The sequence below is a fragment of the Sphaeramia orbicularis genome, chromosome 11, assembly GCF_902148855.1.
Source record: "Sphaeramia orbicularis chromosome 11, fSphaOr1.1, whole genome shotgun sequence".
NCBI lineage: Eukaryota > Metazoa > Chordata > Actinopteri > Kurtiformes > Apogonidae > Sphaeramia > Sphaeramia orbicularis.
In genome coordinates this window covers 2,851,713-2,923,107 of record NC_043967.1, presented here as the reverse complement: position 1 = coordinate 2,923,107, position 71,395 = coordinate 2,851,713, and the positions used below count along the sequence as shown (strand labels likewise).

At 37.9% G+C, this 71,395-nt stretch overlaps 2 protein-coding genes and 1 long non-coding RNA gene across 3 annotated transcripts in view; 1 reads left to right on the top strand and 2 right to left on the bottom strand.

The window, feature by feature from the left end:
• The window catches only part of LOC115427998 (low affinity immunoglobulin gamma Fc region receptor III-like), a 10,794-nt gene extending 2,643 nt beyond the window's left edge, over window positions 1-8,151 (bottom strand). The window contains exons 1-8 of the mRNA XM_030146765.1: window positions 8,100-8,151; window positions 7,941-8,000; window positions 6,102-6,347; window positions 5,772-6,017; window positions 2,249-2,374; window positions 1,711-1,776; window positions 1,395-1,460; window positions 1,028-1,094 (exon numbers count right to left, since the gene is read on the bottom strand). Coding sequence (XP_030002625.1) covers window positions 1,063-1,094; window positions 1,395-1,460; window positions 1,711-1,776; window positions 2,249-2,374; window positions 5,772-6,017; window positions 6,102-6,347; window positions 7,941-8,000; window positions 8,100-8,130 — 873 coding nt within the window. The 5' untranslated portion in view covers window positions 8,131-8,151 and the 3' untranslated portion in view covers window positions 1,028-1,062. The remainder of the gene's footprint in view (window positions 1-1,027; window positions 1,095-1,394; window positions 1,461-1,710; window positions 1,777-2,248; window positions 2,375-5,771; window positions 6,018-6,101; window positions 6,348-7,940; window positions 8,001-8,099) is intronic.
• Window positions 8,152-23,685: 15,534 nt separating this feature from the next.
• On the bottom strand, window positions 23,686-24,651 carry LOC115428003 (uncharacterized). Its single transcript, XR_003936569.1, has 4 exons — window positions 24,551-24,651; window positions 24,241-24,312; window positions 24,081-24,158; window positions 23,686-23,786 (listed from the first exon to the last, which is right to left on the bottom strand). It is a non-coding gene; the product is annotated as an uncharacterized LOC115428003 (long non-coding RNA).
• Window positions 24,652-32,721: 8,070 nt separating this feature from the next.
• On the top strand, window positions 32,722-34,722 carry LOC115428781 (butyrophilin-like protein 2). The gene is made up of 4 exons (XM_030147997.1): window positions 32,722-32,794; window positions 33,618-33,959; window positions 34,155-34,448; window positions 34,580-34,722. Exons 1-4 carry the CDS (start codon window positions 32,725-32,727, stop codon window positions 34,720-34,722), a joined length of 849 nt encoding a protein of 282 aa, XP_030003857.1. The 5' UTR covers window positions 32,722-32,724.
• The last annotated feature ends 36,673 nt before the right edge of the window (window positions 34,723-71,395 follow it).

Genomic DNA, 71,395 nt, shown 5'->3' with positions numbered 1-71,395 from the left:
TTTGTAGATCTGATCTGTTATGCATATGTATAAAATGATAAGTCAAGACATAATATTGATAACATTGTACTTATATTTCTTTACAAATTTAATTTTTTTCAGGTTATTCACATCCTTTTTATTTGGATAGTTTGTAAATGTAAATATTGGCAGAATTGAATGTCATTTTTTGCACTAAAGGCATTTGGAGTTGTCATTATTTATTGGCTATCATGTTATTATTTCACTGGTCCAGCTCACTGCAGATTAAATTGGACTGAATGTGGCCCCTGGAAGAAAAGGAGTTTGACAGCCTTAGTATAGAGGAATATATACTATATGGAAGTATATATACTATCTAAAGAGACATATACTATACAGAGGTATTTGTACAATTTAGAGATACATATACTATATAGAGGTATATATACTATATATAGGAATATGTACTACATATAAATATATATATGCTGTACTGTATAAAAGTATATGTACTATATAGAGGCATTTGTACTATATAGAAGTATATATATATATATACATATATATATATATATATATATATATATACTGTATTGTATAAAGGTATATGTACTACATATATACTACATAGAAGTATATATACTGTATAGAGGTTAATGTGCTGAAGAGAGGTATAGTTACCTCCGCCAAGGAGGTTATGTTTTTGCCAGGGTTTGTTTGTTTGTTTGTTTGTTTGTTTGTTTGTTTGTCTGTCCGTTAGTGTGCAACATAACTCAAAAAATTATGGACAGATTTGGATGAAATTTTCAGGGTTTGTTGGAAATGGGATAAGGAAGAAATGATTAAATTTTGGTGGTGATCGGGGGTGGGGGGGCCCACGGGGGTGGGGTGGGGGGGCACTGATCAGCCTTGGCGGAGGTCTGCGCTCTCCGAGTGCTTCTAGTTACTATATATAACAGAGGGCTCTAATCTGTGCTTTTTCAGATGTCTGGTATAAATATGTCTCTGTATGGTCAAAAACCATTATGTCTCCATTTTGCAGAGTCTGACTTCCTGTCAGTCTCACCTGTTACAGATTCAGCGTCCTGTTCTGTTCCAGGTTCATGTCAGTGTGAAGGTAGACACAGCTGGTTCTTCATCAGAAGTAGGACATGGATCCAGAACATACATGAACAATATGACATATATTACTCTGTCCTGGTTACTGTTAATAAACCAGTAAACTCTAATGAATGTGTCCCTGTATGGTCAAAAAGAACTGCAGTTACTGTTTTCCTGAGTTCATCACAGGTGAAGGTGGAGTGAATACTAATCCAAATGTTCATCTTTATCATGTTTATGATCAGAGCTCATGTTACCATTGTATTATTTCTTAGTAAACTATGCTGGTTATGATCTGCTCTCACAGTGATGTTTCTGTAGATGTTTTGTACCTTTGTCTGTGGTCTGAGGTTTTCTGCTCTGGTTTATGTCACTAACGCTCCAATTATCAGCAGCATCTAAACAACATGTGTGAAAACATGACAAAATGTGAATTTACAACAAACTGCACCTCAGACATTTACAGCTGCAACAAAACATACAAACCACTATTAGATGAACATTTATTCTATTTGAATGTGTTATGTCTGTATCTAATGTGGGAGTGGATGGTCCGTCTGTACAAGTCAGACCTGGATGGATGGATGGATGGATGGATGGATGTTTTCATCTGATCAACAGTACTTGGTGTTTCCAGAGTTGTGATACCTTCCTCTTTCTTGTCTTTTTTCACCACAGCGTGCGTGTCCTCATTCATCTTGATCTCCAGTAGAACTGAAAGTAACAGACAATGGAAAATATTCAGTAAATCATTTTATTTTTTCTTTTACATTCATCAGATGTTCTATATGTCCTCTATGTTCCACTGACCTGTCCCTGATAAAAGAGACTACATATCACTCAGCTGGTTCTGAACTCCGTGGTTGGGCTGTTCAATAAACAAACCCATTTATGTGTGTAGGTACATGTAGGTGTGTTCTGCAAAATGACTTCTACAGATCTGAGCAAAGGGAAGATGACTGAACCTATAATAGAAGTGGATCTGAAAACCATGAACAGAGCAGCTGTATGAGGAGTTCCACTCATAAACCTGTCACAGCTCCACCTGCACTTTAATGTTGATCTAATCTAGTTGTTGTAGTTCTAGGTTGTGCAGGTGTTAGGCATTCAGTCATTACCTGTTTTAACACCAGTTTTGATCCATTCTATTGTTAGTACCAGTTTTTATTTCTTCTATCGTTTGTACCTAGCTGTTTCTTCCAGTAGAATAGTCCAATCACCAGCAGTTGCAGCACTAACACCACACTAACAGCCACCCACAGTAGCAGCAACAGCAGCCGGGAATGCTGGGTAAAATCCACCACTCCTGTTTCTAGGAGGAACAAATAGGTGCAAAAATAAATATACAATAAAATTAAACTGAAAAATAGAAATCTAATGAAGTTGCTGCATTGTATGGATTTCAAAAGGATCACAACATTATATTTTATTTACAATATCCTGAATATTGGGGGAGGGGCATTTGGGAGGGGGCTTTTTTTTTATCCTTTATTAGCAGACAGGACAAGAAAAGTGTGGAGAGAGGGGATGACATGTGGAAAAGGACCAGGACTGGGGATGTGACCCGATAAACACTGGACCAATGAGAACTATGAGATGAACCACTGGGGAAACCCAACACCGAGTTAACCACACAGACACACAGACGGAAGGTTTAACACTAACAGAGGAAATAAAGCAGCAGAAAAGCAGCAGCTGTGCATGTTTTAGTCAGAGGTGTTTGGTGTCTTAAAGACGACTGACAGAACAGTACTGTGGAGAAAATACTGGAAATGGAACCGACACACAGTGATGAAGTGGAGTATGTTGGTGAGGCTAGTGCTAGGACCCCTAACCCTAACACTGTTCCTAACCCTAACCCAAACATTATTCCTAACCCCTAACCCTAACACTGTTCCTAACCCTAACCCCTAACCCAAACACTGTTCCTAACCCCTAACCCTAACACTGTTCCTAACCCTAACCCCTGACCCTAACACTGTTCCTAACCCCTAACCCTAACACTGTTCCTAACCCTAACCCCTGACCCTAACACTGTTCCTAACCCTAACCCCTAACCCTAACACTGTTCCTAACCCTAACCCCTAACCCAAACACTGTTCCTAACCCCTGACCCTAACACTGTTCCTAACCCTAACCCCTAACCCTAACACTGTTCCTAACCCTAACCCCTAACCCAAACACTGTTCCTAACCCCTGACCCTAACACTGTTCCTAACCCTAAAACTGTTCCTAACCCTAACCCCTAACCCTAACACTGTTCCTAACCCTAACACTGTTCCTAACCCTAACCCCTGACCCTAACACTGTTCCTAACCCTAAAACTGTTCCTAACCCTAACCCCTAACCCAAACACTGTTCCTAACCCTAACACTGTTCCTAACCCTAACCCCTAACCCTAACACTGTTCCTAACCCTAACACTGTTCCTAACCCTAACCCCTAACCCAAACACTGTTCCTAACCCCTAACCCTAACACTGTTCCTAACCCCTAACCCTAACACTGTTCCTAACCCTAACCCTAACACTGTTCCTAACCCTAACCCCTAACCCTAACACTGTTCCTAACCCTAAAACTGTTCCTAACCCTAACCCCTAACCCTAACACTGTTCCTAACCCTAACACTGTTCCTAACCCTAACCCCTGACCCTAACACTGTTCCTAACCCTAACCCCTAACCCTAACACTGTTCCTAACCCTAAAACTGTTCATAACCCCTAACCCCTAACCCTAACACTGTTCCTAACCCTAAAACTGTTCCTAACCCCTGACCCTAACACTGTTCCTAACCCTAACCCCTAACCCTAACACTGTTCCTAACCCTAAAACTGTTCATAACCCCTAACCCTAACACTGTACCTAACCCTAAAACTGTTCCTAACCCTACCCCCTGACCCTAACACTGTTCCTAACCCTAACACTGTTCCTAACCCTAACCCCTGACCCTAACACTGTTCCTAACCCTACCACTGTTCATAACCCCTAACCCTAACCTGTGTGTGAACTCCCTCCTCTGGCCTCTGGGCTTTGGTTTGTAACAGAGTGAACTTTGCTGTTGTTTTATTTCTTTTGTTTGCAGAATGTGCTCCTTCCCTTTGTGCCATCGAGCCAGTTTAGTTTGGAGTCTAGAATGTATAGAATGTATAAGTATAGTTCTGTTAATTTACTGTGTTTACTGTGTTGTATAGGTTAAAATAGCCCCACCCACCCACACACACACACACACACACACACACACACACACACACACACACACACACACACACACATGTTTCCCCAGTGCCTGACAGTTGAAAAATAACCCAGTGTGAAGTGCTGCAGAGTATTTATGTGTAAGGTTCGAACACCACTGTGGTTTTAGTTAACTCCACTGCTGACGCAAAGTGAAGTTAAATAAAGACTGAAAAACTCTGAGATATGTTTGTTTCTAGTTCTGTTGAATTGTACACACATGCACGGAATGAACATTTATGAACCCTTTAGTTCAATGTCAGCCTGTTTAGATACTGTATGTGTACATCAACACCTACAGTTTGCATTCAGATTCATGGAAGTTTGAGCTTTAGACAATAAAACTGGAGGTCATTTTTGATCACACCTTCAAATTTTTATCTATACAACAGTGTCTTTTTCTAAAACTAACCAACTGTTTCTAATGTCTAAACGTACCCATAAAAGTCAACACCTTTTAAATGTGACTGAAAATATGGAAATGTAAATAGGAAATGTTTTCTTGATAGAGAAATCTTCATGTTGGAAACAGACGATGACAACATTTTTCCATTAAACTAAATGGTTTATGACCCCATGAGACAATGCTGCTCTGTTATTAACCTTCCCATACTTGGGGGGGGGGGGGCGGGCACAGTGAAACTGAAACTGAAACTTAAGATGCTTTACTAATTCCTCTATGTCTCCCGTTGTTGTACACCTCATTTTCCTTTCCCCTACCTTCAGAATCTTTTCTCAGAGGGGTCAGGACGTTTGTTGCCCCCACCAGAACTGGGCCCAGATGACGGCCTTGTGTTCGCTCTGCCGCTACATTCACAAGCTTCGCTAAGTAGAGAATCAAACACATGACATTCCTGTAAATGAATCACATGCTGTGGACGAATGTTTGAACAGATTGGAGGGATTCCACCCTTTAGGAGAAATGGAAGCTTTGACAGTGTTCCAGTGGACCTGGTGTGGTCTGTTTGGACCTGGTGTGGTCTGTTTGGACCTGGTGTGGTCTGTTTAGACCTGGTGCGGTCTGTTTGGACCTGGTGCGGTCTGTTTAGACCTGGTGTGGTCTGTTTGGACCTGGTGCGGTCTGTTTGGACCTGGTGTGGTCTGTTTGGACCTGGTGCGGTCTGTTTGGACCTGGTGTGGTCTGTTTGGACTGGTTCTGCCTCAACACCATGTTGGCTATGTTCTGGCCAAAACAATGCAGCGTACGTGTGACGTCATCGTGCATGCGCAACGAAGGTGGAATTGATAAGCAGAATCGTTAAGCAGGCAAACGATTCCAAGGAATCGACCTACTGGGATCTGGTTCCCAAAAAGAACTGGTTCTCAATTCCCATCCCTAAATACAAACTCACTCTGCCAAAACTTCATTTATCTCTGAAAACCTGAATAAAAACTACAGAATGTGTAAGTACAGTTCTATTGATCTACTGTGTTGTATAGGTTAATATGGACCCCCCCCCCAATAAAACTCATGTACCTGTGACTCTCAGCCAGGTCTCTGGTGACTGTCCGAGTCCAGAGATGCTGCATTTGTACCGTCCTTCATCAGACTTGGACACTCTGTGGATGGTCAGGTTTTCTGTGGAGTTCCTTTTGACAATGACATTGTCTTTATAGAAGACGATGTTTCTGAGTTTGGGCGACGTCTTGTTTCTGCAGCGCAGAGTTACAGCTTCGCCCTCCGTCACAGGATGGGTCGGACTCTCCAGGATCACAGAACCAGCTGTGTGAGATCAGAGAAAAGCTGACATTGTCATGCCTTAGTGATGTTTGAGCTGCTTATGTCAGGTCATTTGAAGACTTGTACCAGTGACGGTGACGTGGACGGAGCTGCTTCTTCGTCCTGTTCGGTCCTCACACCAGTACTGTCCACTGTCTGATGCGAAGGCGAAGTCGATGGTGCAGGTCGCTGAGGTTACCGTGCTGGTGGAACACTTCAGTTTGGTTCCATTGTTCTTCACCGTCCATTCAGTTGAACCTTTACTGTCCTCACAGGTAAAAGCGAGGGGCTCATACTCAAAGAGCTGCAGGCGGGTGGGAACGATACGAACGGCTGCATTTGAGAAAGAAGAAGGAATACCTCAGCAAAAAGGAAACTACTGACGAACACACTGATAAAAGAACATGTTATCTTCACAGTGAAGCATCGCAGCAGCTGCAGACTTTCAGAGATTCAAATCAACAGATGTTTCTAAAAATGACATGAAGACAAAACTAATGTCCATGAGGTTCATACATACACTGGATTAATCTGTACGTCAGAGTCAGAACTCAGAAGCTGAAACATGATAAAAAGACATTTGAAAAAAGACTCAAATGCTTAATTGAGACCAAATGAAAAAAAAGATGATTAAAATCAGATAAGGGTCTTAAAAATGTTTGCCTTTGTTAGAAATTGAACTTGACAATAAACTCAACTACATCAGTAAAAATACAAACAGAGCGATGACAACGCTTCAGTAAAACATCTGCATTCAAACCATAGATACAGGATGAAACTATTATCAGGAGAATCTACCCAAAGTATTAAAACGTTCAGATCTGCCTCAAAAAAGAGATTTTATTTAAAGGGACTTCTGGTTAAATAAAGGTTAAATAAACAAATAAATAAAAGTTAAAGTCAGAGTCGTCTTAGGGTTAGCATGTATTGTAGCTTATTCTACACCCTCGAGTTGGGATAATATTCATGAAGTTAAAAAAATAAATGCACAGTATGTTTTTAGGACTTTTTTCCGTTTTGATATTATTTACTTGATATTATTTCAAGGTCACAGACTCTAACCTTCACCCCCTGAGCAAACGATTTTAACCCACAGCAATTTTAATCAGTTCCTCAATGGCATTCACTTATTAAAAGAAGTTATTATTATTTTTTTTTTTTTCCAGAATGAGTTCATTATTAGAAATTATGATTTTTTTATGGATGCTTTTTTTTTGACTGATTCCCCTACCCTTTATAATGGATATAATTGTGATGGGGAAAAAAAATAAAAATAAATACATATTACCCAAAATGTGAAAAAAAAATACATATGCCTTAGCTTTATGTCAGAGTGATGTATAACAATTGCCTCTATATATGTACCAAGTTTGAAGTTAATTGAAACAAAATTGATGCTTTTATATTTATATTTGAAATTTCACCCACTATAAGAAAATGGACATTTTTAATTTTAATTTTTTAAATTTATTTATTCATTTATTCATTTATTTATTTATTTATTTTTTCTTTGACCCACTTTTCCCAAAATGTAATGTCATCTATTCTGGGCCACTGGCAATCTATAAACTCAATTTGGTATGAATTCAACTGATAGTTTTGCTGCTAAAGTGTGAACAAACAAACAAACCAAAAACAATTCCTCTTGCTTCCCTTTCAGGGGGTGGGATAACAATAATAAGTATTGTAGAGATTCACCAGTCAGAAAAGAAAATAATGCAAAAGGTGCAACAAGTCTAAAATTATGCAGTAACACAACACAAAATACTGTATAAAATGAGATGAAAACTATAAAAGACTAAATAAAAAGATGCAGGAAGACACAAAGGACATTACAGAGCAGTTGTTTAGTGTATTATTGACCGTGAACGAGGCTTAAACACATACAATCGTATCTTTGGATGTTGAATTTTGTGTCGTACTCACCAGACGTCTGAGCGTCACACATGTGCACATGTGCAAACAGCAGCATCAACACACGTACGACTGTAGAAACAGATATAGAGGATGATGTAAAACCCTTTAAAAGTGCCCAAACACACCTGCCTTCACATGGATTCTGTGTAAAAGCTGCTCTGTACTCACACAGTCTGATGGACAGCCCTTCAGCCTCCATTCTGTCGACTGACTGAAGCCCTTCAACTACAGCTGAATATAATGGGCTCTTCACCACTTCCTGTTCCTCTGCACGGTTATTTCTAAACTAATACTCAGTTTCAGCCTCTGTAAGAAGAAACAAATACGTGAATAAATAAATAATGATAATATTCTGAAAATGATGGTTTCTTTTAGAATGTGGTTTGTTACAATATATGAGTGTTTCGGTTTTAAGTTTACATTGAAAGTAATTAAAGTGATAAAAATGGATACATAGAAAAAGGATAAACAGCGTCTAAAACAAACCAGTGACAAACCTCCAGCAGCTTCAAAAAGAAAACAGAGTAAACATCATCAAAATAGATGGAAACTAAAATTATCCATCTGTCCGTCTGTCCATCCGTCCATCCATCTATCTATCTATCTATCTATCTATCTATCTATCTATCTATCTATCTATCTATCTATCTATCTATCTATCTATCTATCTATCTATCTATCTATCTATCTATCTATCGTTCGTAATGAAAATGGTGGTCATGTGACTATAACTACAATTAAATGTATAATGCAATATTATTGACTAATAAAAATGAGAGTAAATGTAGTTTACAAAACAAAAACTGTGAAAAAATGTCTCTTCATTTTCGTTAACGAGACAAATTGGCGTTATAATTTTTAGTTGCATTACTTAGATACAGGTGCACCTGCAGTGAAACTGTGAGGTCTGCAGGTTACCAGACTTTTCACACCCAGGTGGTCCGCCTCCTCTGGTTCACACCTGAAGTCTGGACAGTTCACTCTCTGTCTCATGCTCCAAACGTTCAGGGTCCAAAAAGACCTACTCCAGGTCTGGGTCCACATGGTAGAGTGCTGCAACCTGAACCGAGCCCGAAGGGACCTGATGGGCTCAGTTCGGATGCAATGGACTCTATGCACAGCCCCACTACTTCCTGAACTTCAGGTGGTTCCTTTATTTCCTGTCTTTCATTATTGGACACACTGATTAATCCAGGTGTGTCTAATTAATCAGTCACAGCAAGAAGTAGCAGACACACCTGGATTTACCAGTGTGTCCAATAACGAAAGACAGGAAATAAAGGACCCACCTGAAGTTCAGGAAGTAGTGGAGCTGTGCATAGAGCCCATTAAGGCCATCTTCCCATCTTCCCATCCGTCCATCCATCCATTGTCCGTCCGTCCATGAAATGACTGTGAAAATGTGGTTTATTCACATTGGATAAACTGTAACCGAGACAGTGTTTTTGATTATTACACCTGGTCAAAGGTGATTAAATAGGATTAAGAAGAGGAGTGTGTCTAAAACAGAACTGTACCTTTATGAACAACAGACATTTTTATGATTTACTTTGTGTCATCTTTTCTATCTTTCTTAAAACACCATCACTGACCATGTTTAATTCAGAATGTAAATGTGTAGACTGAGCTATAATAAAAGTTAAAAAACATATGAATGTGACTGGACCTACCATTAACCTTCGGTTGAACTGACCGCTGCATCTTATCAGAGTCATAAATGTGGTTTTATATTAAATATTACACATGTTGGCGTCACTGAAAAGTCCCGCTGGGCTGTAAACCTGCAGGTCTTTCACTTTCTGTTCTGTCTTGTGATTGGCTGCAGGAGCTGTTGTAGTATTTTATAGCAGTGTTGACCTGGAAACTGGATCAAAGGTCCACGGCCTTGTTTATCTGTCACTCATTAACTGAGGCTCACATATGGTCGTATGTGTGGGTCAGTGGGCCGAGTCCACAGGACGTCTGTTCGTTCAATTCCATGTGATTCCACCTGTTTGAGTTTTTCTGATTCAGAAACAGCAGCAGTTGTGTCTGTGGTTTTGGAGCAGCTTCATTTTTACTTGATTAAGGTGTTGGGCCGTGTAGTTTTGACCTGACACTAGAAAAGTCCAAAAGGTAAGAAATTCTATTTGTGTTTTTTTCATTTTATTTTGTCTTGGACACAGTGACACTGCCCACGTCAGGAGAGGCATATGTAGATAATCAGATCAGCTGTCCTGACACAAACATATGACAAACAATAGAAGAATAAGGAGGAAAAATATCCCTTTAGTTTATGTTTTCCATCATATTATTGCTTTGCAGAATGCAGATGTGTGAGATCTAATGCCATGAAATATGTCTCATGTATAAACGTATTATTTATCAGATTATAAAAGTCATATTTCAGATGTCATATGTTAAGTTGCTTCCTTTGTTTATTCATGTTGATTCAGACCCTGAAGTTGAGTTTTTTATTTTTATTTACAGGTGTTCATCATGTTTCAGATGGACGACCTGGGTGTACGCAGTGCTCCGATTTCCCATCATGCTTTTGTCTTCCTTCTCCTAACACAAGGATATGGAGGTAACAAATGCCAACAATAATCCATTTATCCTCAGAATATAATATAGTGTTAAATATGAGACTTAGACACAGATGAAATGCACTGCTGTCCATAAAAAGTGTTGTTTTCAGACACATTTTATCACCTTTGACCCGGTTAATAATTACACACTGAGTCCGAGTTACACTTTATTTATAACACTTAATCAAATTGTCATCATTTCATGAGAAAATGAACAAATATTTTACTCCAGCTTTATGAGTGACAGTGCATTAGCCATTACTGTATTTGAATTAAACTATTTTTTATTGGACTATTTACTTTATTTGCACTATATTTTATGTGTATTCTGTCGATGCTGCTAAATTGTTTCTATGGTAACAGTGACAATAGGTGTGTTTTATTCTACTTAATTGTGTTTATTACATACTTTTATTACTTTTATCTATTCCAGTTTATGGAGCTGATGTGGAAACACTAAAAATCTGAGAGAAAAATCTAAAGTCCATCATAAAACTTTGTCTATTTTTTTCCCATTCCTTCTCATCTGTCTGTTTTTCATCCATACTCTTAAGTGTCTCTGAGGATAAAAATCCTACTGACAGAAGTGTTTTCGTTGTATCATTGTTCAGCTCTGGCTCAGTCTCAGCCAATAACAGCAGTGATGGGCGATGACATCACTCTGCCCTGTCACGTGACCCCTGTCCAGGACGTCAGCGAACAGATGGTAGAGTGGTCCAAACTGCGCACGGAGCCCCGGTTTGTGCACGTGAGGCGATCCGGTGAAGACCGCCTGGTGGACCAGAACCCAGAGTTCAGCAGGAGGACGTCCATGTCCCTGGGTGGACTGACCCGGGGGGACGTCTCCCTTACACTGTCCAGAGTCCGACTGTCAGATGAGGGGACGTACAGATGCTTCATCCCAAGTCTGAAAATGGACACCACGGTCCAGCTGCATGTCGGTAAGGAATTATTATTATGATTGTTATTATGATTATGATGATGATTATTATTATTAGTAGTAGTACTATTATTACTAATATTGTTATTATTATTATTATCATTATTATTGTTATTATTACTGCCCTGCAATGAACTGGCGACTTGTCCAGGGTGTACGTTATTCATTACAGTACATTATAGTTATTATTCCTTCTTTCTTTTTCTTTTTTTTTTTGTCTGGTTCAGGGAGTTTCTTCAGTAGAAATAGTCCTTGTACTGTTGGATATGCTTAGTGTTAGCTTAGCGCTGTTAGCTTAGCACTGTTAGCTTAGTGCTGCAGAGTTTCATTGGTCTGTTATATTATTTTTATTATTATTTATTTATTTCTGACATACACTGGGCTCAGGCTGTTGGACTGGTTTATATATTTGACCAGTTTGGGTTTGGATTTTAAACAGTCTGACTGAATAACTAATAAAAACAACCATGAACAACTACGTCGACTGACTACTGCTGGAGTTTTCAGCTGAAACTTCCTTGAGCAGGTTTTAACATTGTTACTACTGATGACGGTGTCCTCAGACGCCACCATCGTCATTACAGCCGTGGGCAGTGGAGTGTTGGAGTGCACGTCATCAGGCTGGTATCCAGAACCTGAGGTGTCCTGGATGGACTCTGAGGGACACCTGGTCTCTGCTGGACCTCCAGACACAGTCAGAGGTCCTGATGACCTCTATACTGTCAGCAGCAGAGTGACTGTGGACAAGAGACACGGCAGCACAGTCACCTGTAGAGTCCACCAGGACAGGACCAACCAGACCAGGGAGGCCCAGTTCCAGGTCCCAGGTAGGAACCACAACAGCACTAAACAGACCAGAAGGACCCAGATCAGGGTCCAGGTCCACTGCATCCCTGTTTAAAGGTGCAGGAGACTTTTGTGACCAATTTTTCCTCAGATCTGTCCATCCTCAGTCATATCCTCAGTATCATGAATCTGTTCGTCTGTCTGTCATTCCTCAGCTGAATCTCTTGCATTACTGTGAACAGTTTCTTAGTTCCATCCACCAGAAACTAACCATGTGTTTTACGAACAGACTCAGGAGGGAACTGGGCATCTGAGGAATTTTTTACGACTTGCATTCTGGGAAAGGGAGGTTGGTGCATCTGCCTGCAGCGGAGGAATATGCATAGAGCACAGGTGTCAAACATGCGGCCCGGGGGCCAAATCCAGCCCACCAAAGGGTCCAGTCTAGCCCCTGGGATTAATTTGTGAAATGCAAAAATTACACTGAAGATGTTAATTGTTTAGTTCAGGTTCCACATACAGACCACTTAAATCTCCAGTGGGTCAGATCAGTAAAATACTATCATAATAACGTATAAATACTCACAACTCCAAATGTTTCCCTTTGTAAATGTAAACATTATCATGTCATTTTACTGTATTTACATTAAAACAAACTAAATTTTCACAAAAACACAAACAACCTCAACAAATATGAACATTTTGAAATGTCTGAAGTGTAATTTTAACAATATTCTGTCTGTTATTAAATGTTTTGTGTATTTGTTGATCCACTGTGATCTGTAAATTGTAATTTAGATGTTTAAATGATAAACTGAGGCATAATATTGTTAAAATTGCTCTTAGTTTTCTTAAGAAATTTTCATTTCTTCATGTTATTCACAGTGTTTTAAAGGATAGTTGGCAAATGTAAACATTTTCATCGCATAATTTTACTTTTTTTGCTCCAAAACGTAGAGGAAAGTTTGGAGTTGACATTACTGATATATTATTATGTTATTATTTTACTGGTTCAGCCCACTGCAGATAAAATTCAGCTGAATGTGGCCCCAGAACTAAAATGACTTTGACAGCCCTGGCACAGAGGGAAGGGAGCTCCTGCCATTTCTGCGTCGTGTCTGTTCCAGCTGCTGCTGTCAGGCAGCTGCATGAACCTCCATTTCCCACAATGCACGGCGCAAAAAATTCCTCAGATGCCTGAGTTCCCTCCAGCTCTGTTTGTAAACACATGGTCTGTTTCTGGTGGATGGCACTAAGAAACTGTTCACCATGAGGAAGAGATTCAGCTGAGTAATGACAGACAGACAAACAGATTCATGATACTGAGGATATGACTGAGGATGGACAGATCTGAGGAAAAATTTGTCATGAAAGTCTTCCGCACCTTTAAGACCAGATCCAGGTCCCACATCCTCCTGATCCCTGTTTAAGACCAGACCCAGATCCAGGTCCCACATCCTCCTGATCCCTGTTTCAGACCAGACCCAGATCTGGTCCCAGGTCCACCTGAAGTTCCATTAATACTAATAATTATGTGTTAATTAGATCCTTTGTTGGTTGTTTCAGAGGATTTCTTCAAAGATGACTCCTGGGGTTCCTCTAAGGAAGTGGTCATTGGTGCCACCTTTGGCCTGTTGAGCGTTCTTACAGTCGTCCTGATCGCTTTGTGGAAATGGAAACACAACAAAACCAGTGAGTCTGAGATTCTCCAGATATCATCAGCATTTCCAGCCCTTAACTCAACACACAATAAAAAGTCCTTCCATTTAAGATTTTACTTTAATGTTTGAATGTTTATTTAGTTTAGACCACGGCTGTCAAACTCATGTTCTTTCAGGTTCCACATTCAGCCTGATTTGATCTCCAGTGGGCCGAACCAGTAAAATAATAGCATAATAACTTATAAATAATGACAAATGCAAATTTTTCAGTGCAAAAAATAACATTAAATGATGAAACTATTTCTATCCAAAAAAAAAAAAAGATGTGAATAACTGGGAAAAAATTAAATTTCTGAAGAAAAATAAGTAAAATTTTATCAATATTGTGCCTCAGCTTATGATTTCTACATGTGCATTACAGATCAGACCAAGATACAAAACAGGCAGAATATTGTTAAAATTGCACTTATTTTTCTTTAGACGTTCCAGGTTGTTCATTGTTGTTCAGGTTATTGACATTTTTTTTTGTTAAAGGGTATCAGAATTTAATGTTGTTTAAAGTAAGAGAAAAAATTGGTGTTGCCATTATTTATCGACATAATATCATATTATTTTTCTCACACTAAACCAAGAAGAACATTTGGAGTCATTATTTCCAGGTTATTATGCTGTTATTTTTGAGTTTGATGCCCTTGACTGTTAACATCTTCAGGGTAATTTTTGCATTTTGTAAATTCATCTCATGGGCCGGATTGGAACCTTTGGGGTGCTGGTTTTGGCCCCCGGGCCGCATGTTTGACACCTGTGCTTTAGACCATCTACGTAGGTTTAAATGTATTTATACTAATATTCGTTAGGTGTTTTTAAGTGTCGCCGGTTCAATTCCCCAGACCAGCAGAGCACATGTTGAATGATGTTCCCTTGAGCAGGGCACTTCTGAAGGTAAAGTTACATAATACAGGGTATCAAATACGGATAAAAAACAACTGCAGTTCTGTAAAGAAGACCCAGTCACCAAGAAGATTCAGAGCTCAGAGATCCACTCAGATCCACCCCCCATGAAGTTGGGTCTGAGGGTCAGGGTTCAGGACAACACAGATCACTGTTAACTCATATGAGAATCTCACAATATTTAATATAAAATACAACATGTGTAAGATGTACAGTTTGGTTTTAATCTTGCATTTCTGATTTTTTTTTTTTTTTTTTTTTTTTTTTTTCATATTGTTTGTTTCTTTGCACAGAGTCTGAAAACCATGGTACAGATGTAGAAAATCAGAGAAGAACAGGCTCTTCAGAGACAGACAAGCTGATTGGAAAAAGAACTGAAGACAAAGAGTCAATGAAGAATGTGGACAATAAGAAGAGACAGAACAGAAGTAAAGATGAAAAAGCAGAGGACGAAGAGGACAGAAACAATCAAACGTCCACTGAAAATAAAAGAGAAGACCAGCTTTTATCTGAAGAAACAAAAAATAAAGAAACAGCAAATCCCAGAGTGGATGATGAAGATGGAGGACAGCAGGAGGAAGAGGAAGAAACAGCAAAGAATGACGAAAAACAAACTGTACCTGAGACAAACACACAGTCCAACAGCTCTGAAAAACTGATTGAAAAAAGAACTGAAGACAAAGAGACAATGAAGAATGTGGACAATAAGAAGAGACAGAACAGCCAGGAGTCGGATGAAGACACAGGATTAATTCAACAAACAGAAGAAAAAACAGGAAAGAACTCAGAGGTAGAAATAGTTTCAGAGCAGAAAAGAGAGAATGAACATCCACAGATAAAAGAAGAACATCAGAGTCTGATGAACGTAGAAGGACAAGAGGAGCAGAAGGAGGAGGTTTTAGAAGATACTGAACAGAAACTGAAAAAAGAAGAAGAAAGTTCAAAACATGAAGAAAAACACAAAAAAGAAGAAGGCAGAACTATGTTAATGACAGAAAATGGAAGTAAAGATGAAAAAACAGAGGACAGAAACAATCAAACATCCACTGAAAATAAAAGAGAAGACCAGCTTTTATCTGAAGAACCAAAAAGTAAAGAAACGGCAAATCCCAGAGTGGACGATGGAGATGGAGGACAGCAGGAGGAAGAGGAAGAAACAGCAAAGAATGACGAAAAACAAACTGTACCTGAGACAAACACACAGTCCAACAGCTCTGAAAAACCAAGAAATGAAAAGGAAAATGTACCTGAAAACGACCATCAACGTGTAAAAGATGGACAAGAACAAACGGAGACTGAAACAGCAGAAATTATAGAAAGAAAAGGAAACGATCAGACTCAACAATCACCAGAGAACAAAGATATTCAAGATCAAAACGACAATCACAGACCAAAGGTAGAAGAAGAACATCAGCAAAATGGACAAACTGGTGAAAACAGACCAGAAACATCAAACAACGAAACATCAAACAAAGATTTAACTGGAGAAAACAGACCAGAAACATCAAACAATGAAAAATCAAACAAAGATTTAACTGGTGAAAACAGACCAGAAACATCAAACAACGAAACATCAAACAAAGATTTAACTGGAGAAAACAGACAAGAAACATCAAACAACGAAACACCAAACAAAGATTTAACTGGTGAAAACAGACCAGAAACATCAAACAACGAAACACCAAACAAAGATTTAACTGGTGAAAACAGACCAGAAACATCAAACAACGAAACACCAAACAAAGATTTAACTGGTGAAAACAGACCAGAAACATCAAACAACGAAACATCAAACATAGATTTAACTGGTGAAAAAACACAAGACAAGGATGAAAACGAGCAAAGACATGCAGAAAACACTGGATCATAATTTTACCAACAAACAGTCGGTTTATGAAACAAAGGAAGAATTGAAGTCCAAAAAGGATGAAGAAGATCACAATCTGAAGAAATCTGAGGATGAAGGAAAGGCACAACTTACAGATGATGGAGATACAGATGAACAAAAGTATCAGAAAACAGAGATAGAAGACGAGAACCTCAGAGATAAAGAAGAAAACAGAACAGAAACAACTCCTGATGAAGTCGAGGCTGAAAATGAGGAAAAGAATGAAGATAATGAACCCACAGAACAAAATCTGAATGATGGACGAGAAAAAAAACAGTCAAAGAGGAAGAAATCAAGAAGGAATTGAAATGAAAAAGAAGGAAAACACCAAGAAAATCAGGACAAAGTGGCAAGAAACAACACAAAACTGTACATATTCAAGAAAAGGAGAGTAAAAGAACGGAAAAAGACAAAGAAAGAACAGGAAAAAAACACAAAAGGAGAAACAGAGTCAAAGTCATTTAGTAGAAATCAGCCGAACTGGGAGAAGAAAACCTCAAACAGAAGAACAAAGGTTGTGTGATGAAAGGAGCAGTGGATGACATGAAGACGAATGATGTGGTTTTCCTCAGATCAGAGGTTATTAAATCAGAACTGATCGGATCTGATCAATAATATTCATCCAATAACCTCTGTCTGTCATTGTTTTCATGTAATGAAGGAGTTTTGAGGTTTTTAGGAGTTTTGGAGGCTGTGGACACAGAAAACCGTTCTGTCTCCATATGAACAAGGCCAACGTTCACTGTAACAACAAACATATGAAGAAAAAAAAACAAAAAGACTTTTATTAAAAGAGTTTTATTCTAAACCAAACACATGTTTAACCCATAAAGACCCAGTTCTACTTTTGCTGCAGTTCCCATGTGAGTTCTTCCTCTAAATGTGTCCTTTCCTTCACTGTGGTTCTTCCACAGGTTCCTCTTTTCCCACTGGGTTTTTTGGAGTTTTTCTTTGCTGAGAAGGAGGGTCTAAGGACAGGGGATGTACGGGACATTAACCCATTTACTTCATGACTGTTTACGAACTGATTACTTGACTGTTTGCTTATTTTCATTGTGTTTTTTTTTTTTTTTTAATCGATTCAACCATTTCTGTAAAGGCCTGTGAGGTGACTATGTTGTGATATTGGGTTCTATAAATAAAACTGAATTGAAGTGATTTATCACCATTTATTGTAATATTATCTGCGGTGTTTTGCATTGTTTCAGTTAAAATCCTGTATTTTGTTATATTTAATTTATTGATCATGTAGATGTTCATAAAAACTCAGATTACACTGGGTTACAAAAAAATGTTTTTTGCAAGTTGTCTAGGTTTTTTCAACTGAATTAGGACCATTTTGCACCGCTAAATCCAAAAATGACATCTGTTTTTCTCAATCACGTCAGGTTTTTTTGCTAATTTGATTTTGAAAAATTTGATCTTCTCACAAAATATCATAATTAATACCAAAATAAGATTGGTAAGCGCACTTTATGAAACTTGTGACTTGATTCCTGTTAGGTACAATGGTGTGTTCACCGCAGATGTAGCAGAATATGTCAGGCTTATTTTTGCAAGATCTTCTAGTCGAAGCCATTTCATTCACCTGTAATATTAAAAAAAACATTAAACATAAATTGGCAAAAGTAAAATCTTCAGAACTCGTTTATTGCAAGAAATATGGAAGAGTTTTGTATCATATGATGTGAAAATGCCCATAAATGTAAGCAAAAAGGTTAAAAAGCCAATGTGTAGCATAGTTCAGAAAGTTGACCTGATTAAATCAAAATTAATGTGATTTTTGGATTCAGCACACCAAAATTATTCTATACCAGCTCAAAAAACTTAAACAATAAATTTGTTGTTGACCAGTGTTATAGTTGAGGGTTTTTATGACTGAAACACAGAAAACTGAAGACAAAAGTGACTTTTTTCAATAAAATCTCTCATTAACTGAACATAAACCCAGTGTGTCCATCCACTGTCATTGATCCAACTCCATGGGTTTTACTGGTGAATCAATGTTGTAGAAGATGACGGTGTTTCCATGGTAACTATGGAGCCACTGAAAGTCCAAATGGATCATATCTGATGACCATGAAAAGATGAAGAACTGTATTTCACACCAATTATTCAGATTTATTGATAGGATTAGTGGATCAACAGGTTTTTGGACACGGGTAGATGTTTGGGTCTTTATGGGTTAATGTTTTTGAAAATGATGTTTGACAATTTACAGATATCAAGTCTCATAAACAGCAGAGTGATGGGATTTCAGATGTTTGTTGTTTCTGTTGGTGATGATGCTGTGATTTTATCGACGCTCGTCTTCAGTTTCTTCATCTTGGCTGGTTTCCTGTGACCTCAGTCCGTCCTGGACGCCTTTTTTCACCAGAATTTAACCTGGTGACACACGAATAAACAGCCTCCAACTGTGATGACGGACACTGGCTCAGCGTGGCATTTGGCGCTGCTGTCGATGTGGTAAAAAAGTAAGAAAAACAGAAAGATTTTAAAAAAGAAATAAAAACCTGTTCATCTAAGAGACAAATAAAGGAAGGAACAGAAACACATAATACAATCTGAGTCAGATTATTTTAGGTTTTAAAGGACTTTCTGTGGTTGATTTATTCAAGTAATGGTAGGAAAATGTTTTATTTGTCATTTGAATTACATTCATATGGAAAGAAAACTAATTAAACTAGAGGACGTCTTTGGGACAGTGGAAAAAATATATTTCAATTTAACTTGTTATACTTTAGATTTGCTGAGCTGTTTCTTAAATCTCATTGTACATGTGTATAGTGACAATAAAGGCATTCTATTCTATTCTATTTGATTCAATTTGATTTTGTTATGAAGAGATAAATACATAAATGAATGAACAGAATAGTTATAAGCACTCTCTCTCTCTCTCTCTCTCAACTTGATAAGTGCAATTTTCTTACTACATTGGCAGATAATTATACTAAAAATAAGACATTTTAACACAACAGTGAGTTCAATTTTCTCCTTTTTGTACAGACTTTTTGCAGTGTAGGTCCATTCATGTTGGTCTGTTTGTTCGTCTAGTGTGTGAAGTGTATGAAGAGTTTAGAAAAGTTTAAAAATAAAGAGGATGAGGAGGATTGTTTGCTTCTTCTTTTTTTTGTGGAAAAGGAGACATCCATCATAGGAAAGTTTGTATATTATAAAATCTGATGTGTCTGCACCATTATGGAATATATCATATATTATAATAGAACAGAACAGACACAAACATACTACAGATTGTATTCATATTGTCACAGTCCAGCCTCTCATTGTCATTGTCTATAGTTGTTGTAGCTCTAGCTTGTGCAGGTGTTGGTTTGTTCAGTCATTACCTGGTCGTGTCTATAAACCCTGGGAGGTTTTCAGGCTCTGTTTATTTAGTTTGAGTTTCTCTGTTTATTTAGTTTGAGTTTCTCTGTTCTTTTAGGCTAAGTTTGTATGTACCCGGGCATTTTTGCCATTCTCCATTTTGAAAAAAAAAACAAAACCTTGTGCAGATGTGATCATTTTCAGAAAACTCTGCATTTATATGGCCCCATTTATCTATACCATCAAGAGCATGCACAGGCTGTAGGTGGCAGTGGAGTGGGACGATCGAGTAGCATTAACTTAACCAATCAGAATCCTGAAAAGAATCCCAACAAAACCTGACTTCTGCTGTGACCCTATGGTAGTTTTCCTGGTTCAGCGTCCGAGACGTGTAACTAATACAGTGCAGATGGATGAGCTGGTGACTTTATTTACAATCACAAACTGCTTTTGTGATGTGACAGAAGGAATGAAAAAGGGTTTGAACTCTGAGTGGAACTGTGTTAGTTCTGTAGTCGTTACAGCTGTGTCTGTTTTTTGTCTTTAGTTCACGTAGACCGCTGTGCACAGATGTAAATGATGACTTCATTTACCTACTACTGAACTGGACAGAACAGAGAAAGAATAAACACATTAAATAAACCAAATATGAAGTATGACAATGTGGAAACACCTCAGAAAAGCCTTATTTTATATCAAGTAAACACATGCAGATCCTGTTAAGCAGATGTAGTGGGCACTAATTAGTTAAAATGCTAACATTGGCTCCCAGACTTCCTAATTTTCTCATTTAATCCTTGTAACTTCACTTCTCAGCTCCATCCTCTTCCTCTAAACTGGATCATCACATGTGAACTTGAATAGAATATTTCCTTCGAAAACTGTGACATCAGTCCAAGAATCTCTGTTTTTGCGTTTCCCTCTGTTTACACACAAACACAAAAACAGAGAGTTGCTGAAATCTCCACTTTGGTCAGAGTTTGTAGAAACCTTTGTTTTTGGTGGGCATGCCTTTTGTTGTCATGTAAACAACAGAAACAAACACAGAAAAAAAGTCTGTTTTCAAAAATCCCTGGCTACGTGTAAACAGCCTCTTAGTTTGTGTTTCTCTGTTCTTTTAGTTTGTGTTTCCAATGTTAGAATTAATCAATATAATTAACATTTAATTAACATTTAATCAAAATGTAATCATTTTAAAAGATACTTCATATTATTTTACTTTAGGTAGTTAAAGTTTAATCATATATTAGTTAGTTGTAGTTAATGTTCTAAGATGACTTCTTTGTTTCACTAGTGAGTGGTACAGTTCTTGTGATAGCACATGTAGGTCAACAGTGTAAACTGGCAGATTTATGACCACAGCACTTAGGTTGGACCTTAGACACACAGGATCGTAAACTATAGCACACAGGTGTCAAACATGCGGCCCGGGGGCCAAATCCGGCCCACCAAAGGGTCCAGTCTGGCCCCTGGGATGAATTTGTGAAATGTGAAAATTACACTAAGATATAAACAATCCTTTTAGTCCAGGTTCCACATTCAGAACAATTCAATCTCCAGTGGGCAAGACCAGTCAAATACTATCATAATAACACATAAATAATGACAAATCCAAATTTTTCCCTTTGTAAATGTATATATTTTCATGTATTTACACTGAAACAAAAAATGTGAATAGCCTGAACAAACATGAACAACCTGAAATGTAAGTATAATTTTAACACTATTCTGCCTGTCATTAAATGTTTTGTGTGTTTGTAGATCCATTGTGATCTGTAAGTTATACTGTACATGTGTAAATGATAAACTGAGGCATAATATTGTTAAAATTACACTTATTTTTTTCAGTTTGTTCATGTTATTCACATCTTTTGAAAGGATAGTTTGTAGATGTAAACTTTTTTGGAATGTAAATTGACTTTTTCGCTCTAAAATATAGAGAAAAGTTTGGAGTTGACATTATTTCTATATTATTATGTTATGTTTTACTGGTTCGGCCCACTGCAGATCAAATTTAGCTGAATGTGAAACTGAACTAAAAAGAGTTTGACACCCCTGCTATAGGAGATAAGATGTAAACATGGTCAGAATAGAGTCAAACATCTGCTTGACCTTAGAGTCAGGTAATACCAGTCCATTTTTTGTGACTCAACCCACCTAGTATGAGAGCAGTTTTGCAGAGACATGAAATATGTTGATCAGATTAGGGGGAACTAGGATGTGTATATTTTCACTGTCATCAAAACAGGTGATATGGTGGAGTCTTAAGGAGCAACGTGAAGCTGCTGGAGAAAACTAACCCACTGAATGGAATGACTTTTCCAAGGAACCAATCAGAAGATGAGCTCAACCTACATGTCTGGATAGCCGCTGTCTACTATAAAATACTTGGTCTGGAAAAGAATAGTGAGTCAGACTTTACGAACTGGCAAAGCATATTGTTGTCAGGGAAATAAGGAAACCCAGAGCTCTGTACAAGTGATCAGTTGCTGCTTTGTAAATAAATAGTTACCTGAGACTGCCTGACCTCACTGTTATTCTTTATAAACCACAGGTGTCAAACATGTGGTCTGGGGTCCAAATCCATCCACCCAAAGGGTCCAATCTGGCCCCTGGGATGAATTTGTGAAATGCAAAAATTACACTGAAGATATTAACAATCAATGGTGTTAAAATCATTTTAGGTCATTTCAATCAAAAAATGATCAAACCAGTAAAATACTATCATAAGAACCTATAAATTATGAAAACTGCAATTTTTTCTCTTTGCTTTAGTGTAAAAAAACAGTTACATTACACAAGAATAGTTACGTTTATAGACTATCCTTTTATAACAAATGTGAATATCTGCAAAGTCTTAAGAGAAGTATGTGGAGTTTTAATAATATTCTCCCTGTTATTAAATGTTTTGTGTATTTGTAGATCCACTGTGATCTGTAAGTTGTAATGCACATGTGTAAATGAACAACTAAGGCATAATATTGTTAACACTGCACTTATTTTTGTTAGGAATTTTCAGGTTGTTCATACACTGCAAAACAAAAAGTTAAGGATATTTTTCATTTTTGGGCTATTTTTTTTAGTTGGGATTCTTGCACAGCGCTTCTTACTTTTTTGTGTGTGAATTGAAACACATTTTTTTAATGACCATAGTTTTATTTACAAATGGCAAAAATGACAAAAAAAAAAAAAGACCCAAAAAAATGAAATATCCTTAACATTTTTGTTTGTAGTGTATTTGTTCTTGTTATGTTCGAACACAATTTGTAGCTGTAAACATTTTCAGAACAGAATTTTACTTTTTTCACTCAAAAGCTCCTATCCTGTTATTTATATTATTTTTCTGGTCCAGCCCACTTTAGATCAGATTAGGCTGAATGTGGAACTGAACTAAAACGAGTTTGACAGCCCTGGTATAAACCAACATGCATTAGAACACAGACACATAGAAGGCAATGAAGAGAAAATGGGATTCTCCAGCACCACTCAGTCCAGACCTATTTTTACTTTGTTCTTTCTGTTTGGTTCCCACTCGTCCATGTGGTGAGTTGCTCATTTGTCGTCCTTTTGCACACATTCACCACGTTCACATTCACTCTGATAACACACATGCATCACTCACACCTTTGCAGTATTCACAGTATTACTTCAGATTTGGATCATTTATAATCAAATGTGGTGAATGGTTGTGGGTGTGTTTGGTCTTACTGAGGCTGATGGTGGAGTAAAGAGGTTCATCTGAAAGCAGGAAACACGTCAGTTAGTCAACATTGTTATTATAAATCTATAAATATGTCATGGTCAGATGGGTCCATTTGAAACTTTTCTTGATGCGGTTTGAATTCTCAGCCACGTCTGCAGTGTCAAAAACAAACCAACATGTGTGGAATGTAAAAATATTCTGTACAGATCTGTATAGGTCTATATATATTTATATACTCTATATCAGCCCTTCAGTACATTAAACCCTCATCTGCTCCTTTTAACCCTTGAACGACAGCCTTAATAATAATAAGAAGGTTAATAATGAACCTTTGTTGGGTCTTGTTTTCGGTCCAACCACTGAATACGTGACACTGGCTTCATCTTCTGCAGCTTCATCTTCACACACTGAAACATCAAAGAAATGTTTGTGTGAGAATCCTCCTAAAACCTCCTAAATAAATACATTATGTCAGCAGAGTTCATCCACCTTCAGCTATTTGATTATTGCCTTCAGATTCTGATGCAGCAGTTGGTGTTTTTGAGGAAAAGCAGAGGAGCGCTGTGGAAAAATGAAAAGAAAAGATAAAAACACATGTAAAAGTCAACAGTTCATATTTGAATTTAAAACATAAATGTGTGGTTTTATGCTTTTAAACAGCATACATTCAAATATGTGGAAAAAAAAATATTAAATTAATTCAAAATAACTGCATCAAAGCAGAAGTTGTGTATATGTTTTGTTCTAAGTTTCATCTGATGCTTAGTTTGAATGAGACGGTTCATTAATGAGGAATTACCTCCATGTTTCACAATGTGAATAAATCCAACCAACACCAGCAGCAGCAGAATCACAGACAGAAGGATGATGACGGAGGACGAGTGATGTTCATGAGGTGAACTAAACCACCCTGGAACATGCACAACAGAACAAGGAATGCACGATGAGGCTGAAAAACCTACATTATTTACACCCGTCAACACACTGAATGGTTGTAAACATGAAGATCTTCATGTTTTAACCAGTCGTCTGATCTGAACGTCCATGTGTTTTATCACCTCGGACGTCCAAGCGACTTCCTGCTGATGTTTCTCCTCCAGAGATCCCGCACTTGTAAACACCTCCATCCTTCACTGTGATACTTTTAATGATCATCTCGACTGAATAATCTTTGACTAAGACTTGTCCATCTTTATAAAACGTAGCTCGCTGGTTTCCTGTACTTGTCTGGGTTTTGCAGCGTAGAATCACATCATTTCCCTCCATCACAGGAAGAGAGGGACTTTCCAAAATGACTGAACCAGCTGAAGATGAAGCATAAAATATGAGACATTACTGTCCTGAAGTTATAAGAACTGCTGTCATATAAACTCTGCGTCCACCATCCATTCATCCATCAGGCTACAAACACATGCACTGGCACACTAGTCCTTTTTATATCAGTAATGTATAATTATGTAAGATACAAGAACCATCTTTAAAGCACACAAGAATATTAAAGTGCAATATATAGTAGTGCATCATCTGCATATCGACACATATTAATATTTACTGATAGTTTTCTGTTGCAGTATTTAAACCTGGATTATGAATCTGTAAAGGAAGACACGACTAAAAATAAGAGAGTACAGTTAAAATAAGAACAAAGAATCATGACTCTGAAATAGTCTAATGACAAACCTGCTTCAAAGAATCCACAACTACTGTATGTTTTCTACCTGACATCTCCATGATTCATTTAAATTCTTCTAAAACAATTGAATTAAAATAACACTCATGGTAAATGTTTCCATTCAATGCCCAGAAGTGTGTTTATGTTGGATAATATAATTACAGCATAGACTGAGGATAGAAGTTCTACTTTTTCCATCATTTAACACTTTTCTGATTATTCATTTATTTATTGGATAATAAATATTATTTATTAGATAATAGTCATTATTTACTGGATAATAATCATAATTTACTAGATAATAATCCTTATTTATTGGATAATAACCCTTATTTACTGGATCATAATCATTATTTACTGGATAATAATCTTGATTTACTGAATAATAATGATAATTTACTGGATAATAATCTTGATTTACTGAATAATAATGATAATTTACTGGATAATAATCATTATTTACTGAATAATAATGATAATTTACTGGATAATAACCCTTATTTATTGATTCATAGACTTAATAATGAAGTGTCTGATAAAGGAGTGGAGGAAAACCCCTCAGATACAGTGATTCCATTAAAATATGGATTTAGTTTAGAAACATCAACATACATACACAAACATACCGGTGACAGTGATGTCGACGGCGTTGCCTTTTACTCCGTCACTCTCACACCAGTATGTTCCACTGTCCTTTGGGTAAATGTTGATGCAACAGGACGATCCTGTTGATGCTGTCGTGTCATTGCTGCACAGCACAGTCATTTCCTGATGATTCTGGATCCGTTTGAACTGAGCAGAACCGTCACAGAACAAACAGATGGACTGGCGCTGGAAATGCTGAAGACTGTCTGGACGGATACGAAGAAAAGCACCATCTGAAAAGACCAAAACACAATGTCATCAAATACTCCATGAGATGAATGTTGGATTCATAGTGTAAACCTTGACTAAGGACAGATCAGGTCATTTTTATGGGATTATTTCTGTTGTTGAATGAAAACAATGACGACCCACCTTCCATAGTCCAACTGTCCCCAGTCTGAGTCCCCAGGACGATGAGCATGTGAGTCACTGCAAAAACAAAGGAGTAAAGTGGACTGAGTTTAGTTGATAGAGGTGCTGAAGGTCTGGCCATAAATGTGCAGTATTTGAGTCCTGACCCAGAGTGGAGCAGACAGTCCTGACCTCCATGGTGTCTCAGCCACATCTGAACATCTGAATGAACACACTTCACAGGTCTCAGACTTCACTTCCTCTTCCTCAAAAGGCTTTTCTTTGTTTTTTGGTGTCAACGTGTGCTTTTTTTATCCACAGAGGTAACCTCATGGTGTTTTACAGAAAAGAAAAAAAAAAAAGCACAACTTAACACTAACGTAATTCAACTGTCAGCCTTCAGAAAGTGGTTGTGTTGTGGCCTCATCACATATGAAGGCCTGCTACTGCGTTTGTGGGATGGGGGTTTAAATCATCGGTCATTGTTTTATTCTTGTTATTAATAATGTTATATTTTGTACAAGCTTTAGGTGATTCTTTTTTATTTATAGGAGTGCATTTTAGACACAGCTGATGACAGGTGCTAGTATTCTAGAACATTTGACCTTATGAAAATAATAATAATAATAATAATAATAATAATAATAATAATAATAATAATAATAATAATGCATATTAACTAGGCCTGTAATGGTACACAAAATTTTGGTTCAGTACCTTTTTGGTTTTGAAAGCCACAGTTCTTTTTTTTTTTTTTTTTTTTTTCGGTTTGGTACGGGAAGAAAGAAAACCCCTTAAAATGTCTTTAATACATTTATTATGAATTTTTTAACATTTTTCCCCCAATTTTTGGAGACAATAGAATATAGAAGAACAGGAATAGTATAATTCTGCTGCTATAAATTAAATAGAAAATAAAATAAATAAAATATTACTAAATGTATTTTAAACATTAGTATTGCACTTTTCCCTGAAAGATAGTTTTGAACAAATAACAAAAATCTAATCCCAGTTCTGTCAGTTTGACATTCTGCAGAAAAATAACAACAAAACAATTCCACATGAAGTGTGACATTAACAAGAGGACAAACTGGTATTCTGTTGAAACAAACTGAAGAGAAACACTGACAACAAAATTAACCAAATTGTTTATTTTAGGACAGAGAACAAACTGTTTAGGAAACTTTGTGTATGTGTGTGTGATTTGTCAAAAACGCGGGGGGGGGGGGGGGGGGGGGGGTTGTTTTTTTTTTGTTTTTTTGGTTGGAGCCGGTGGGGGGGCCTCCCCTGAACTAACGTAACTAACGCTGGCGTGAAACGAGAGTGAAACTTTATATACTTTCAACGTCCAACTCCCGGGTTCTATTCCTCTGTTACACAGCGTGTGTGTGTGTGTGTGTGTGTGTGTGTGTGTGTGTGTGAGAGAGAGAGAGAGAGAGAGAGAGAGAGAGAGAGAGAGAGAGAGAGAGAGAGAGAGAGAGAGCAGGTGTTTTAGAACTACCGTAGTTCCTAGGGCCCAAACAGCGTTCATCTTATCATCTCTTTCCTCGTTGTTGTCTTTCACCTGAACCTGAACTGATTCCAAACAGTTCTGTAATGATGGAGGAGGGTCTGCAGTCTCTTCCTTTCAGGTTCACATCATATTTGTTGTTTTTTTTTTTTACCTTATATCAGGTGCTTTTTCATATTTAGGGTCAATGTGCACTCCTTCAATATATTCATGTGGAACTTGCGTGGATTTAAAGTTCCGCATCAAATTAAGTCTTTAGTTCCTTTTTGTATTTCTCAACATACTGTGCTGTTTCAGTACAGCTGTGTACCGAACCCAACAGGTGTGTACTGAAACAGTTCAGTTCAGTATGTGGACCGTTACAGGCCTAATATTAACCAATGTTACTGTTAATCACTGACAAATACCAGGATGCAAAATTTAAAAAAATAAGTGATCCAATTTTTATGTAGTATATTTTAAAAAAACAAAAAATCTTATCTTTTAACCTTTTCGAACAAGTCGTGCATGCTTTTATTTCAAGTCGTCTGGACTACTGCAGTGCACTTTACACAGGTGTCTGCCACAAAACTCTGTCGTCTGCAGTTAGTCCAGAACGCTGGGGTACGACTTTTAACAGGAGCCAAAAAACTTGAACACATTACCCCAATTCTTGCGTTTTTGCACTGGCTCCCTGTTACTTCTGAGATTTTAAAGTTGGTTTTAAAGCTTTGGATGGACCGGCCCCACAGTGCATCACAGACCTCATCCACGTTTATACCCCAGTGCACTGAGGTCCAAGGGCCAGCTCCAGCTGGTGATGCCGAAGACCAGACTTAAAACCAGGGGAAGGGCTTTCCCTGTGGTCGGCCCCAGACTCTGGAACACCCTGCCCCCCCCCCCCCCCACACACACACACACACACACACGTCCCAAAAGCCCCCACGGTGGAGTGTTTTAAGTCTCATCTTAAGACCCACTTTTATTCTCTGGCTTTTAACTCCATGTGAGTTGTGTGGTCCTCTGTGTCTTTTCTTTATTTATTTATCTATTTATTTTTATTCATTTTATCACTTTAAACTATTTGATTTTATTGTTTTATTTAGAGCATTGCTGTAGTTTTATGTACTTATTTGTTGTTTTTTAGTGTATTTCTTTTAATTGTTTTATATTTTTTTTTTTTATGTGCAGCACTTTAGAAAAATTCTTCTTGTTTAAATGTGCCATATAAATAAAGTGGATTGGATTGATTGAAATGTTTTTTGTGTTTTTTTGCATCAAAATATATGGTTTGTTTAAATTACAAACATGGCCTTTAAAAATATGACAAATATTGAGTATTTGGAATTTTTAATCACGGCTCAAGTTGATGAAATACCAAAAAAGAGTTAACAACAAAGTATACGGAAAAAATGTTGACTGTATTCTACAGCTGTGCCTGTTATGCACAGTTAGTTGTTCAGAAGGACTTCTATGATACTGGAGGGATAAGAGAGGAAGATATGACAGAGAACATTTGGGTTCATCCTTAAGGGGTATTTGTTTTGGGTTTTTTATATGTGTAATTGTCCTTAACCCTATAACACTGAACGTATCATATTTGATACATGAGTTTGGAAGTCCTCTATGTGATCAGTGTGATATGGTTTTTGTTGAAAAACCTGATGTATACAATGAGATACATGCGATACACAGATAATCCACCAGGGGGGAGAAACTCGTTCACCAGAGGCCTTTCCAGTGACACTATAATGCCACGTTTCCACTACATGGAACTGGCTTGACTCGACTCGGCTCAACTTGACTCAGGTACCAGGTCCTGTTCCTGGAGACCCTTTCCATTACAGGATACTACTGACTCTACAGTATCTGGACGTCATAGCGATACGGTGTGTTACATCCGTGTCATCTGCTCAGAGCGTTGCTGATAAACTTGCTCGTTGCGTGTTGTCTCATCAAGCTCATGCTGAATTTTTACATCGGCCACCAAAGATGGTCATCATGTGGATTAACCCACCGCCATATTTACTGTCAACTGGGTCACAGAGATAACTCTCTGACCAGTCAGTGTTCTGCAGTGTTCTTTGTCACGTTTTAGTATCTGGTCCCCAGTCTTGGAACCTCGGCTAAGGTGATACTAAAAAACTAGTACGGGTTACCAGATTCTAGATCCTTCTTCGTAATGGAAACGCAAAAAGGCCGAGTCGAGTCGAGCCGGTACCACGTAGTGGAAACCCAGCATAAGACTGTCATTAATGAGGAAGGAGGCAGATTTTTACCAATTTTGAAAAGGAATGATCAATTTGTCAGACATGTTTGTGTACATTATGTTTTTGTTTGTTCAAAAATAATAATATTTGAGCATTGAGACCTGATGTATCAAATATGATACAAAACTGAAAATCATACATGGAAATTGATATTTGAAAAAAAAAAAAAAAACAAAAAAAAAACTTTTTTTGGTTCTTCAGCAGGACCAATAAAGGCTCCAGTTTCAAAGAACTGGGATTTTCTGCCAGTGATTTAATGGTTCGGGCTTTAAAGGGTTAAAAGTAACTTTAGTTAAAGAGGTTCTGAGCATTTCATTCATCTGTTATAATGTCTGATGACATGGACAGATGAGATACATTAAAGTCCAGTTTTTCCCCCTCCTGCACATTTACCCATGGGCTTTTTACTGCCATTGCATTCATTCACTCAGATCAGCAGGACAGTGGGCTCATGGCTAAAATATTCAGGATAACCAGGGTCCAAACGGACCCCGTGGATGAAAAAACATTCCTATTTTTTTGCAAAAATCAATGAATTGGTCTGATTTTTTTTTTTTTTTTCAGTGAACTAAATTTAGTTGTTTTGTGGACCGTAGAAAATTATGATGATAGCTTTGTTCGTTTTTATGTAGTATTAAGTTTCTCAACAGGGTCCTGTAAAATTGATCACTTATTCCATGCTGTAATTCTGGATTTACTTTACTAACCTTTTTTCTTATTTTCCAAAAATGTAAGTAACTGAACCATGGCCCACAGGAGGACAAAATACACAACCCCAGCTCTCATCCAAGGACTATTTGATAGTGAAAGTGATTTAGATAGGGCTAATCCAAGGGATTCAGATGATGATTTTGTTCCAAACAGTGACAACAGCCTTGATACAGAAGCTGACATAAAGTCAGATATTGATGATGTCTTGAAAATTAATGAAAATGGGGCAGTGGAAAGGAATGTGCCTGATCAAAATGCAAATATTCAGGGTAATGTAGAAAACAATGAACTCAGAGGTGACGGAGAAAGAGTCAATTACAGGGGTAGAGGCCTTGGTAGGGGCCGTGGTCAGGTGCAACACCAGATTGCAGTTCATGATCAAGGTGTAGTAAATCCACCAGATCCAAATGATAATCCACCAAATTATATAATCATATAACAGTTGTTTTGGAAAAAGATTGTTGAAGGGAATGAGCAAGAATAACTTTTGCTGACTATATTACTGAATATTAATGCCTTGGATAATGGGGCATATATTGTATGCCCAAATCAAATGCCCAAATCACAGAAAATCGTTACTTTTCAGTATTAAAAAATTCATAGAAAAAAAATACTTGGTATTTTTCTTTCATATTTGGTTTATAGGCTCAGCACTAGCATACCAAAAAACTGCATAGAGTCTTGTCCAATTTGTATTTGACGTTTTGAGTTTTGAAAGAAAATATATCTTTAGTTTCACACTTTTCTACAGAGGTGGAGATATGGGACCTTTACAGACTACTTTGATCCAAATTATCTTCAGCTTATGTAAAAGTAGACAATCTAGGCTTTCAGTTGAGTTTTTGATCATAAAAATTGGACTTCAAATACATTTTTGGTGATTTTTTTTTTTTTTTTTTTTTTTGAAAAACAAGGTCCATTTGGACCCTGGTTATCCAGTAACGTAAGTTTTTTGGTTATCCTGAATAGGGTTAAAATGTTTACAGAAACATTTAAAGAGAACAGTGGGAACTATGTCAAACTACAAAATGAACAGATTTATTACACACATCACACATATATTTCCTTCATATATTTGATAAAATAATGGAATAACTGATTCAACTGACAATTTCTTCTACATTCACAGTTTTTGTTGTTAAGGTGGTTTTAATTGAGCCAAAGATTTAAAACAAAGCACATGTAATCTGGGTGTGGTATATTCATCTACAGATCAAACTGTTAATGTAGGCGATGGTGACTGCAGGTTCAAGTCCACGTCCTGTTAATGATTTACAGACTTGGATTTAGTGCAGACGGAGGAAATGAACATCCCATCAGGAACAGGTAGGACTGCGTCTGAGTTTATTCTGTTTTCAATATTAAATTAAGACTCATTTGTTGAGTAAAAGTGTTCCTCCAAACCACTGGTATAGATTATAGAAGAATTATGTCTGTTTTAAAGCCTTTGTATGGGATGAAAACATGTCCCATTAGTCCATTAAATGTGTTTTCCATGTTCAGTGAATGTCCTCATGTCCAGGCTGAACCACACCTTCGTCCATCTGAAGGTGGGATGAACAAAGGTTAAATACAAGTACAACGCTTCAGTGGATTTATGAACTAATAGGCACTAAATCCAATCTGAAATGCTTTGGATGACCATCTGTGGCGACAAAGTCAGAGTATTCCATGGGCATGTGGCTGGAATTTGTGGTAGAAAGAGAAACCAAAACCAAACTCAAATATCCACTGTTTATCCAAGTGTTTTCTTTATGTGGTGAATAATATCAGCTGTATTTCCACAGCAGATGAATGGTTTGTGTGTGTTCCAGACCTACAGGATGCTTCACCAAATGGATGGACGGTCCCTTCAGTCTCTGCTCAGTGCTGGGGTTTTCAGTCTCCTCATCTGTTTTAGTTCAGGTAACTCACACACCATCACACTGCAGATCAGGGGTGTCAAACTCATTTTCTTCCAGGGGCCACATTCAGCCCAATTTAATGCAGTGGGCCGGATATATATATATATATATAACTTTCTTTGAGTTATTTATTATATAATATTTGTCAGCACAATTAAGAAATGCAAATGTAAAAGATTATGTGTACTGTATGTGTGTATGTGTACTTGTATGATGTGTGTATATGTATAAACTTATATACGTATATATGTGTATACGAAGGTATGAATGTGTGTGTGAATATATATATAAATATAGCATAACGTGTGCACACTTGAAAACCCTTGGCCGGACTTATCAGGTGCACTACTGCCCCCAGTGGCGTGACTTATCAGTGCATGCCAAAGTTTTTGGACAGACGGACGGACGACCAACTGATGACAATACGCTGTGGCCAGTGTGACTGAGGATAAAAAGAGTAATGCAAAAGGAAGAGGGAGATAAATATATATCATTAATACTTTATGGAGAAGAGGCAGGATTACATAAGTTGCACTTCTTCCTGCCCTTTTTCGGGCATGTAAATGAAACTATTGTGCTGTTCTTCTTTCTAAGATTGTTTTGATTGTTGATTTTTGTAATACTATTTCTGTTTTACTTGTTTACATATATGTTAAATTTCATTGCATGTTCAGACTAAATCACTAAATCATAATCACAAATAAAAGTACTAAACACAGACATGTTCTAAAGTATGGAAAAGGCAGAGTAACTGGAACATTCTTCATACCTGTTGACACATGTGCACTGAGTTTAGTACTAATTAAACATGTGTTCTGTTCCAGCTCAGCCTCAGCTGATTGGTTCTGCTCAGCCAATAGAGGTCGTACCTGGTGATGATGTCATTTTACCATGTCATGTGGAACCTGTCCAGGATGTTGTTGCCATGACGATAGAGTGGTCCAGACCTGATCTGGATCCCATGTTTGTTTACTTGTGGCGCGCTCGTCAGGACAACACATACATGAAAAACCCAATGTACACAGGACGAACGTCTCTGTCTGTGGATGAACTGAAGAAAGGAAACATGTCCCTGAAACTGACCAACGTCCAACTGTCTGACAGAGGAACATACACATGTTTGTTTCTAGCAAACAATCTGGAAATGTCAGTGGAGCTTATTGTTGGTGAGTGAATGGATTTTTGTGTCTGATGTCCAATATGTAATGCATTCAGGTAAAAAATGATAGTTAAATAATACATTACATAAAATAAAACCATTTTATAATCCTGTTTCAGAAGTGAATTCAGTGTCAGTTACAGTATAACAGGCCTGGTGTGTGTGTGAGATGACTGTGTGTTGTATTGTTTTCGTGTTTCAGCTCCAGCCACATCCTCTAAACCCGTCGTTAAACTGGTTGGAATCGGCAAACCCAGTGGGTCAGTGGTGTTGGAGTGTATGTCATCAGGCTGGTATCCAGAACCTGAGGTGTCCTGGATGGACTCTGAGGGACACCTGGTCTCTACTGGACCTCCAGAGACAGTCAGAGGTCCTGATGACCTCTATACTGTCAGCAGCAGAGTGACTGTGGACAAGAGACACGGCAGCACAGTCACCTGTAGAGTCCACCAGGACAGGACCAACCAGACCAGACAGACCTGGATCAGGGTCTCAGGTAGGAACCACAACATGGTCTGTTTAGTGCTTACCAGGGTTCCAGGTACAGACATTAAGCCTTATTTATTTCAAATAGCTCTGGTTTTATGGTGTTTTGTGTTGTTACTGTCTTTTCCTTTTTCATTTCAGATGATTTCTTCATGGTTCAGTCTGTCTCCAGTCCCATCATAACGGGTTTGTCTGTCACTTTGGCCTTTTGCATCGTGGTTATTATTGCACTAATAACCACAGGTTTATGGTGGTACAAAAGTCTCAATAAAAACGGTAAGTAAAGTGATTAAATGTGAACATTTGATTTGTTTAAAATGACATGTCCAGTCAATCTTAAACACAGGTAAAAGTACTTATATACTACTTTTGGTGACATTACTTTGACAGAGTCCAATGGAACCAACCAGAAGGAAACTAAGGGAAGAGAAGGATCTAAAGAAGAGCAAGAGCTGATGATGGGAACAAAGATGGAAGATGTAAGAAACCAGATTTAATTTTTATGAAACTTAATTTAACACCTTTCACTTCATATCATCTCATCTCAGTCAGTTTTGGCCTTTTGTTTGAGTTGTTCAGTCTGGAGCTATCTGGTAGTTCTGTTGGTTCTGTTGGTCTCTTGTCTCATTAGTGAACAGACCAAAACCTACTGAACATCATGACCTTCACACAACAGAGGACTCATAGACAGACTCACAAACATGTGTTTTGTGTATTTGTGTGTCTGTGATTAATCTCTTTATAGACGACCAGACCTGATGAACCAGAGTTTGGACAAACCACTATCACTGTGGACCACATCGACCCATCAGGCAAAAGTGTCCGTCTTAAAAACAATTCCAACAAGGTATAAAATATAGTGTTTGTGTGTCTGTGAGTTCATGTTTGAATCATAAAGGATGTGACCTGATAAAAGCTGTGTCCAGGCTGTTTGTGAGAATGTAACGTTAATGTAGACACCACGTTGTGGATCTGCTGAAGTCTTTACTGGTGAAAACCTGAACCCTAGAACTCTGATGTGGACAGAGGAGTGTCTTCACTATTATAACTTTATTTTGATTGTCTCAGTGGCCATGTTTTTTTCTTTCTATAAGTCACATGACCAGGACTACAGTGATGTCATTCACATTTGACACGACAAAGATTGTTTTATATACTAATACTTACAGAGTTTTGGATTTCCAACTGCACCTACAGATTAAATCCTCAGACTGGCAGACGTGCGACATTAAAAATGTGTCCAGAACCTAAAATGACATAAGGTGATAGAACCACAAAGACCTTCAACAAGTGAAATGTCAAACTGTGGAACACCTGCTGCCCACTACTGTCAATGACACTTTTATTATTGTCTTATTTTATTGTCTTTGTTTCTTTTCAGCAGGTCCCATCACTGAGAGGCTGGAAGTTAATCCTAAAGGTCGACGACAGTGAACCTTTAACGTACACGTTTGATAAATCAGTCAAAGTCAACACTAATAACACTGTCACTGTGAGTCTTTGAAACTCTTTGAGTGTGTGTGTGTGTTGCTGTTGTCAGTGTGTTCCATGTTTTGTGTTGACCTGGTTCCAGGTTTATGCTGGGGGTGGTGCTCCATGGTTTGTTCGGTCCAACGAACTGGTGTGGAAGGGCCAGAAGCCCTGGAACACTGGACAGGAAGTGACTGTGACCATCCAGAACAGTGAAAGACAGGTCTGATATGTCCTCACAGTCCACACACAGAGACTGAATCTGCATCTGTTCATTAACTTTTATGTTTTTGTCTTGTGTCTCAGTTGGAGGACAGAAAATCATCAAAGCTGAAACAGTCTCAGCAGAACAGAACCAGCTCGACCCGGCAGAACTCAGACACTCGAACCGACATCATCATTGAAACCAAAACAGGCAAATACATCAGTCTGACTAATCAGACCAATCAGGTGACGTATGTGTCATTGGTCATGTGTATTATGTTTTACAGCTGCTGTTCACAAAAACCAAAACCACATGTATGAGGTACAAAGAATCACACTAAAGACTAAAGATCAGCATCAACACAGAAGCAAAACTGACGACCAAACCTCGACACAGCGGTCTGACAACGTCACCATGTCTGGAACCAACAGGAAAATGGAAGCTGATCAGCTGTTTATCAGGGACATAAAATAAAGTGGCTACTGACACAGTACTGTGGCATGAAATTATTGGTTTGTCTATTACCACAGAACCAATCAGCACCCTCGTTATATCATGTCTAGACTGGTAACTTGTTACATCTTGTCAAAGTACCAAGAATATCAGTTAGCAAATACGTCAGTCAGAAAAACAGCAGGGATTTAGCTCACTTGGTAATGTATCAGATAGCAATCCAGAATACATGAGTTCAACTCCTGGTTGATATAGCTTTTCTTTTTTTTCTGAAGATTTTCAAATGGGGGGCAGGAGTGGGGGGTGGCGGGGGCACAGCACCAAGGGCCCCGGCAGGTAAATCCAACATTGATATAAATCAGCCGCTGGGACAATGTTCAGAGTGCAGAATTCAGACCACAGTACTGAATACACTGAACTGACACAGAACTGAGCAGTAACATGGAACATTGCTTTGTCTAAAATATAGCCCCGCCCACCTTCTCCAGCCTCACTGACTGCACAGAGCAAAGACCACCATAAAACAACATATAGAATATTTACAACAATAATTCCTGTTCTATTATATACACCATCACTAATTTGTCATTTTTCCATCAGTTGCCACAGTACTGTAGTAGAAAAATGCACAAAAGAATGCACTGAAGTATACTCCATATATGAGCACAGTACTGTGGCAACAAGAGTAGAATGAGTTCATGGAACAGTATCTGTGATTGGCTCTAGTACAAATGCTATCATTTGATTGGCTCTGTGGCAATAGACAAAATCGTATTTTGTGCCACAGTACTGTGGCAGTAGACATTGCCAAAATAAGATACACACTCACACACGTCACAGTGAAACGTCCTGGATGGACTTTCACTGTGACTCAACTCTTTCATTAAAGTTCATTTTAGGCAGAATTATCAGTTTTTATAGTGAAGTGAAAGTCATAGTTAATATGATGTGTCATCAGTGTAATGTGTTCATTCTACTGTTTTTTTACAATTTCACTTCCAAAATTCTGAGACTTGGAAACAACTGTGTGTGAAGACTTTAGACTAGGACAGTCGTTTTCAACCTTCGGGTCGCAACCCTATGTGGGGTCACCTAGAATTCAAATAGGGTCTGAAATTTCTAGTAATTGAAAAAAAAAAAATTACTAACTTTTTTTTTTTTTTTTAATGATTCAATATGTATTTCAGTATAATTAAAACACCACACACTTTTCCTACTAAAAATCAAGTTCAAATAAAATGCAGGATATAATATCAGAGAGGGCATATCTTGATTGACCTGATCATGTGACCATGTGCGTTACTTACGCCTCTACCTGCCTGGACACAGTCGCAGTCAGAAAAGCAGATCGAACAGAGAATGGAAAGCTTTCTTCACCGGCCTGGCCCTGCTAAGACATCTTATAGAAAAATGTCTTTGTTTTGAATGTCTGGGGTCATCAGAAATTTGCGATGTTAAAATGGGGTCACGCGCCAAAAAAGGTTGAGAACCACTGGACTGGGATGAAGATGATACGTGGACACATAATAACTGAGCTCAGTCAGTGTTCACGTCCACAGTACAGTTGTCCTGACAGCTTTAATAAACTGGAACTGTCTGTGAATGCAGCTCACATTCAAACATCCTCAGACTCTGTTGGTCTCATTTTTCCTTTTCCTGTGCAGGATGTGGATCTGTTAGGATGGAAGTTAACAGTATGTGTTGAAAACAGAGAACCCATCACATACACATTTGACCAGTCATTCATACTGAGTCCTGGAAAACCTGTCAGAGTGAGTCTAAAGATGAGTTATATTGTGAAATGTTTATTACTTCTATGATTCCAATCTTTATATTTTCCTAAACACATAAAATAACCAGCATATGTTTTATACATTTCTGTTTATAAATCTGTGACCTTTATATTTTACAGCTTTGGGCCCGTGGTTTGGGTTCCCATCATGATTCCTCTGACCGACAGTGGCGGGAATTACATCCCTCAACCATTTCAGACAGAGTAAACGTCAGCCTCTGTCCACCCACAGGATGAATGAGACATGAAGCCACATCAGTGTTTAGTTCAGATTTGGAATAAGAGCTGTTGGTTTGTCTGTATGTAGTTTAATGTTAAACCAGATCAGCTGAGGTCTCATTAAACCATCAGTAGTCAATAATTTAACTGATGGAGTCTTATGTTCAAATATGTACTTTAAACAAACATAATCTGTTGTTTTTATATTTAATGTGTGTATTTTGTATGATTTTATTCTGTTCTGCAAAATGACAAATGTGTATAATCTGATTTTATATTTCTAAATGTTATACAATGACAAAAAGGAAAAAAGGAAAAATAAAACTAATGGAATAGTGAAGAAAACGTGTCCTGGTGTTGGACTTTTTCACATAAATGTCTCAGTTCAGACATTCTGTACAAGTTTACATTGTGCTTCTGTTCATGTTGTCATATCCAGTCCTCAGCCCTGAGGAACACCAGTGCTGTATGTGACTGTGTCTGTGCATTAACTGTGGTCAGATGGTCCACTTCCACACCCACGGTCCACTGTGTGGAGCCATGGAACACTGTATCTGAGACCCTTTAGGTGTAGGACTTATCTGCCCCTCTTCTGGGGGTGGGGTTTTCTTTGTCAAAAACAATGATAAGACCCTCCATCTTTGTGTTGACTACAGAGGATTCAATGACATCACAGTTAAGAACCCACCACCTCTGACTGACTCAGCTTTTAAATCTTTAAAACCAAACAGCAGTATTCTCCAAATCAGACCTCTGTAAAGTCCATTACCATGTTAGAGTTATGGAGGGTGATGAATAGAAAACTGCATTAAATCCTTATTGGTGATTTCATTGCTGATGCCATTCAGTTTTGGTAAATGATGTCCTTGATAAGTTGAACCACTTTGAGTTTTAAGTCCATGTCAGTCTGATCTTCTCTCATTCCCCTGAGGAGCATGTTCAGTCTGTTCATGTTTGTTTAGGTTTACAGAGGTTGATAGAAAACATGTGAAGGCTGAGAAATGTGAGGTCCATGCTTCATCTGGAGTTGGGGCAGTTCTGTCCCAACAGCCCCCCACCAATAACAGGGCTGTACCCTGTACCTTTGTCTCCTGCCAAAAGGAGCTATGGTGTGGGAATCCATGAGCTGGTGGTGTTGGTGCTGGCCTTCCAAGAATGGACACATGCTGACTGAACCTTTAATGGTTTGGACTGACCACAAAAACCCTTCGTACCTTCAGACTGCTAGACGCCTTCATTCTGGTCCGGCTCAGTGGACTGTGTTTTTATGACATGTTGGAGTGTGTGTTAGTGTGGGGTTTGATTTACACTGACAAGTGAATATCATACATTTAAATGAAACTGAATATGAGTGTGCATGGTAACGTTAGGTAAGTGTTTATGGAGGACACATCTGGAAGTAAGTGACAGAACTGAACACAGCACCATGAGCAGCTGAAGCAGCAGAAACTACAGGATCAGACTCAGCTGGACATGGTTGGTCTGCTGAAGATGAAGAATCTGAATACACAAATACACATAAAGGGCTGCACAGTTTTAAAACCCCTCGACCAAATATAGTGTAAGATTCTGTTGACGGGCACTGGCCTGTAATTTAGATTAGATTGTCCTGGTGCAGAAATCTCAATGCATTATTCAGATAATGCGATTACATCGGACATGTTGGACATGTTTGACCTTGTAGGTCAAGGTCACCTATTTTCAATATGAATGAATGAATGAATTTATTTTTGGTTTCACATCAATCTTTGTACTAAGTACATTAATCATAATAAACATAAAAAACAAAAAAGGAATAGGCTAGAAGCAAAAGCTTTTTTTTTTGCCTCTCCTTTTCAACTAATACACTGCTTACATCAACTTACATGTGTACAGCATCCAGCATTCACACCATAATAATAACAAATAATAAAATAAATAAATAAAATCAACAACAAAAACACATCTACCATCTCAATTCAATATTTCTGAATAATTTAAACTTGAAGTACTTTTTTTTTTTTAACTTTGCCAAAGGAGTGGAAAACTTAAGTGCATCATAAGGTCCATCCCATAATTTCACACCCACAATCCCAGTTCATCCAGACTTCACATCTGCCCTCATTTTAATCCACTCACACATATGAAAATCTCTGAAATTCAAATTACTCTCTCTTAATTCCAAGAAACCACGCCTGATCTTTGAGACAATACTATCTTTATCCTTCATGTTCCATATACCTGTTTAGAAACTATTCTTTACACCTCCTTTTAAATACATTTATGTTTGTACTTTCCTTTATCTCCTGCTCTAGATTGTTCCACAAAGTCACTCCACAGCTTGTTCTACACATACTTTCCATTGTTGTTCTTACTTTATGTTTTTTAAAATTTAGCTCTCCCCTTAGATTGCATCCGCCTTCTCTTTCAGTGAACATTCCCCGAATATTTTTTGGCAGTAGATTATTTCTTGCGTTGTACATTATCTTCGCAGTTTTAAATTTAACCAAATCCATGAATTTCAATGTGCTTGATTTTGTCAATAGTGGGTTTGTGTGTTCTCTGCATCCTGCTTTGTTAATTGTCCTTATTGCTCTTTTCTGTAGTGTGCATATGTTTATGTTTATGTTTATGCATTTGGGCTGTAGAGTGCTTTTATAGATGTTTCCCCAGACCTCCGCACAATAGGATAGATACGGTAAAAATAATGAAGAATATAGAATGTGCAATTATTTAGGATCCAGTATGTGACTTATTCTACCCAGAACTGCAGTGCATTTTGCCAGCTTTGTTTTTACATGGCTTATATTCTTCTGCTCCATTCCAAGATGCATCCACAGTATAAATTTGGTGCAGATATCTCAATACATTGTTCAGATAATGCAATGACACTGTTGAATGGACAGACAGACGGACAGATAGACAACAAAGTGATTACAATACCAGAAGTTGGTCAAGGGGTAAAAACTGTTTCCATAGGATGGATTCTTTACTTTGGAATATTTTCCTTTTCTGTGTTTATAATTGGTGGAAACAGAGTGATGATCTTTGTTTTCCACAAACCACAGATGTTAAAAATCCATGTTTCTGAACAATAATACTTACAAAACTTCACACAACGGTTGGATTAGCTCAGTGCATAAGATATACATACATGTATACGTCAACTAAATACATTTTGTCTGATTTAATATATTGTGCAACACCTAATGCTGTATTTTATTTTTTCGTTTATATTTCTGTTCAGTGTAGAATCAAATTACCCTCCACTTCCTGGTAGAAAAACTCTGCACCGCCCCAATAGCCACACCCCTACAGATGCGCCACTGCTGTATATATTAATTATTTACACTGGGTTCAAAGTTCATAATGCTGTCACTGCTGCTGTAAGTGAATGCTGCCGTTTTTAAGACAGATCAGGTGGAGGTCAGATGATTGGCCCTGACTGACAGAAGAAAACCGGATAAGTGACTGGTTCTAACTTCCAGTGGTATGTTATACTATTCTGATATTTTATCTGTTTGTTTCATATTTCACCAGCAATTAAATGTCTGAATGTTTAAACAGGACATTTACTTTAGGTCAGTCCACTTTTACACTCAGTCTTTGTCGTGTTCTTGTTACATTCTGTTCGTCAAAATGCAAATTCAGTCCATAACGTGATTTAAAATCTCACGATACACAAGTAAATGTATGATGCATTTTCATTTTAAACCACAGGACTTTTACTTTTAGTATTTTGGTTTTGCTGAATCATGTTTTTCTGTTGCTCTGTTTTACTGTGTGTGCAAATTATTATTAATACCTACATAGTTATGTGAAAATTAATAATTAATCCAAAAGAGTAAAGAGTCATATTTGTGTGTAAGTTAGTTCACTGAAGTTTATGTGCACATTTTCTACATCTGTCAAACTACAGCTCAAAAGTGAAACCAACACAAATCCAGACTAAATTTACAGCAGAAATAAACCTGTTTACAGCTGGAACGGAAAGATGGTTTTGGTCTTTGTAACTATGGTAACGGAGGTGTAAAGTTATACAGTCTTAAGGAGGTTTAGAGTTAGAATAGAATAGAATAGAATAGCCTTTATTGTCATTGTGTATATAATGAAATAGGAGTACTACTCCAGTCAGTGCAACATATTAATAATAAAACACCAGTAGAAAATAAGAATAGAGTGAATATAAAATAAAAAAAAAATCAAAATAAGAAAAACAATATAAAATTTTACAGAAGTAAGACAGGAATAGAGCTAAGTAGACTAAAAATAGACAAATTTACAATTTACAGAATTAACGGTATGTGAGTATATATACTATAACAACATTAACAATATTAACAGTGTGCATTGACTATGAAAATAATATGTATATCTATGTAAACAGTATGTATACGTATGAACCCAAAAAGACCATATAAAAATAGTGCCTTTCTATTTTGATAAATATTGAATAGATATTGCATTATTATTGCAGAACAGAGGATTGTTGCATGGACCCCCCCCCCCCCCCCCCCCCCCCCCCCCAAGGTGTAATCATAAGTCATAAGTTTCTGTATAATTATCACAGATTAGTCTGAGGGCTATTCTTTCTTCTCAGTGACTGTACATTGTCATTGAAATACCCTCATATACAGTAGCAATTACAATTTAAATGTTAAGGTTTCAATATTCTGTTTAGCATCCCCATAATCCAATGTAGACCATGAATGTCAACTTCTGTAGTATATTTTAATCAAAGTGACAATCCAGATTCATCAAAACAGTAGCCTATTTCAATACTGACCAACATTTCCAGTGCATCAGCATTGTAATTATCATTTAAAAGTGCACTGGCTGATCATCAGTAATCCCTAACCAATGTGTAATATCTCATAGTAACCATCCACTGTCAGTCAATGTGAACAAGTAATGAAAGTTAACCTGTACAGGTCCAATTTATTTATATAGCATATTTAAAAAAAAAAAAAAAATGGAAAAGGGGGTGTCAAACCATTCAGGCATTTACAAATATATAATAAAATCTTAAACTGACGAAAAAAAAAAACAAAAAAAACTTAAAACTAAAATTTCACTCACAAATCATTCAATGAAAAGAGCCAAATGTTCTCTTTCTGTTGTATTTAAAGCGCACACTAATTGCACACAAATTACTTTTCTCTCCAAACCATCCAGCCTGTCATTGTCTTTGTGAATGGGACGGACAGCAGTGCTGTTGAGGCAGCTCTGGCTCATGCTGCTGTGGAGCCACGTTTTCAGCCTCCTGAGGTGGCTGAAACCTCTACCTGATTCTACTGAAGAAAGACACAAACAAAAGTAGTCGAACAGTTTCAGTTTGGTCAAAAAAACCATGGACTTCAGGGTTCATCCCCTGAAGAATTGCAACAATATCACCACTAGAGTCAAAGCTATATTTTATTCTAAACACTGCCAGCTGACCTTTGAGTTTTTATTTAATATAGGAAATGATAAATAAATGACAGGACTGTTGAGAAAACTTGAACAGCTTGAAGAGGTATGTTTTTGTGTCACAGTACTGTCTCAATAGCCACTTCATTTATATATAGATGTATTATTGTTTTAGGTTTTTTATTTAGATCTATGTAGCAGTGTTATTGTAATTAGCCAGGATAGTCTACCATGCACACCCCCCCTTCCACAACAAAATGTCACCTGATTTTTTTTAACCTTTGTGATGTCCTAAATGAGAAATTGAGTGGTAACACTAAAGCAACTCATTCCCAGTGAACTTTTTGATGTCATGTTTTAGTTGTTGGTGGGGCTGAGAAGGACACAGTTGTTTGGAAGCACTGCAATGTGGAATTATTTTATATCACCAGAGTACTTCAAGTCTGAAATATCACTTAAAGGCAATACACGCTGTTGATGCCCCACCCCCCCCATACAACAGTGCGATTAATTGTGAGATATATATATATATATATATATATATATATATATATATATATATATATATATATATATATATATATATATATATGACAGACCCACAGTGAATGCAGAAATGTGGAAAAGTAGATCCTCCTGAGACCTAGGATAGTGAAAGTTTAAAGTTTTTTTTTTTTTTTTTTTTTTACATTAAATAATTGTCTTGATTGGAAACAATATAATACAAAGGTTTTTCAGATACATTTTAAAATTTTTGTAATGAATGTCCTTTACAGTGGAGATCTATCTATCTATCTATCTATGAGTATCAAACTGTTTTATATTATTTACATTATAGAATGAACTATGAATGAACTTTGCTGCGACAGTGCTTCATGTATGATATGAAGTATACAAATACTGATACAGCTGTATATATTGTGAGCTGAATGTGTACATAAACAACATTTACTCTTTAGGTTTTGCTAAATAATTCAAACAGTAAGTTTGGTCATTTACATTTTGTATATTGACAGTGAATCTGTGTGACATTTTGAGTCGTTTCAAATAACATGTGTTTATAAATACTGAAGATTTGGAAGAGCGATGTTTTTTCATGTCATTATTTTGTAATTTTAGTATGTTAGAATTACAAGAATAAAATTGTTTTACTTGTAACTAGACATTATATACTGTGTCAAGATGTCTAACATGTTGCAATTGCCAAGAGTTATATTCCTACAATACCTATGTCAATTTAAGATAAAACGAACTGAAAGAGTAGCAGAAAATATTGAAGTTTTGAATACCCTAATATCTAAACATGTAGTGATCAAAACATCGTAATGCATGTAATTCTAGCATGAATATGCAATATATACTGTGTTCTATCAGGAATATGTAATATATCACCAGAATAGTTGTCAGAGATATACAGGTTAACTTTAAGACATGTTGTATTTATATCATATGTCATTTTTATTGTGATAAAGATACAAAAACAAAATGATCATATTTGGAAACTAAAAGTAATAGACTTTTTTCTGATGTATAACATGCTGTAATTGCCATGGGATAAATACCTGTGTCAATTTGTGGCAAAAACGAACCACAAGAGCAGTGGAAAATATCACGCTTCGGAGTACCCTAAAACATGACGTCAAAAAGTACACTGGGAATGAGTTGCTTTAGTTTTACCACTCAATTTCTCATTTAGGACATCACAAAGGTTAAAAAAAAAAATCAGGTGACATTTTGTTGTGGGGGGTGCATGGTAGACTATCCTGGCTCCTGGACTAAATGGAGTATAGTTTGCTCAGGGGGGTAAATTCAGTAAGGCTGGATTGTAAATTCGTCATGTAATAGTAATAGATCTCCTCAACTGCCGTAACACAAATAGTAGTATGCAGCAACTCACTTCAAGTTGATCACAACAAACAAATCCATTTTATATCATGTATATTGGAATTTTCAATTAACAAATACTGACTGTGTAACTGTAAGAGGAACACAGGATGCAAACTAATAATCATACATCTGTTCACTTTTATTTGACAAAAACAATGTCAACCAGATAAAGGTAATACATGGTTGATTGTTACAGTGATCCCAAGAATCTGGAAATCAACTTGCCTAATTTTTACTATTTTCTTTGGAGGATCTGCATAGGGGTAAATTTAGTACCACAGGTTTCACTACCGGACGTTTACATTGAAAGAATGCGGTTGCACATGCCCGATGGTTTGGAGCATGCGCATAATTCTTAGGGGTAAAAAAAATATGGGGGTAAAAATTGTACACAACAACAGTTCTGGTTGGACTGTGACATGCTTGAATATTATCCATATTAAGAAGACGTCAGTCTGAGCCTACAACATAACATCTTATTTTACGACTTGTCAGCTTATCCCTTACACAGCAGCCAGGTCATGTGTTTTAACATTCAAATATGAGCCAACAAACAACACATCTGACAGTGACAGCAAATTTTGTTCCACTTCTTGTTGTGACTTTATTTGGGGAAAGATAAAGTACAAGTGATTTGTGTTTGGATTTATTATAATTTCGTGATGCATATGCAATTTCATGTTAATTTATTTCTGAGTAAAATATACAGTATATTTTATTTGTGATTTATGTTAAAAGTTGAGCTAAAATAAGCCATAATGAATGCTAAGATTAAGATAACTACGTTTCCCATGAGGCTTAGCATTACCCATAAGGTATGGGAAATTTTCACGGAAGTAGATGTATGTATGCCACAAGTTGTGAAAAGTTGTATGTGTTTTCAAGTTGCCGCACGCAGTAAAATGAATGCGTATTTTTAAACCCAGAGTCTCGCTTCGTTATTTTTGGATGTAATTTGGGTAATTACAACACTTCTCAAGTATGATACTGGGCTATCTTGCGTATGCTGCTGAAGTCTCAAGGACAAAGGCCAGTGGACTGCCAGTACCGACGTCAGTCAAACACTGTCAGTGGCTCAGCGCTGAGTCCAACTGGGTGTTTAATGTGATTGGCTGGTAGATCTGACACACAAGCTGGTCTGACCTATGGGTTTTCTGTTTGTGTATTTGGGCAGGTTCCTACTCACTTACTTGTTCTTTCTGATTGATCTGTAGAATTTCTATATTTGCTACTTTGGTTTATCTCACGAAAAGTGTGGGGCATGAAATCGTCACTTCATAAAAGTGTAGGTGTTATAACACATCTATTTGTCCTTGTTCTGAGGGACCTGTAGCACCTGCCAGAGGACAACAGGTCAAACAGATGGTGACCAGGATGGGATGTGTCCTTGATAATTTTGGTAGTTCTGTCACGGTAGCGAGAGCTAGCAGTGTCCTCCAGGGTGGGCAGGGGGCAGCTGGTGATCTTTGGTCTTTTGTCTGCTGCCCTTCTCCCTCCATACCACAGTGAAATCAAATCAAATCACATTTATATAGCGCCAGGCAGAAACCTTGAGCAGACCCTGACTCCTGGAGGATGGCCGTTTGCCTTGACCAGTTGGGGTTAAAGATAGAGGGTAAAGAAGATGAAAAAGAGAGAGCAATAGAGATAGAGAGAGAATGGAAGAGAGGGGGAGAAGGGGAAGTAACGCTGAGATGCAGTATGAAAGGACGCTCTCCACGGTGCCTTGGTAGAAGGTCACCAGCAACTTCTCCACCAGGTTGTTTTCCTGAGCACTCTCAGGAAGTGGAGTCCTTGTTGGACCTTCTTCACCACTGCCTTGGTGTTTACAGACCAGTAAAGGTCATCTGTGGTGTGGACCTCCAGGAACCTGAATGAGTGGACCTGTTCCACTGGGTCCCCGTTGATGAAGAGTGGGATCAGGACCGCTCTGTCTTTCCTGATGTCCATGATCATTTCTTTTGTTTTGGTGGTGTTCAGGTAGAGGTTGTTTGCTGAACACCACGCTGCCAGTCTGAGTCTGTCCACCTCATCCCTATAAGTCGACTCATCTCCTCCTGACATGAGCCCAACCACAGCTGTATCATCAGCAAACTTAATGATGGAGTTTAAGGGATGGGTCGGTGTGTAGTCAGATGTGTACAGAGTGTACAACAGTGGGTTCCGTACACAACCTGGTGGGAATGGTGGTTTGTGAAAACCCCGGTCAGCTGGTCTGCACATGCTGTGAGTACCTTCCCCTGTACAGGATGTGGCTGTTCACCGGCATCTGTGTGCGACATACAGGCTTTGATTGACAGCTAGTTTACCTGCTAATTCAGACATTTGGAGCCTCTGGTTATTGAATACAATAGAATACAGCTCAACTGTCACTGTGTCTGTAACCCATATCATACAATATGATATCATATAATATGATATGATAAGAACTCATGTAACAGGGTCAATTATTTCGCAGCAGTGTGGGAATGTAGATGATATTGTGTACTGTTTGTTATAATTACACAAAATCTGTTCATTTTATTTTAACTTATTTTGGTTAATACCAGATATTATGGGCCTCTGAGTCAGTATGTGGAACTTTTAATTTGAGTCTGTTCCCCAACCAGTAATTTACAGTGTGACGCTGCCCGCTAGAACTAGAGTTTTCATGCCTTTACCTCTTCCCTTTTGTTTTGGATCTGATGGGAGAAGTAAGCGGCCGTGCAGTCTGAGAAAATTTTTGGTTTAGGCTCTGCTAATTTAATTTTTGAATCAAAACTGGCTAGTTCAAACAGTATGAGATGTGCTTATGATGTGCTGAAACACATTTTTGTATCATTTGGTTTGTACAGGGGCATGTTTTACGGGGGTCACTGACCGGAGGTTTTTGTGTTTTATACCACTTTTGTGAGGAGCTGAAAAACAATAAATGGAGACTGCCTCCAAAGTTATACATGCGGGTCTCGTCCTTAAAAAACACAACGCAGAGTCCGACACCACCAGCTACACTAATGCACTAAAATGTCATTAAGTTGTGTTTCTGATCGTTATATTTTCCTATTATTAGTAAACAGATTTTATTCAGTTGCCAAAGAGTTAACTTCCATGAACAATGACCAATGAGCTGTTGTAAATCGGTGCATTGTCCCGCCCCTTATCTTTGGAACCTTCCACCATTGTCAGTTCCTCTTCTTTTCACGTGGAGCTCTTGAACTCTGCAGTATGGACCGAGACAGAGAAAAGAGCGAGAAATAAAGTGGGAGAAAAGTCAAAAAGGTGAACTCTACCAGTCAGTGCGACCTGTAAAACCTGCGTCGGCAGTGACACAACTCCTTTTTCAGACTCTTATTGAGCGCTTTGCTGGATTTTCCCCCACTGTGAAGCCCAAACTTCACAGTGACCCGTGGGAAGGTAAATTCAGAAATCTGCTCATAGTTAACTCCAAGATGTTTCACTCTGAATATTATTTTATTCATTTATGGTCTGAAATGAAGCCAAAGGTTCAGAAATTTATTATTTTCGTCCTCTTCCTGTACTTTTCTTAGTTGAAGAAATCTGAGACTTTGAAGCGCCATCATTTTGTGCCTCCGCTTTATCCCTTGCACGAATTAGTGAGTGAACTGTTCCTCAGACTGAACGGTTACACCTGTTTGTCATGGAAAACACATTTTCTCAGACAAGTGATTGAAATCTGAATGTATTTTATTATTTCTACTGTGTTTTCTAGTGAATTGTTACTTGTGCTTAACAGTCACATATTGTGCACATAATTTGAAGTATTTACACTGTAAAACATATCTTTTCCTATAAGTAATCGATATGGGGTTTTATTTTATTGTCCTACTGCATTTTCTAAAAAAAAAAAGATTTAACATGTGAATGTAATGTTATTCAAAGTAATGTTACAGAAGAAGTGCATTAGACAGTAACAGTACATAACTGTGTTTTTCATTATTTTATTTTCATCTGTTGTCATGTAATATGTTACAACACATAAAGTTACAGTCAGATAGATTGTGAAAATTGAATGTTAGAAAACTTATGATGTTTTATGACACCGTCTTTCGACAGGTCAGGTTTTTTTTTAAAAATATATACATCTTTGAACTTCCATGGTTACTTCGTTGGATCATTCGACAGTTGATGGCGAGCTAAACCCGGTAGACGATCTGTGATCCTGCTACTGTGCGGTGCTGTGTGGTAGGCCCAAAAAACACTTCTACATCATCTGACACCAACTGCCTCTTCCTGACACACACACACACACACACACCTACACACACACACACACACACACACACTCCCCTGGAACTTTCCAACAATGAACAGAACTTTTCAACATTCAACTGGACTCTTCGGCCTTTCTACATTTACACGTTCAAACACACAGGAGGTGGACTTGGTGTGGGTTTTGTTTCTTTTTGGGAGTCGTTCCCTTAAGAATAAGGTTTTGTGTGGAAGTGAATGATTTTCTATGATCCATGAAATGTTTATTGAATTTACATGTGAACTGTGATTTCAGTAATAAGTAACCTTGTGTATGTTTAGATTTAGACCGGGTGCACCCGGGTAAGAGAATTGTAACCTCTGTGATTGTGAAAACAGTTGTTACTGAGAACTGTTGGTACCAAAAGAGAGAGAACTTTTATTTAAGAGTTATTTATTTATTTATTTTTCTTTCTAAAAAAATACAAGTCGGTGTTTATAAAAAGTTAAGCCTTTGAGTCTCATTCAACTTACACCTCCTGTGAAGCAGCTGTTCCTTCTGGTCTAAAATCCTAAAATTCTATATACTATTTTGTAAGTGTATATCAGCCCTAATCTGACATCCTCATAGCATTGAGTGTGCTACATGTTGAAGGAGTTACTCTAGTAAAAATGTCATGAAGGTTACAGGTATTTACCTGCTGGTTTATCTTCACTCCATTAGCTAAAGTTAAGATAACATTATTTTGTGTATTTGTCAATTAGCCTCCAAATTAACCCCTTACAGTAATTATAGTGTTTATACTAAACACATCTTTATGTGTTTACATCCTTTAAGAAGCTGACTAGGTGGTGCTTAGCATAACAGAGTTCATTAACAGGGTTGTTGAGTGGGTAAACCCTCCAACGTCACCTGTTACTTTATGTTTTTCCAATTGTAAGTAGTTGTAAGTATCAATCCAATTCCTTAGTGATTCTCTTATCGATTCTCATCGGGTGAGGGACTAAAAGAGTACAAACGGGTGTGTTTGCATTAACTGTCTTTTATATTTCCATCTCTGCACAGAAAATATAACATGTAGAGTCTGCAAAAATAATAAGAACAGATGATGCCCGGTTGGGGGGGGGGGGGGGGGGGGGGGGGGGGGGGGGGGGGGGGGTCTCAAAAAGAACCAGTTCTCAATTCCCATCCCTAATTGTAAAGCCTCTCTTTACTTTTTTTTTTTTTTTTGGAAAGTTCCCATATTGATTAATAGGATAGAAATGAACTGAACAAGAGCAAAGAATGACACTGACACGTGGAAAGCATCGACGATACCAACGTAATAACAAATGTCTCCAAGGCAACTCTGTAAAGATGTGAACGACTGTTTACAGTATTATCCACGGTGTCCACACCCAGGCTGTAATAACAGTGGTCATTTTAACGGGGGGATCTAAGGCAGGGATTAAAGTTCTCCGTCACCACGACGGATTTCCGTCAAATGGAAAAATTGAGGGGTGAAAAAAGTCATATTGAAGTAACTTCCCCACGTGTTTCGCGGAGTCCAGTCGGCACCGCGATCCTGTCCTGAATCTGCAGGTGTTTAACACACGCACAGGGGGCTGATAGGTTTAACAGTGATGAGAATAAGATGACTTCTTTATTTTTATGTCGGGAGGACAGATTGATGACTATTTCTCTTTGGAAGGAAACGCTGCTCATTCTGTGCCTCAGAAACACATGGACAAGTTCAGCTTTACCGAAGTTCAGCCCCCAGACTAACTTTAGTTTAGTGCTAACAAGTAGCTTTCATTATGAAAGAACCACAGCGAAAAGGGAAGAAGACAGAACTACATGGACCTTCATGTTTGGGTTCATAGCTTATCTCCTCTTGCCGGTATATGACTAGTGTGTGTTTGTGTGTATGTGCCCTTCCCGTGCGTGCGGCTGTGCGCACCGCGGCCTTACACGGTTACGCGCCCGACTGCATAAGTGCTTTATTTGGACCCGTTTAGCATCTTATTTCTATCTGTGTGGTACAGTACGAAGATAAAACTGAATGAATGAGTAACACCCTTGGTATTTGCAAAGCCACTGTATTTTAAATACCCTCAGAGAGTATCTGTAACAGACATTTTCCCCAAAATTCATGTGCTGTTGGAGTTGGAGTTATGTTTTAGGAGTTCCTAAATTGTTAAATAAAAAGTTTTTCACTCATTTTTTGCAGTAAGGTTTTCTTCTAGTTATTATTTTCACTTGCTTCAAAGATTTTCATACCCTTTAAAATTAACCAGAGAGCACCAAAATTGACCTGAAGCTTTAAAAATTTTCTGGGGGAGGACCCCCAGACCCCACACCAATACCACTCATGACATTTTTTCTATCCATGTTACTAATCTTTTACACCTGTACACTCTCCCATTCAGTGTGTTTTACAGTATTGCCAAATTTGACTATATAAACTTGTACGCTGTAGCAGTATTGTATTGCATCATTTTTAATAGTGGCCAATGATTTTGACCTGAAGAAAATTTTCAATCAGATGAAAAATTTTAGCTTTAATCCCTGATCTGATGGACTGATGGACTTTTGGAGTCTGCCCCTAGTGGACATTTACATTATTGCAGACACTCCCCTTGTTCAGATGCATAACAGGTGCAGCCCTCACTCCTCTGCGGCTCCACCCTGTCATCTAAATACAACGTATACAATTGAAGACCAGAGAAAACACTAGAGTTGAATCTTCAGAATGTCAGACCGATGGCTGATTACACAAATGTCCATTTTTGGTAATAAGTGATTTTTGGACATTTCAGGTCTCCAGGATGTTTCATCAAAAATCCTCCCTCAGAGTGTTCACTGCTGTGGTTTTCTGTCTTTTCCAAACACACGTCTGTAGAGGTGAATGACTAACACATCCTTCAGAAGTCACTGTTACTGTCATCAAAGCTGAACTGTACCTGAACGTTCAGACATTAGACCTGGTTTTATTTGACACTGATAACATGTTGACTCTTTGTCTGTGGTTTCCAGGTCAGCCTCACAGTTTTGGTACACCTCAGCCAATAGTCATAGCGCTCGGTGATGATGTGGTGTTACCGTGTCACCTTGAACCTGCTCAGGATGCTGAAGGCTTCACTCTGAAGTGGACCAGACCAGACCTGAAGCCCAGATTTGTACATGTGTGGCGCGCAGGTGTGGAACTACAGGACAAACAACACCCACAATATCAAGGAAGAACAGCTTTGTTCACAGATGAACTAAAACATGGGAACATTTCACTGAAACTGGTCAAAGTGAAGCCAGCTGATGAGGGCACCTATCGATGCTACATTCCAGCTCTGGAACAACAGTCTTTTGTTCAAGTAGTCGTTGGTAAGTGAAGATAAACGTGTGGTTGTGCATGGGGTACAATATAATAGGCCAACATTTATTCATTCATTCATTCATTTTTTGAACACTTTATCCTGGAGAGGATGGCAGGACGGAGCCTATCCCACCTACATTAATACACTCTGATGAAAATGTTAAGACCAGTTGAAAGATTGCAAGACTTTACATTTTGCGCTGTTGGATCTTAAGAAGGTTCTAGAGTTTCAAAATGAAAAAAGACGAAATGGAAGTGAGAGAAAAAAAAAACTTGTGTGTGTGTGTGTGTGTGTGTGTGTGTGTGAGGGTGTGTGTGTGTGTGTGTGTGTGTTAGGCCTATAACGGTACACCAAATTTTTGGTTCGGTACATTTTCGGTTTTGAAAACCACAGTTCGTTTTTTTTTTTTGGTTCGGTACGGGAAGAAAGAAAACCCCTCAAAATATCTTTAATGTATTTATGAATTTTTGAATGTTTTCCCCAAATTTTTGGAGACAATAGAATATAGAAAATAGGAATAATATAATTCTGCTGCTATAAATCAAATAGAAAATAAAATATTACTGAATGTATTTTAAACATTAGTACTGCACTTTTCCCTGAAGGTAGTTTTGAACAAACAAGAAAAATCTAATCACAGTTCTGCCAGTTTCACATTCTGCAGAAAAATAACAACAAAAAAATCCACATGAACTGCAACATTAACAAGAGAACTGACTCATATTCTCTTTTAACAAACTGAAGAGAAACACTGACAACAAAGTTAACCAAATTATTTATTTTAGGACAGAAAACAAACTGTTTAGGACACTGTGTGTCTGTGTGTGCAGGGTGCGATTTGTCAGAAACACGAGGGGGGGGGGGTCCATAACTAACGTAACTAACGCTGGCGTGAAACGAACATACTTTACATGTTATACAACACGCATGTGTATGAGAGAGAAACAGACCGACAGAGAGAGAGCAGGTGTTGTAGAACTACTGTAGTTCCTAGGGGCCAAACAGCGCTCGTCTTATCTTCTCTTTCCCCGTTGTTGTCTTTCACCTGAACCCGCAGTGATCCTGTAATGATGGCGGAGGGTCTTCAATCTCTTCCTTCCAGTTCCACATCATATTTATTGTTGTTTTGTTTTTTTTACCTTATATCAGCTGCTATTTTATATTTCGGGTCTCCTTCAATATGTCCGTGTGAAACTTGCGCGGATTTGAAGTTCCGCATCGAACAACGTCTTTCATTCCTTTTCTTTCTCTAACATACTGTGCCGTTTCAGTACAGCTGTGTACCGAACCGAACAGGTGCGTACCGAAACGGTTCGGTATGCACATGGGTATGTGTGTGCATGTATGTATATGTATAGAATGAAGTATAGTAGGAATACGTATTTACATATATGTGTTATTGTATTATGTGTTTATGGAAATCAAATTATATTTGTTCTAGGGGTGGGCAAGTTAACGCGTTATTACCGCGTTAACGCATTCATTAAATAACGCCGACAATTTTTTTTCTCACGTTAACGCCGTTTTATTATTGTTCTGCCTTTCAAGCAAGTCTTAGTTGATTTATACATACGGACTCTTATTTTGAAACTCATGCTTTTATTTTGCCGGTCCACACACCGGTGCTGTGTGTATGTGCAGCTGAGAGGAGAAAACCGGCGAACTTTACAAGTAATGCTGATGTTTAAGCTAATTCGTTTATGCTAGCAGTCGCAGATGGGTTGCTAATTCTTTATGCAGGCTCATGCTAAGTTTATGTAAATTCATTGGTTGTGTTTAGGTCTAATATGTCAGCCTTTGAACTAACCTTTACTCATTTACGATGTGAATGTTGTATTAGCAGTCATTTTATCTCGATGCTAACTTGAATGGGAAAATCCATAGACAAGCTAACGATTAGCATTTACAGGTTAATTAAAGATTTACAACGTCTTTTTATTCAGCAACAAAGGCTCACATCAGAGATATTTGATACTATTCATTCTTACAACAACTGAACATAAAATACTCACAGGCAAACGTTTTTGGGGCCATACAAACAAGAGTGAAAGAAACATGTCTGTTAGTTCTATGTCCGAACTGACTACGGTAACAGGGAAAGGACAAAACATACGTTTGTGCAACTTGTTCTGACCACTTCAGGGCCCCTTTTGCTTGCTTTGAACAACTGAACATCACATATTAATGGGCTTATTAGTATTAGTACTGATTAGTGAGCTTAAGACTCCTGTCAATCACTCACAACTGTAAATACACTGGTGGGGACATAAACATGTGTAAAAGTAGTGGTTTTTTACATGGACATTTTCATTTTAAATGTCTTCAGATGGTGGGGCTGAGAAGGACACAGTAGTTTGTAAGCACTGACGTGCAATTATTTTTATCACCAGAGTACTTCAGTCTGGAATATCACTGAAAGGCAATACATGCTGTTGATGCGTGTCCCCCCCCCCCCCAACAACTATGCGATTGATTAAAAATTTTAATCACTGCCCACCACTAATTTGTGCATAATAATATAAAGCCAGAATTATTAAATGATTATCAGGCATACTATAGTAGAAATATGCTTAGACTAGGAAGATTATTACTGTTATTAATGATCTAAGGAGAAGGGGTGAAGTCATACTTCTCACTCCTTTTCAAATATGTTTTATATGTCTTATGTTTAGGTGTTTTGTTTATTCATTTTCTTCTGTTTTGACATTCATATTCAAAATGAACACATCAGTCAGTCTATCAAAAAATGATACTGAATCCACATTTTTGCACAGATTTGGTCTTTTAAAGACTGTGCTCTTAAACTTTTGATGGGCTGATGAACAGACTATTTCAGTTTAACTGTTGTTTTCAATAAATTGCTTACTCTTTTTTTTTTTTTTTTTTTTTTTTTTTTTGTCTCACTCCTATTTCTTCTTTTTGCATTTTGAAGCTCCACTTACAGCCTTCTGTAGATCCAATAGTGACAAATGTAAATTCTTGCAATTTTTCAACTGGTCTTAAAACTTTGATCAGGAGTGTATAATGTAATACAATGGACCAACAGAGTTTATTTTGATATTAGATCTAGTCTGAGTTTAGCATGACATTTAAAATGATCTAATGAATAAATCAAATCCACAGTTTTCTCTGTGTCATGTCTGAGCATGTCAGACCATGTTACCTCTGTCCACCTGGGGATGGACCATTATAATAACGTCTTAAGTCTTGTCTAAGGCCTCAATAGTTTTGAATTTGTTCATTGTCTTTGTAGAGACAGTCATGTTTTTGCTCAATCTAAGTTAAATGTCCTCCAGTGTGGATTCAAGTTATGTTTTAAATTATAGTTACAGTTTTAAATTCCAAGTAGCTGAGATCTAAATTTAATTTAAGTTTGTTTTATTTTAAGCTAAAATTGAGTGAAACAGGAATTTAAAGTTCAGCCAATAATTAATTTTGCCTGAAAATAGATCCTAGTTGGTGTAATCCAGCTTTACACTTTTCACTGACACAGTTTAAGACTCTTTCACTTTCAGTTAAAGTGATGTTTGGGTTGTGTTTTGTTTTCATTAAGGTGCTGCGTCCTCACCCGTCATTAAACTGGTTGGATTCGGCAAACCCAGTGGGTCAGTGGTGTTGGAGTGTACGTCATCAGGCTGGTATCCAGAACCTGAGGTGTCCTGGATGGACTCTGAGGGACACCTGGTCTCTGCTGGACCTCCAGAGACAGTCAGAGGTCCTGATGACCTCTATACTGTTAGCAGCAGAGTGACTGTGGACAAGAGACACGGCAGCACAGTCACCTGTAGAGTCCACCAGGACAGGACCAACCAGACCAGGGAGGCCCACATACAGGTTCCAGGTAAAAGTCAGCAGATGCAGATCCACTTTCAGTCTGAAATAACTGAGGTCTAATTAAACTTCATTGTGTTTTGTCGTTCCAGATGATTTCTTCATGTTTCATCCTGGTTCTTCCACCATCATACAGGCTTTAGCTGTTGGTTTGGCTGTGGTCACTGTAGCACTGATTTCACTCACTGCTTTTGTGGTGAAAACAAATTTAAGCAAAAACAGTAAGTTAATAAATGGAAATGGAAGTCATGTAATTGAATATGTATATTTCATCTGGTTAAAATGTCAGATTGACAGAAAGGTCACTTGTTTTTTACACAGAGACCAAAGGAACCCACCAGAGAGTCAAAATGAAGACCTACTGTGGACCAGATGAAGACAGAGATCAGAATTTGAGTGAAGATGAAGAGCGAGGTCTGATAAGGAACCCTGAACCTGTGGACAACGGAGGAAAGAAGAATGAGACTAAAGATGTAAGAAACTAGACTCATTTTCAGAAGATGAACTATTGTACACCTGTAAATGAACGTTCATCTGTGTGTCCTTTAGTCTGTAGAAGAAACCAACATGCAGACAGAGTTGAATAATGAGCAGAAGAACCAAGAACCTGAGGAGAAACAGCATACTGGAAGAACACAGGTAAAAAAAAAATCTATCTATCTATCTATCTATCTATCTATCTATGAGTATCAAACTGTTTTATATTATTTACATAATAGAATGAACTATGAATGAACTTTGCTGCGACAGTGCTTCATGTATGATATGAAGTAAACAAATACTGATACAGCTGTATATATTGTGACCTGAATGTGTACATAAACAACATTTACTCTTTAGGTTTGCTAAATAATTCAAACAGTAAGTTTGGTCGTTTACATTTTGTATATTGACAGGAATCTGTGTGACATTTTGAGTCGTTTCAAATAACATGTGTTTATAAATACTGAAGATTTGGAAGAGCGATGTTTTATCATGTCATTATTTTGTAATTTTAGTATGTTAGAATTACAAGAATAAAATTGTTTTACTTGTAACTAGAGATTATATACTGTGTCAAGATGTCTAACATGTTGCAATTGCCAAGAGTTATATTCCTACAATACCTATGTCAATTTAAGATAAAACGAACTGAAAGAGTAGCAGAAAATATTGAAGTTTTGAATACCCTAATATCTAAACATGTAGGCATCGAAACATTGTAATGCATGTAATTCTAGCATGAATATGCAATATATACTGTGTTCTATCAGGAATATGTAATATATCACCAGAATAGTTGTCAGACTTATACAGGTTAACTTTAAGACATGCTGTCCTTATACTATATATTATTTTTATTGTGATAAAGATACAAAAACAAAATGATCACATTTGGAAACTAAAAATTATCGAATTTTTTCTGATGTATAACATGCTGTAATTGCCATGGGATAAATACCTATGTCAATTTGTGGCAAAAACGAACCACAAGAGCAGTGGAAAATATCGCGCTTCGGAGTACCCTAAAACATGATGTCAAAAAGTACACTGGGAATGAGTTGCTTTAGTTTTACCACTCAATTTCTCATTTAGGACATCACAAAGGTTAAAAAAAAAATCAGGTGACATTTTGTTGTGGGGGGTGCATGGTAGGCTATCCTGGCTCCTGGACTAAATGGAGTATAGTTTGCTCAGGGGGGTAAATTCAGTAAGGCTGGATTGTAAATTCGTCGTGTAATAGTAATGAAATATTGTACACCTGTAAATGAACGTTCATCTGTGTGTCCTTTAGTCTGTAGAAGAAACCAACATGCAGACAGGGTTGGATAATGAGCAGAAGAACCAAGAACCTGAGGAGAAACAGCATACTGGAAGTACACAGGTAAAAAAAATCTATCTATCTATCTATCTATCTATCTATCTATCTATCTGTCTGTCTGTCTGTCTGTCTGTCTGTCTGTCTGTCTGTCTGTCTGTCTGTCTGTCTGTCTGTGTACTTTATGTTTAACCCTGTTCTCTGACTCTCCATCCATGTCTGGGCTGAATATCAACACTTTTCTCCTACATTTGAATAAATCCTCATCCATGTTCATCTGTTCATTTGGATATAAAGGTGCCAACCTCCACCCGGTGGAACACAGTTGCCAGTGGTTTCAGAGCAGTGAGTCTTAATTCTACATGTACATTTACATTCCTCTGTTATAACAGTTATTGTATGGATTATTATTGGTTTGATCACAGTTTATTTTTCAGACATACAGTCATTTGAATGTAAAATACCTAAAAGTAGAACGTGTCCTTCATGTCCAGTCTCTGTCTCTATTACAGTTGAGTTTATTCTCATCATCTACTAAACAGCGACTTCCTACAGACCAGCAGACGACCGACCAACACATGGAAGAACAGGTTTGTACTTTTCCTTTTAACACTGATTTTCAACCATTTCTCCAGTTCTTCTTATAGTCTGTCTGTGTTTTAGGTTTAGTTCATGTTTATCTTTATTGAACTGCCTCAAATTTAATGTAAGTGTTTGTTAAACCCTGAACTTCCATGTGTTTGTCAGATAGAGGAAGAGAAGAAAGAGGAGACCAATGAAGAGGAGACCAATGAAGATCTGAAATCTGTTCAACGTCAACTGAAGGAGAAGGACTTTAAAATCGACCAGCTTCAGACACATGTAGGTACTGATGAAATGACCTGTTCATAAATAGAAGTGGTTCATTTTTCTGTTACAGTTTGAATTCTATATTTAATCAGTTCTGAACTCTAACCTTAACCCCAGGTCTGTCTGTCATGTCTTCTGTATAATCACTGTTTTCAGGTAGATCATCTCATATCTGAGAATGAGAACCTCAAACAGGAGTTGGACATGAAGAATAAACAGGTGAACTTTGACTCATTTTCATTAAAGGTTTTCTGTGTCATGTTTCCTCGTACTTTTACTTTATTTAAATACATTTATTTTTTTAATCCTGTGTTTATTACTGTAACTAACCATGAATCTGACCCTGATATTATTACTAACATCATGTTCTGTGTCTGAATAAAACCAAAGCATTGAACAAACTGACAGCATTTACACTTTTACACATTCCAAAAGTTTGAGTTATTTCCTGGAGATGAGGTTTGATGTCCTTTCTCTTTGTCTCGTCCTGTCCACACTAATATGGATGATTTACACTCAGGTATTAACGGTTTAATGAAACCTCTGTTTTATCAAATATCTGTGTATGATCTGAAATACAAACACGACTCTGTCTTCTGTCCATGTCCAACCTGGTCAGTCCCTCTGATGTGTCCTTCCTGTTCGTCCTTATCATCTTCAGCTCTGCCTCTTGTCTTTCTTCAGTGCATTTGTCTCTCACTCGTCCTCTACACTTGTCCTTTAACTGTCCACATGCTCTGTTGTCTTTTGTCCATCTGATCCATCTTGTTTCCTCACTGTTTCACCTCCTTTCATTCACATGTAAAAATAGATTAAAGGTTCTGATTGGTGATCTTACAGTTTGAAATGTTGTAAAGTAGATTTTAATTACACCAACAAACCCAGTCATTAGTCAGTAGCTCAAAATGTCATTGAAGTAGAAGGAAAAGTATTAAATGTTTAAATCCAGTCAGGTTAAATTCTTCTGAACGGTGTTCTTACATCATCTTCTCTTGTTAGTCCTTAAAAAATGTGCCATCAAGACCATCGAGTAACTAAACTAACCTGTAATAACACTTAATGTACTAATAAAATGTTTGTTCATGTCGTGTCTCTCAGTTTCAGCAGAGAACAGATCAGCTCATGGAAGATCTGAGGATAATGAATGATAAGAACATGAAGGTTCATCTGTTTGAGTCCAATTTCTTTAATAGGCACCAGGGTTAGGGTTAGGACTTAGTACAGATAAGGGTTAGGACTTAGTACAGATAAGGGTTAGGGCTAGGACTTAGGACAGATAAGGGTTAGGGTTAGGACTTAGTACAGATAAGGGTTAGGGCTAGGACTTAGTACAGATAAGGGTTAGGGTTAGGACTTAGTACAGATAAGGGTTAGGGTTAGGACTTAGTACAGATAAGGGTTAGGGCTAGGACTTAGTACAGATAAGGGTTAGGGTTTGGAGTTAGTACAGATAAGGGTTAGGGTTAGGACTTAGTACAGATAAGGGTTAGGGTTTGGAGTTAGTACAGATAAGGGTTAGGGTTAGGACTTAGTACAGATAAGGGTTAGGGCTAGGACTTAGTACAGATAAGGGTTACGACTTAGTACAGATAAGGGTTAGGGTTAGGACTTAGTACAGATAAGGGTTAGGACTTAGTACAGATAAGGGTTAGGGTTAGGACTTAGTACAGATAAGGGTTAGGGCTAGGACTTAGTACAGATAAGGGTTAGGGTTAGCACTTAGTACAGATAAGGGTTAAGGTTAGGACTTAGTACAGATAAGGGTTAGGGTTTGGAGTTAGTACAGATAAGGGTTAGGGTTAGGACTTAGTACAGATAAGGGTTAGGGCTAGGACTTAGTACAGATAAGGGTTAGGACTTAGTACAGATAAGGGTTAGGGTTAGGACTTAGTACAGAAAGGGGTTAGGGTTAGCACTTAGTACAGATAGGGGTTAGTACAGATAAGGGCTAGAGGTTAGTAAAGATAAGGGTTAGGGTTAGGGGTTAGTACAGATAAGGGTTAGGGGTTAGTACAGATAAGGGTTAAGGGTTAGTACAGATAAGGGTTAGGGCTTAGTACAGATAAGGGTTAGGGGTTAGTACAGATAAGGGTTAGGGGTTAGTACAGATAAGGGTTAGGGGTTAGTACAGATAAGGGTTAAGGGTTAGTACAGATAAGGGTTAGGGGTTAGTACAGATAAGGGTTAAGGGTTAGTACAGATAAGGGTTAGGGGTTAGTACAGATAAGGGTTAAGGGTTAGTACAGATAAGGGTTAGGGGTTAGTACAGATAAGGGTTAAGGGTTAGTACAGATAAGGGTTAGGGCTTAGTACAGATAAGGGTTAGGGGTTAGTACAGATAAGGGTTAGGGCTTAGTACAGATAAGGGTTAGGGCTTAGTACAGATAAGGGTTAGGGCTTAGTACAGATAAGGGTTAGGGCTTAGTACCGATAAGGGTTAGGGGTTAGTACAGATAAGGGTTAGAGGTTAGTAAAGATAAGGGTTAGGGTTAGGGCTTAGTACAGATAAGGGTTAGAGGTTAGTAAAGATAAGGGTTAGGGTTAGGGCTTAGTACAGATAAGGGTTAGGGGTTAGTACAGATAAGGGTTAGGGGTTAGTACAGATAAGGGTTAGGGGTTAGTACAGGTAAGGGTTAAGGGTTAGTACAGATAAGGGTTAGGGTTAGGGGTTAGTACAGATTAGACATATGCAGATCCTCAGGTTCACTGCTTTACTTTTCATGTTTGAGTTTAACATCAACATTTAACTCAAAGAAATACAACGACTAATGTCCCCAAACCTCATGGATGCAGACTGATCAGTTTTATTTGACTGTTTGACTTTACATCAGAATTATGAAAAGTGTAAATTAAAGCAGAAACTGGGCCAGTGGTGGACAAAGAGGATCTGAAAGTGTTCAGGAAAATGAGCAGAGACATTTATTTAGACATGAGTTCCTCACCAAGTGGGTTTGAGAGTAAAGATTTAAATCTGAAATATTCATGTTGAGTTGTTTGACTGATGGATCTGTTTTCTCTCCCAGTTTATGACAAAGTACCAGGATGAAAGAGAACAGAGGGAAAAGGCTGAGAAGGAACTTCAGTCTGTGAAACAGAAGCTGCAGTTCTACAGGACTGAGGTTCAGTTTCATCTTTTTAACTGATCCATCATGTATTGATGAATGTGTCCAATCATATGTTTGACTCTTTGGAGTTCTTCACTGATGCTGGAACTGTTTCATTAATGATGAGTTCATGTTATGGATGTGAGTTCAGACCAAACCTCTGCTGATTCCACTGGATTCACTCGTCTGGTTCATATGTGCTCCATTATTCTTCTAATGTGTCTGCTCTTCTCTTTATCCTGTCCTCATGTGTCTCAGATCCCACATCAGCACCTAAACACCAGTGGACCGTCCACAGTCACTGTGGACAACATCGACCTATTGGGCAGAAGTGCTTGTGTTGGAAACACCTCCACACAGGTATCAGTGCACGGTGGAGGGAGTCCTATGGACATTTGTGCAGAAAAACCTCTGGAACATGTTAGTGTGGATGAGCTATTTCACCAGAATGGAACTAATATCATCAAACATCCTGTAGAACATGACACTGAGGAGAATCTGTGTTGAGGCTGATGTGAATCAAGATCTTGTCAGCAGAGAACAGATCAGTTCATGGAAGATCAGAGGATACATGAACAAGAACATGGAGATTAATTAGTTTGATTCAAATCCTTTTACAGGCACCAGGGTTAGGGTTAGGAACAGGGTTAGGGTTAGGGGTTAGTACAGATAAGGGTTAGGCTTAGGGCGTTTTCACACTGTATACCTGAGTTCGTAGCGTACTTGGATACACTCACACCTTTCCTGCAGATGTTACATTCACAAGCACATACTGTGGCCCATGACCGAGTACAAGTGGGTGTTTCAGGGCTGAAACAGTAGGTGGTGGTGTGGAAGGAATTCTGTCACTATTCAACAAATGTGGAAGTCAGAAGAAGACAAACCCTTACGTCATCAGCCGAGCGACTGTTCTGTTCATTTGTCTAAACAGGTAATACTTTTCTATCTGTTATCCTGTTTGAGGCAAAGTGAAGAACAGCGACCTTTGTTGTCTCTGATCTATCACTGAGTGGTTCAGTCCATAAGACAAACCTGTGCAGATCTGAGGCTTTTTCAGGAGAAAACAGCACTGTCTATGGTCTCATGGTGATGAACCCACTTCCGTTGTCAGAGTGGTGATTAGGTCATGTCTGTTCTTGGGTACGGATCACTTTTACACGGTAACATACTGAGTCCATGCAGTCTGTACCCAGGACGACCTTCTCAGCTGGACTCGGGTTCCGGACTCGAGCACAGAACATTTACATTCACACTGATAAAATTAAGCGGACTTTGGGGTCAAACACACTCAGATACGGACTCCAGTAGGCTGTGTGAAAATGCCCTTAGGGGTTAGTACAGATAAGGGTTAGTGTTAGGGGTTAGTACAGATAAGGGTTAGGGTTAGTACAGATAGGGGTTAGGGTTAGGGTTAGTACAGATAAGGGTTAGGGCAGGGATCACCAACCTTTTCTCTTCTGTGGGCTACTTTTACCTAATGAAGTTGCCAGAGGGCTACTCTAATTTAGCAACATTTATTTACATAGCTATTTTTCATACATACTCATATTTTGTATCATACATTTGTAACATTGTGCTCTTCATTTATTTTATTTATTTACATATCTTTGTTTTAACATTTACAATACTTAAACAGTGTTAATATGAAACTATTATTTTACTTTAATTAAGAAAATCAAAAGTAGAAAAAAACAAATACAAGCATTTGCTGCTGTATTCATAAATATTTTAATACTATGTCAAAAATTATGAAATGGAACAATCCTGCACATTTTTATAGAATTACTAAAAACAAATAATACACACCTGTATGTGCATTTTTAATACTTTGAAATTGTGAGAAGGAACGTTGTCACTCACACAATAAAACTTCACCAGCATGTGCTGCTGTATTTCTGAAGGATTTGACCTTTTCTAAATTCACATATGCTGTCAAAACATATTAATTAAAACCAGAACTTTGTGCACATAAATCCACCATCCCCGTCACTTCTAAAGAGTCGTCACACTGGAGTCAAACGCAGAGGCACCTGTTCAGGTCTGACTCTAGCTGTCTGAGCGCATGCGCAGATAGCGCACATATGTTTGTGCTGGTCCAGGATGTGACCCACTTTACTGATGCCTCTGCTGAAGCGCTGGCCTTGGTCAGTTTAGTGAACATGGACTGTTGTTTTTGGACTTTAGTTTTCAGCACTTTTACCTTCTCTGTACGGAGGCTGATTCCCACTGGAGAATCTCCAGAACAGTTGCTGTGAACTTTGGTGACATTCCGCTCCACGTTGCATCTTTTACTGACTTCCAGAACGCACCACAGATCAGACACACACACACACACACACACACACACTCGTCTTTCACATTTGTCAAACAGAAGTCCGTGCCTCATCGCTGGTGAAAATAACTCCCTGACTATATTTGGCCCACATCGTTGCGGGGCTGAACCCGCTACCTGCCTGGCATCTGGCTCATCCTGGGCCCCGCCCCTCTCCAATGACAGTCAGCAAACCAGCGCTAAAGTTTGATTGACAGCTAGTTGACCATTTCATCTCGGGAGGGGGACACTTGTAATTTTGATTGGGTGGAAATTTAGACCTGTTCTACCAAATGACCAATCAACTTGGTGTTCTTATATTAGTGACCCTTGGCGAACCAAGATCACGAGCTACGTGTTGGAGAACGCTGAACTAGTTCTATTTTTAGAACAGGCCTGCGGGCGACTCGCGTGGGCCCTGCGGGCGACCTGGTGCCCGCGGCACCGTGTTGGTGACCCCTGGGTTAGGGTTAGGGGTTAGTACAGATTAGACATATGCAGATCCTCAGGTTCACTGCTTTGCTTTTCATGTTTGAGTTTAACATCAACATTTAACTCAAAGAAATACAACGACTAATGTCCCCAAACCTCATGGATGCAGACTGATCAGTTTTATTTGACTGTTTGACTTTACATCAGAATTATGAAAAGTGTAAATTAAACAGAAACTGGGCCAGTGGTGAACAAAGATAAAGATGCTTCATGTGTGTTCCATTAGTCTTCTAATGTGTCTGCTCTTCTCTGTATCCTGTCCTCATTTGTCTCAGATCCCACATCAGCGCCACAACACCAGTGGACCGTCCACAGTCACTGTGAACAACATCGACCCCTTTGGCAAAAGTGTTTGTCTTCTAAACACCTCCACACAGGTATCAGTGCACAGTGGAGGGAGTCCTATGGACATTTGTGCAGAAAAACCTCTGGAACATGTTAGTGTGGATGAGCTATTTCACCAGAATGGAACTAATATCATCAAACAACCTGTAGAACATGACACTGAGCCTGTTTACATGAACATAAGAATCTGATAACTGGGAGTAATCCGATAACTGCTGTAATCAGATGCAACACGTTTACTTGTACTTCAGAAACGCGATAATCTTAAACCCAGGTTTACATGTTTCAGTCCATTATTTGATTTCTTTCAGAGTTCAAACGTACGTTATGACATAAGACATACACTTCCTGTCATTTTCAAAACACCCCGTCTTGTCTTGTTGCCCATAGCAACGCCTATGGTGTCAGCGTTAGCTGTCCTATTATGGGAGGAGCTAATAAGACTACAAAATAGGTCACATGTCGCTGTCATCCTTCATTTCATTTCATTGTTTGTTTACCTTTTTCCTTGGGCTGACGTCGTTGCTGTTTAACTTCCATTTATACAGATGTTTTTTTTTACACATGCACAGATGTAAAACATAACGTGTTGTGCACTTTTAATGCCTTTCGGCCAAATACAGTATAAGATTGTGTTGAAAGTTCCTGCCCTATAATTTAGATTAGACTGTCTTTGTGTAAAACTTACGTCATACATATTTATATTTGAAAGTACTCAGATATTATAACTGCACAAGGATATTTGACCTTGAAAAAGTAGGTGAAGGTCACTTATGTTCAATATTCTTCTGCTCCATGACAAGATGCCTCCACAGGATAAATTTGGTGCAGATATGTCAAGGCATTCTACAGATAATGTGATTACGTAGTTGAATGGACAGACAGACGACAAAATGATTATGATACTCCTCAGACCATTTTGGCCCAGGGTTAAAAAATGAAACAAATCAGATGAACCTGTATACATGTGTGAAGACATCAGAGTGTTGGGGAGAAGTCCAGGTGTGTTAATCTGATTTCTCATAATCAAATAACTGCTGAAAAGCCGATCAGATTATCTTATTTACATGATCCCTGGAATAATCTGATAACTCCAGAAATCAGATAATGATGGGAGTATTGGTGTGGATGTAAACGGACTCAGGGAGAAGAATCTGTGGTGAGGACGATATGAATATAGACCTTATTAACCCTGTACATGGGTCCAAAAAACATGTTGGAAAATAGTGGAAGGAACCTTTTATTTACAACAGCATCCATAGAACATGTGTTCACTTTAAAATGGGCCAAACTCATTCAGAACCTTCAGAACCTTTAAACCAGATCAGTCTATATAAACCCAAAGGTCAAAGGTCAATCTGTGTTTTTACTGTAGGACCAACCAATGAGAGGATGGACATTAGAGATAAAGACTGACAGCAACGAACCCATCAAATACACATTTAAGGATTCAGTCAAACTCAACGCTGGAAAAACTCTCACTGTGAGTATTTGAAATCCTCAGTTTGTGTTTGTTCCAAATATAAAGGTGTATTTAATGTAATAATAGAGTTCAGGACATGGCTGATCAGTTCAATGTGAACAGATCTGGGCCGAGGGAGTCCGTGGATCACATGACCGCTCAACTGACCTGGTGTGGAAGGGCCAGAAACCCTGGACACAAGGACAGACAGTGTGTGTGACCGTCTACAATGAAAGAGGACAGGTGAGACATGTCCTCCTATTACATCCACAGACTCTGGATCTGTTCACTGTGGGGGGGTCTGTGTGTGGGGGTTCTTTCAGGTGGAGGACAGTAAATGTGAACAACTGAAACAGCCAGAGCAGAACAGAACTGATGTGACCCATCAGAGTTCAGAAACAGGACCAGACATCGAGGTTCAGATCGATGCAGCTGGAAAATACATCGTTCTCCAAAACCGGTCCAATAAGGTGAACATTTACCTCTGATCATCTGCATATTTACTGAACACAAGAGTCAAGGACAAGCAGAAAAACTACTATTATTCACCTGGATTTAATGAAATATTTCAGGTGCAAATTTCACCGTTCCCAGTTTGGATCCAGAGAACTGAACACTGGGTTTGGATGGTTGGGCCTCATACAAATAATGCATCCTGTCAGATATTTGATCCAGAACCATTTTAATACAGTAAAGGAGAAAACAGTTACATGGAACTGTAATAGTTGTCTGTTAAAGTGACCACAGAGAGATGATAAATATGGGTCTTTTAAAGCCTCAGTCACAAATGCCGTTATGAACAGCTACTAACACTGTGTGAATGATTTATGAACCATTTCGTACGACCTTCTCAAGATGGACTTATAAGAATGGAGTGTTCATGGACCGTTCCTAAGTTCGTAGCCAGGTGAGTGATCCTGTCCAAGATTTTCCACGAACACACTACGAAAGCCCCTGTCGCAGGGTGCACTAACGAATGCCTTATGAACAATGTAAGAACAACGCACAATGTTCATGGATCAGAAGGCCATTCCAGAACCCACATGTTCCTGTGCTGGCTATCAGAAGAACACATTATGGTGTTATTAGGGGTCCATTAAGGAGTTCACATGAATGGACGCACAGACAGAGATTCTCATGGCATTCTGAGGGTGGACTGAAGGTGTTTCTATAGGCAGTAGTGTGGCATTCGTGTAGCATTCATGGCGTTCTTTGAGGGGGTCGAATACAAATTTTCAAGCGTGAATATTTGGACTCAAATGAATGGTGCAGAAGGAAATAAAGTGTTTTATTAACAGAAAAATAAACTTGAAACAAATCTGCAGAGATAATGCACAGTCCACAGGGACGAGGATCAAGGTGATGGATGTGTGTTGGACGGTTAGAGTTTTTAACATTCACTTCCCTCTGTTATTCTGGTGTATCTTTGTTTTATTCTTATACCTGCTGGAATAATGCTGGAATAGGCTCCGCCCCCAAAACCAGACTGAGCTATTCAGAAAAAAAACGAATGAATGAATGAATGAAATTATGAATGAACAGTACTCTCAGATTGTACTATGTTCAGGTTTTTTTTTTTGTTTTGCTTTGTTTTGTTTTTTGCAGAGGTGAAAGTGGACATGACTACAGATGTCCACATGAACTTTGGTGATGATTGATCACTGTTCTGGGGCATTAAACTACATTCAGCTGTTTTTTTTTTGTTTTTTTTTATGTTCATCGCTTTAAAATGTCCTTCTTCTACTGCTGTCAGACTGAAACAGCCAGAACAACCTCTGGATCTTCCTCTTCTTCATCTTACAGCTGTAGAAGTTTCAGTCTTGTCGGCATTATTACCATCGTGAATGCCATGATCTCGACATGGGACTTTTTGCACACGTCCACTGTTTCTATACTGATCTAAATATTCTGAAACAGTGTAAGATCTTCATACCATCGACTTGAGAGCGCCGTGAGTTTCACATAGGGCTGATGTACATTCACCTTACAACTAAATAATTCATGAAGTTGTCGCAAGTCTGATGTAGGAAGGTCCCAAGGCATCCTGAAGAAGACCCTGACAACTGTAGACGATGTTTGAATGACACAAAATCACATCATTTTCTCACAGAGGTCTCAAGAGGCTCTTCGGTTTTGAATGGCAGCTGTACCAACTTTATAAGACGGACATAAGAAACTACTGCTGCCTCCACAAATGCCTATGAACTCCAGAACCCATACAAACCAGGAGATTCATACAAACCCATGGTTCGTAAGAAGCTTTGTGACTGAGGCTTTAGATTTAGACCAAGGATGCACAGTGACCATAAAAGAATAATAATAATAATAATAATAATAATAATAATAATAATAATAATAATAATAGTCTGTGTTTTCTGTGCAGAACCTGGAGCTGGAAGGATGGAAGATGACAGTATACAATGAAAAAAGAAACATCACATACACATTTAAAAACTCCATCACTCTCACCTGTGGACAATATGTCACTGTGAGTTTTGAATGTTTTATTTGTTTATTTATTTAGGTCTTCAGTCCTGTGTGTGTTATTATTTTAACATGAGTAAAGGAACATGATTACATGATTATTTTAATATGAGTAAAGGTACATGATTACGTTATTATTTTAATATAAGTAAAAGTACAGGGTTACATTATTATTTTAATATGAGTAAAGGTACATGATTACATGATTATTTTAATATGAGTAAAGGTACATGATTACGTTATTATTTTAGTATGAGTAAAGGTACATGATTACATTATTATTTAATATAAGTAGAAGTACAGGATTACGTTATTATTTTAATATCAGTAAAGGTACATGATTACATTATTTTTTTAATATAAGTAAAAGTAAAGGATTACATTATTATTTTAATATGAGTAAAGGTACATGATTACATTAGCATTTTAATATCAGTAAAATTACATGATTACATTATTATTTTAATATGAGTAAAGGTACATAATTACATTATTATTTTAATATCAGTAAAAGTACATGATTACATTATTATTTTAACATCAGTACAAGTACATGATTACATTATTTTAATATCAGTAAAAGTACATGATTACCTTATTATTTTAATATCAGTAAAAGTACATGATTACATTATTATTTTAATATCAGTAAAAGTACATGATTACCTTATTATTTTAATATCAGTAAAAGTACATGATTACTTTATTATTTTAATATCAGTAAAAGTACATGATTACTTTATTATTTTAATATCAGTAAAGGTATGTAGTGAAAACAGTGCCATGATTTTTCTGCTTTTCATTCTGACAGGTTTGGGCCTGTGGATGTGGTTTAAATGATCCTCCCTCCTCCCTGCTGTGGCACGAACTGAAGCCCTGGGCCAAAGGAACAACAATGCATGTCACCCTCCACCCTAAACCCTTAACCCCCCACCTCCACCCTAAACCCTCCACCCTCCAGACCATAAAGTCAAATCAGTTTTCAAGATTTCAATGTTAATGAAACAGTGTTAATGTTCGTCTGGGCTGATGTAAACATGAACCCACTGTTTTCTGGGTTCCACATGTTCCTACAGTTTGTCTGAACCTTATATATTAACACTGATTTGTGATATTTATATATTGATAAAAATGCAGCTGTAGTTTGTGTTTCAGTGCCCATCTGTTCTCTCAGTAAGTAAGTAAGTAAGTAAATTTATTTATGGAGCACTTTTCACAGACAGAGTCACAAAGTGCTTTATCAATTTAAATCAGAATCAAATCAAGTCTACAGAGACCAAACAGAATCCTTCAGGAGCAAACACTGGTGATTGGTGACAGTGGAAGGA

Excerpts from the sequence above, each read along its gene's own strand:
- LOC115428781 (XM_030147997.1), top strand. The coding sequence starts at position 32,725 with ATGGATGGACGGTCCCTTCAGTCTCTGCTCAGTGCTGGGGTTTTCAGT. Across the intron at positions 32,795-33,617 it reads CCTCATCTGTTTTAGTTCAG|CTCAGCCTCAGCTGATTGGT; the intron begins GTAACTCACACA and ends GTTCTGTTCCAG. Across the intron at positions 34,449-34,579 it reads GACCTGGATCAGGGTCTCAG|ATGATTTCTTCATGGTTCAG; the intron begins GTAGGAACCACA and ends TTTTCATTTCAG.